The following is a 72,089-nucleotide window of genomic DNA, read 5'->3' as shown; positions in this document are numbered from 1 at the left end:
TACAGGGAGCGGGAACATCTACATCTACATCTACATGATTACTCTGCAATTCACATTTAAGTGCTTGGCAGAGGGTTCATCGAACCACAATCATACTATCTCCCTACCATTCCACCCCCGAAGAGCGCGCGGGAAAAACGAACACCTAAACCTTTCTGTTCGAGCTCTGATTTCTCTTATTTTATTTTGGTGATCATTCCTACCTACGTAGGTTGGGCTCAACAAAATATTTTCGCATTCGGAAGAGAAAGTTGGTGACTGAAATTTCGTAAATAGATCTCGCCGCGACGAAAAATGTCTTTGCTTTAATGACTTCCATCCCAACTCGCGTATCTTATCTGCCACACTCTCTCCCCTATTACGTGATAATACAAAACGAACTGCCCTTTTTTGCACCCTTTCGATGTCCTCCGTCAATCCCACCTGGTAAGGATCCCACACCGTGCAGCAATATTCTAACAGAGGACGAACGAGTGTAGTGTAGGCTGTCTCTTTAGTGGACTTGTTGCATCTTCTAAGTGTCCTGCCAATGAAACGCAACCTTTGTCTCGCCTTCCCCACAATATTATCTATGTGGTCTTTCCAACTGAAGTTGTTCGTAATTTTAACACCCAGGTACTTAGTTGAATTGACAGCCTTGAGAATTGTACTATTTATCGAGTAATCGAATTCCAACGGATTTCTTTTGGAACTCATGTGGATCACCTCACACTTTTCGTTATTTAGCGTCAACTGCCACCTGCCACACCATACAGCAATCTTTTCTAAATCCCTTTGCAACTGATACTTGTCTTCGGATGACCTTACTAGACGGTAAATTACAGCATCATCTGCGAACAACCTAAGAGAACTGCTCAGATTGTCACCCAGGTCATTTATATAGATCAGGAACAGCAGAGGTCCCAGGACGCTTCCCTGGGGAACACCTGATATCACTTCAGTTTTACTCGATGATTTGCTGTCTATTACTACGAACTGCGACCTTCCTGACAGGAAATCACTAATCCAGTCGCACAACTGAGACGATACCCCGTAGGCTTGTGAGGAACGGTGTCAAAAGCTTTCCGGAAATCTAGAAATACGGAATCAACTTGAGATCCCCTGTCGATAGTGGCCATTACTTCGTGCGAATAAAGAGCTAGCTTCGTTGCACAAGAACGATGTTTTCTGAAACCATGCTGATTACGTATCAATAGATCATTCCCTTCGAGGTGATTCATAATGTTTGAATACAGTATATGCTCCAAAACCCTACTGCAAACCGATGTCAATGATATAGGTCTGTAGTTCGATGGGTTACTCCTACTATCCTTCCTAAACACTGGTGCGACCTGCGCAATTTTCCAATTTGTAAGTACAGATCTATAGGTGAGCGAGCGGTTGTATATGACTGCTAAGTAGGGAGCTATTGTATCAGCGTAATCTGAAAGGAACCTAATCGGTATACAATCTGGACCTGAAGACTTGCCCGTATCAAGCGATTTGAGTTGCTTCGCAACCCCTAAGGTATCTAAATCTAAGAAACTCATGCTAGCAGCTGTTCGTGTTTCAAATTCTGGAATATTCCATTTTTTCTTCCCTGGTGAAGGAATTCCGGAAAACTGCGTTCAATAACTCCGCTTTAGGGGCACAGTCGTCGGTAACAGTGCCATCGGCACTGCGCAGCGAAGGTATTGACTGCGTCTTGCCGCTTGTGTACTTTACATACGACCAGAATTTCTTCGGATTCTCTACCAAATTTCGAGACAATGTTTCGTTGTGGAACCTATTAAAGGCATCTCGAATTGAAGTCCTTGCCAAATTTCGCGCGTCTGTAAATTTTAGCCAATCTTCGGGATTTCGCGTTCTTCTGAACTTCGCATGCTTTTTCCGTTGGCTCTGCAACAGCGTTCGGACCTGTTTTGTGTACCATGGGAGATCGGTTCCATCTCTTACCAATTTATGAGGTATGAATCTCTCAACTGCTGTTGCTACTATATCTTTGAATTTGAGCCACATCTCGTCTACATTTGCAGTCAGTTCGGAAGGAATGGAGATTGTCTCTCAGGAAGGCTTCCAGTGACACTTTATCCGCTTTTTTTTAAATAAAATTATTTTGCGTTTGTTTCTGGTGGATTTGGAGAAACGGTATTGAGCCTAGCTACAACGACCTTGTGATCACTAATCCCTGTATCAGTCATGATGCTCTCTATTAGCTCTAGATTGTTTGTGGCTAAGAGGTCAAGTGTGTTTTCGCAACCATTTACAATTCGCGTGGGTTCGTGGACTAACTGCTCGAAATAATTTTCGGAGAAAGCATTTAGGACAATCTCGGAAGATATTTTCTGCCTACCACCGGTTTTGAACAAGTATTTTTGCCAACATATCGAGGGAAGGTTGAAGTCCCCATCAACTATAACCGCACGAGTGGGGTATTTATTTGTTACGAGACTCAAATTTTCTCTGAACTGTTCAGCAACTATATCATCGGAGTCTGGGGGTCGGTAGAAGGAGCCAATTATTAACTTAGTTCGGCTGTTAAGTATAACCTCCACCCATACCAATTCACACGGAGTATCTACTTCGACTTCACTACAAGATAAACCACTACTGACAGACACAAACACTCCACCACCAATTCCACCAATTCTGCCTAATCTATCTTTCCTGAACACCGTCTGAGACTTCGTAAAAATTTCTGCAAAACTTATTTCAGGCTTTAGCCAGCTTTCTGCACCTATAACGATTTCAGCTTCTGTGCTTTCTATTAGCGCTTGAAGCTCAGGGACTTTCCCAGCACAACTACAACAATTTACAACTACAATTCCGACTGTTCCTTGATCCAAGCACGTCCTGTATTTGCCATGCACCCCTTGGGATTGCAGCCCATCCTGTACTTTTTCGAGGCCTTCTAACCTAAAAAAACCGCACAGTCCACACCCCCCCCCCCCCCCCCCCCACCGAGCGAGGTGGCGCAGTGGTAGCACACTGGACTCGCATTCGGGAGGACGACGGTTCAATCCCGTCTCCGGCCATCCTGATTTAGGTTTTCCGTGATTTCCCTAAATCACTCCAGGCAAATGCCGGGATGGTTCCTTTGAAAGGGCACGGCCGATTTCCTTCTCCATCCTTCCCTCACCCGAGCTTGCGCTCCGTCTCTAATGACCTCGTTGTCGACGGGACGTTAAACACTAATCTCCTCCTCCTCCACACCCCACTGCGGGCAGCAACCCGGGCAACCACAGCGGCAGACCGATCTGGGGACAGACGGGACGAGGTTGACATCCTCGTGATACCCAAGTCCGGCTCCCCACAGTGGTGCCCATTGGCAACAGCCTCAAGCTGCGCGACCGAAGTCAGCGCCGTCTGCAGCTGTGAGCGAAGGGATGCCAATTCAGCCCTCATCCGAACACAGGAACCACTGTCCCTGTCCACTCTAATTGATGTTGAACAACAGTTACTGAAACACGAGTCCGTGCCTAGATAAAGCAAGGGAAACACGCAACACCTCTACAAATGCCTAACGACTGCGCTACAATCTGCCTGAATCTACGATTACAGCTACAATCTGCCTGAATCTACGATTACAGTAAATAAAACTCGAAATTACAACTCCTACACCAAACTCAAACGCAATTTAAGTAAGAATCTACGAAGTAAACACAGAAAAGAAGCTATATAAGTATCTTTCTGCGCTGTCGATGTGCACCACCTGGGAGCTCAGACAGTGTAAAATGCTATACAAACCGCATGTTGTTGTTGTGGTCTTCAGTCCAGAGACTTGTTTGATGCAGCTTTCCATACTGTTCTATTCTGTGCAAGCTTCTTCATCTCTAAGTACCTACTGCAACCTACATCCTTCTCAATCTGCTTAGTGTATTCATCTCTTGGTCTCCCTCTACGATATTTACCCTCCACGCTGCCCTCCAATACTAAATTACTGATCCCTTGATGCCTCAGAACATGTCCTACCAACCGATCCCTTCTTGTAGTCAAGTAGTGCCACAAATTCCTCTTCTCCCCAGTTCTGTTCAGTACCTCCTCATTAGTTGCGTGATCTACCCATCTAATCTTCAGTATTCTTCTGTAGCACCACATTTCGAAAGCTTCTATTCTCTTCTTGTGTAAACTATTTATCGTCCACGTTTCATTTCCATACGTGGCTACACTCCATGCAAATACTTTCAGAAAAGACTTCCTGACGCTTAAATGTATACTTGATGTTAACAAATTCTTCTTCTTCAGGAACATTTTCCTTGCCATTGCCAGTCTACATTTTATATCCTCTCTACTTCAACCATTATCAGTTATTTTGCTCCCCAAATAGCAAAACTCATATGCTACTTTAAGTGTCTGACTTCCCTCAGCATCACCTGACTTAATTCGACTACATTCCATTATCCTCGTTTTTCTATTGATCTTCATCTTATAGTCTCCTTTCAAGACACTGTCCATTCCATTTAACTGCTCTTCCTGGCCCTTTACTGTCTCTGACAGAATTACAATGTTATCGGCAAGCCTCAAAGGCCCGTGCAGGGTAGCCGCGCGGTCTGAGGCGTCTTGTCACGGTCCGCGTGGTTCCCAACGTCGGAGGTTCGAGTTCTCCCTCGGGCAAGGGTGTGTGTTGCCCTTAGCGCAAGTCAATTTAAGTTAGATCATGTAGTTAGTAAGCTTAGGGACCGATGACCTCAGCAGTTTGGTCTCATAAGGCCTTAACGCAAATTTTTAAAAAAATGTTTAAAAACCTCAAAGTTTTTATTTCTATTTGTCTTTTGTTTCCTTTACTGCTTGGTCAATATATAGAATGAATACCATCAGGGATAGGCTACAACCTTGTCTCACTCCCTTCCCAACCACTGCTGTCCATTCATGCCCCTCGACTCCTAGAACACATATCTATCAAACAAATCAACTTTTTGAAGGATTGTAATTTGGTGCCGCTCATCTTCCGGTATGGCCTCTGGATTTTACATTTACGGTTTTCCAGTTAAGTGTCGCCGTTTTAAGAGAACAACAATCGATCTGTACTACCTGTCCCCCCTCCTCCCACCCCCTCCCTCCCTCACCCGTATGCTGGTCTTCAGTAGTCTACGGAGCAGCAAAATCATCGAAGCTTTGAAATGTAAAAATTTAACCTTTGCGCTCATTCAGCCGTGCACTAGTGACTCGACATTAATCACCTAACTTTGCCTTTCAAAAGGGAAACTCCTCACTAGAAACACCACACCGTTGACATATGACCGACCCGTCAGGATCGTACCAGAAAGTGTCATGCTTCATAAGTGAAGCAAGAGAGGGGAAAGCAGCGATTTCGGAGAGAGGACATCGAAAGCGAGCTATCCTGAGGCACACCCTGACCCCACTAATCGCAATTGCCCTGAAACATATGGGAATGAACTACACGAGTTTCATGGGTAAAACCGATTATCTCCAACACATGGATCAAATAAGTATGAGAAGCAAAGACAGATGCCTTGTAAAAATCCAGAAGAGCAAGGAGATAGTGAACAGTCCACTGAGCCACCCACCAACACTATAAGGTGGTCTAATTTTGAGTAGCATCCATCCTAAAAATCGTAGTACCCTTATAGTATGTAATTTATCTACTCACATTCTCCTGTTTACAAACTATCTATAATGCCAATCTCCCCAGGGGTAACAGAAGTTAATTAATAAAGCATGATAAGTGTAACTAAGCATAGAAGGTCTCTGTGCCAGAATAAACAGAATTTTGAATTTATTAATGAGTGTTTAATTTTTATTATATTCATGGTACGAGGCACACGAGAGGTGATAAATAGGTAGTGACGATACGTAGGTATAGAGAGATTTTTCCAAATTTTTGCGGGTCGTTCTTCCATTTCGTTAAGAAGTTGGTAATCTTTGGGGAGATGGCGTTTCCGATTAACGTAAGTGCTTGTAGGAACTTAAACGGTGCCTCACGTATAAATGTAGCAGAGAGGCGTCACTGCCTCGCAACCTAATATGTCTAAGCAGACCTCTCAAAGCTGTGAAAATGGGCTCAGTTCGGTTGGATATAAAAAACACAATCTCTCTGGACATCCCGCTGTTTTCTTTGATTATCGCGTTGCAAAGAGCACCGAAAGCTAGCGGTCCGTTTCATTTGCTAGTTTGAGAGTCTAAAGAGAACAACTATCCCTGTAGTGATGTCAATCCTCATGCCACGTGGACCTGAAGCTTAGGAGCCGTGTTTTCGTAGTTTACTCGAGTGACTAAGGCCTCAGAAGATCAGGAATCGCCGCCAGTGTGTTAGGCTCAAATGGTTCAAATGGCTCTGAGCACTATGCGGCTTAACTTCTGAGGTCATCAGTCGCCTAGAACTTAGAACTAATTAAACCTAACTAACCTAAGGACATCACACACATCCTTGCCCGAGGCAGGATTCGAACCTGCGACCGTAGCGGTCACGCGGTTCCAGACTGAAGCGCCTTTAACCGCACGGCCACACCGGCCGGCCAGTGTGTTAGGCAATCAAGTTTATCTAACATAGTTCCGATATAACTGTTATGACACACCGTTGTAGTTTGTCGTCATCCTTTACGCTTACGTAAATTTGAGGAAGCAGCTACAATATTTCTAGGAACTCTGATTTTTATTGTGGCTATGGTGGTTCAAGACTACTTTTGATGGTGGTTTTTTGTAAAAAAAAAAAGTAGCATCTGCACGCTTTCGTGCGTTCTCATTATTTGTGCATGTTGTTGCATCGTCATGTGTAACACTAAAAATGCAGCTAATTTGCACTTCATAGCTCACTGTGAAATTTTGTGAAGAAAAGTCTGTATCTCTTATTGACATCTGATGTCTCATAAAATAGGCAGCAGACGGTGATTTCTCCGTTTCATTATGACACTGGAGCATCCACTTCACGAATCATAGCCGGCCGAAGTGGCCGTGCGGTTAAAGGCGCTGCAGTCTGGAACCGCAAGACCGCTACGGTCGCAGGTTCGAATCCTGCCTCGGGCATGGATGTTTGTAATGTCCTTAGGTTAGTTAGGTTTATCTAGTTCTAAGTTCTAGGGGACTAATGACCTCAGCAGTTGAGTCCCATAGTGCTCAGAGCCATTTTTTCACGAATCATTTTCGGGTTTGAATTTCATTATTGTATGTTGGATACATGTCTATTGGGCAACGGTATTCTGCCGAACGTATTGTTCATTTACTGGTACTGTCTTGCATGGGTAGACTATCATCTGCAACAGATATCTTCTCTGTTGTGACTGACTAACTTCCTTTTTATTGTGCTCTTTGAATTGTTGTCTTTTTAGTGTGCTGTTTTTTTTCCAATTTTGTAGTGAAATTATTTCTTTTGTATTTCTGCCGTATGATGTAAACGGCCGTTAATGCAATAAATTATGATGATGATGATGATTGTCATGTAGAGAAGATACTTCGTTCGTTCCACGGACGAAGTCCAATTACGCGCGGGTACCCATGCAAGGCTACAAAAAGCGTAACGTTACAAGATACCCACCGACACACTAAACATTCTTAGTTTTTGTTTTGGTTGGCAGGAGAGCCAACACCGGGTTACTAGAGGAGGCCGAAAGGCACGTGTTTTAGCTCACGCAGGCTGGCGTGAGGTCTGGAACAGGACAAGGAAATAAGAATTTAGAAAAACGGACGTAGCTGGTGGAATACTTAACTTTAATCCGTTAATGAAGAACGTCGGTCTTGCCGGTACATGATTCACAATATCAATGGTAACTGATAATGGCGCCTTGCTAGGTCGTAGCAAATGACGTAGCTGAAGGCTATGTTAAACTATCGTCTCGGCAAATGAGAGCGTATTTTGTCAATGAACCATCGCTAGAAAAGTCCGTTGTACAACTGGGGCGAGTGCTAGGAAGTCTCTCTAGACCTGCCGTGTGGCGGCGCTCGGTCTGCAATCACTAATAGTGGCGACACGCGGGTCAGATGTATACTAACGGACCGCGGCCGATTTAAAGGCTACCACCTAGCAAGTGTGGTGTCTGGCGGTGACACCACAGTTTTGTCTAGATCGTGTCGTCCACAGTCGAAACAAAACTAGCTCCAATCTCCTAGTTCCGATCAAAGTTTTTCGGGAAATTTCCGTTGGCTGTAAAGCAAACAGTGGAATTCCCTACACCCCGCCTTACCCCCTGTCAGATATTCCAAAACGGAAAACCTCCTGTGATTGGGCTGAGAATAACAAACACCCCGTCCTACCTTACAACGCGTAAGCATACAATAATATCGTTACGTGGACTGACAATCGATAGTGGCATCTCTCGCGACGCAAGTGTTACAAAGGAGAATTGCATATAAACCTTGGCGGCGGACGCCATGTGTAGTGCAAGAGAAGTGGACTGCAAAAAGGCAACTTGCTGAATTTTAGTCAAGAGCGTCAGGGCTTTCACAGTGAAAGTTCTGTGTGCCGTAGCAATTTCAACGTTATCAGTGTAGTATTGTAGAAAGGACAATTTCTGATTCGTATGTCTGTCATGCACCGACGGTTGCAGAACCAAGAAACGTGGATTTCATCATAATACAGTGATCATTATAACTGAAAGAAACTTATAATCTGTGTAACTAAATTTTACGCGTCGAGACACATCGTTCGCATGTCGAGTCTAGAGATCAACAGCCAGCCACTCGTAAAAATCATTATTAGTACCGATAGGATGTAGTAATGTTAATTTCGAGAACCGTGCTTATCATGAAAACTGTCTGAATAGTGATCTCGTGTGACTGGGGTGACGGGGAGCCTGCGCAGCATGGTGGTAGGTTTCTGTGTACTGCAAGTAGACCACGTGGCTGAGGAATTAATTACCAGCTCTTGGGTGACTGACCAGTTGTGAACAGAGCAGCCAACACTTCCGGGTTGCTGGAAAGGCAACTGCAACTCACAGAAATGAGTCGTTATAGGCATAGCCGGCACTCACGCGCTTTTTTATATAAAGCTATTGACAATGTAAACATTACAACAGGGAACATGACTGCGAAAAATAAAATGAAGCTGAAAGGAATTGGATCTTTTACTGCTGTTGATGTCCCTTGTGCTTTCGTCAGAGGAGTACTGAAAAAACGGTTCAAATGGCTGCGAGCACTATGGAACTTAACGTCTATGGTCATCAGTCCCCTAGAACTTAGAACTACTTAAACCTAACTAACCTAAGGACATCACACAACACCCAGTCATCACGAGGCAGAGAAAATCCCTGACCCCGCCGGGAATCGAACCCGGGAACCCGGGCGCGGGAAGCGAGAACGCTACCGCACAACCACGAGCTGCGGACAGGAGTACTGAATTTTAGTATTAGTAAAGCTGATAGAATTTTCCCACGGTGGTGGCTGGTTGACTGTAGCCATTGTTCGTTGCGGTAGTTTCGGTAAAATCGGCGGACTTGAAAGATTCAATCATTCCGATGTTATTACATACCGTACTAAAAGTATTGTTGTAGTTTATAATGGAGATAGAGGTACATCTTAGTTTAATAGTAATATGTGTTTTATTGTAAGAAGAGGTGGTAGGCGTAAGGTTGGACCTGATGGGTGATTTTTTCCACCGTGTACAAACTCTTAGGGACTGATCGATATGCCGGGATGGTTCCTTTGAAAGGGCACGGCCGATTTCCTTCCCAATCCTTCCCTAACCCGAGCTTGCGCTCCGTCTCTAATGACCTCGTTGTCGACGGGACGTTAAACACTAACCACCACCACCACTGATCGATGAGAGTACACGGAACAAAACAGGTCTAATGAACTTATGTCTGGAAATGCATGGTTTCAATGCTAGAGACCATTTATTCAATTACACATTGTTGCAGTGACTGCAGTCTAACAAGCGTTGTACCATGCAGCCACAATTACAGAATGTGTTGAAAATGGTTTCCATGTGCCTCAACGCATGCGTACACGAACCGTAGCGTGTTATATCTCACACGTTCACATCGGCCAGGCTCCATGCAAATAATGTCAAAAGGAGCATGAATACGCTGTTCCAGTGTCTCCACGTCTGGAATGGGCTCTGCATACTTTTCAGATGGCCCCACAAACAGAAATCGCACGGGTTGAGATCCAGTGAACGAGTAGGCCATGTAACTCGACCCCCTCATCCGTTCCATCGATCAGGGAAGATACGAGTGAAATGCGTCCGGACGTTAACGGCGAAGTGCACTGGAGAACCATCAAGTAGGAGCCACACAACCCTTCGAATCATCAGTGGCACTTATTCCAGCAGGGGAGGCAATGACACCTTCAAGAAATACCGATAGTTCCAGCCTGTTAAACGATGTGGATGGAAGACTGGTCCCAAAATACGGTTGCTAATTATCCAGGGCCACACATTCGGGGTGCACCGATGCTGATGATTCGCTGTCACCATACCATGGGGGTTCTGCATACTGTCCCAAAGATGACTGTTAATGAAAGTTGAAAATACCACTTTGCGTAAAGGCGGCCTCATCTGTGAATAGAATGGAGGGCGCTTTAGCATGATGTACGAGGGACAGTACCATCCTCTAGTAGGAAACCTGGTGAAGAAACCAGTGACAAAATTGCTACCAATGTGTAAAGACTGTCGTTAGTAAGCCCTGCAAACGCAGTAAGAGATAAGGGTAGTAACAACTGTCATGGAGAGTGTAACTGTGGCTGCATGGTACACCGCAGTCTCTGTGTAACGAAGTGTGATTGAACAAATGGTCTCTAGGATGGAAACCATGCATTTGCGGGCATAAGTTCATTAGACCGTTTTTAATAGCCTCTCATCGATCACTCCATAGACTTTGTACACGTTGGGGAAAAAATCACCCTGTATACGATATTGCAGTGCCTGTGTCATTCCGAATTACGATGCAAGTGGAAGTTTAGGGTCTGGCTGACAGTCGTGCTAGGATAATCATATGTTAAGGCGACCTATCGCGTTAGCGGGAAATCCACGTTCCAGTCCCGGTCCGGCATAAATGTTCATTGTCGTCACCCATTATACAACTGATGATTGTCCATAGTCACAACATCGAAAACATTTCGTGCAATTTATATATGGTGTAACGGACATGGAGTGTGTGGAAATATAATTCATTTACTGATAGAATATACTTGGATCCTTATCAGATATTATGGTCCTCATTCTGTACATGCTCCCCCAACATACAGCTAATTAATAAACAGTTTCAGGATCAGCCTTGAGTTGGTAGCTGGAGCAACAAGAAAGTAAGCGCCAAGAGGAAACAGGTACTTGAGATCTAGCACACAGTCATAAAATATTCCGGTCCACTTGACTGTGTTACCTAACACCGCGTGGTGGGCAGCAGTTGTATGAGAGATAGTAAGTTATTTAACCTCCTAGGCCGCTTATAAGCGTAAAATATTGAAAAAAACTAACACTCTCCTTGTAACGCTCGGCAATGTGTCCGAGAGAATATAGACGTGGGGATAATATGCCGACATGATACACACGTTTTCTATCAGAGTGAAAAAATGGCTCTGAGCAAAAAAATGGTTCAAATGGCTCTGAGCACTATGGGACTTAACATCTGTGGTCATCAGTCGCCTAGAACTTAGAACTACTTAAACCTAACTAACCTAAGTACATCACACGTTATTTCAACACTTCGTCACACGATGAGCTGAGTGACACTCATCGAAACGTATCTACTTCGATGAACTAACGCAACTGGAGAGTCGAGAACTTTGTATTATTTCAAATCTCTGAATAACACAACAAGGTTACTGTCACTCACTGGCGTATTCCTGTAGTCACTGGTGTGAGGGCAGCGCCTTTCTTCTTCTTCTTTTTTTTTCGTTGTAAACTCAGATTTCAGCGATCGGTTTGAAAAAAGTAAAGACAACTGAATGCTCCAAGGTAAAAACATGTGACGATAAAGAAGAGATTAAAGTAAACTTGTTGCATCTGAATATTAGAAACTCAGAAAATGATGTCTCTGAATTTCTGATTTGTTCATATGAACTGCGACATGAAAATCTTGTAGATGTAATATGTGTTTCTTAACATCATTTTGCCACTAATATAGGCGTTCTGAACATAACTTAGCATCAGGTTATTGCAGAGGATATATGCTGAAAGGACAAGCTGCCACTTGAGTAAACAAGGGATTCAAATACAAAGACATTTGCACCCATAGATTTTTCGCTTATCAGCGTTTTGATAAGTGTAGTCTCTGCTACAATTAAATTTTCATGAAAAGTTAATAATAATAGCCACGATATAAAGTGCTCCATCTGGTAGTACTGAATTATTTGCGAAACTACTCGACGCTTTATGAAACTACCTAACTCCACACAACATCTTTCCTGCCCTGCCTGTCTACTTCATTGTCTCTTTATTTTATTCAGAGTGTTAGTCGATTCTATAAATCATAAATATTTTGTTTTTGCCATGTATTTTTCTCTACTTTTATGCATTATTGTTTCACAATTATTAATGTAACTTATCAACAACACTTATCACATGTAACAAAAATCATTAAAATTTTACCAGTACATCACTGTCAGTATTTTCAAAACTTTTTGATAAGGTTATATGCAATAGGTTTTACAACCTCTTAATACAGGGAAACACACTTAGTAATAAAACAGCTGTGTACCATCCCTATCCTTTACATTTTTTTTTTATTTCTTAGTTTTCATGCTTGTGATTGTCTTCATTTCCACTTTTTCATACGTTAGTTAGAAGTTTTTTCTTACATCTTAGTTGCATTAATAAATATAATGTATACTCTGCGATTTTTTTCCAAATGTGCTTCAGTTACAATGACTTTTTCAAAGTTATTTCAGATCATGCCAACGTCTTTACCAACCAGTTATTTGTCTGATGAACGTCTAGCAAACTGATTAACAAGATACAAAAACATTATAGAACATTCTTAGTGCACTCTATCATTCAGAAAAATAGTTGTATTTCCATACACATGTACGGAGAAAATTTCTTGGACACACAAATTTCGTTACTATCTTACCTATCCCTAGATTAAAAGTTCATCCTGTGTGATAAAAGTCTGCTGAAGATGGTTTTTGCTGTATCATGGCACAGCTAGACCGTGTTTATAACCTGACATGTGTCAAAAAAGGCCAAACTGGATACTTTGATGTAGGAAGTCAGAAGTCAATGACATCTGGTTCGAGCGTCCCAAGTGGATATTCCCTGTGGCAAAGAAGGGGCTAATGGGTCACTATCAGTCACAGGCAAAACAGAACTATCTGATACAAGAGAGACTAAGCCAGCAACATTTGTAACTAACGTACTCTGTCTTCACAAATTATCGTCTAAGACAGCCAAAATCACCAAAATTCAGGTTTAAGTGAATTTCGTCCGATCATCTACAACTGCAGACATTCTGGGGACAATAAGGATTGGATTACTGCTGGGGAAGGCTGGTTATAAAATACCTTGCTAGTTTGATGAAGATTATACTGTTCATACCAAAGCCTCCGTGGAAGTGTGTTGCACTTTAGATTACGGTGGTACTCGCCTTTTGAAATCCACCAATTTTATTCTTGGGAATACTGAACATTCAATGAAATATGAGAAAACAATAAATTTAGCTGTAGATCATCATTTTGAGACGTCATTCTTGAAATAATCCATGAAGAAAAACATTTTGGAAAATCTTGTTAACTGTGATGCTGTCAGTTGGATAAGTCATCGAGTCGAATTGTACCATCTAACTCCCCTTGGCACAGGCAACAGAATACACAGACGTGTGTGGCATGCAGCCACCCAATGGACCACAGTACTGAGTGGGGTGGTACAATGGTAACACACCTGACCCATGTCCAAGAGAACACTGGATTGAAATTACTGACAGTTCACCAGATTTACTTCACTAAATCATTTAAGGCAAAGGTTGGGACGGTTTCTTTCAGAGAGCACAGCTGTTTCCTTCCCCTGCCTGAGCTTGTTCCCCATATCTAATAAATGCATCTTTGAAAGTATATTAAAATCTACTATCTATGAGGATATTTTGGTTTTAAACGTTAATAACATTAAAACTCTTCGTTCCACTGTGATCAATCTTAACATGAGTAATGTTGTAAATGTGATTGAGGTGAACCATTCTCTTAAGTTCTTAAATTGCTACCCCAACTTTTTTTATTGAGCTATAGTTACCATTACAATTAAATCATAATCTTTTTCCCTTTCTGAGACATGTGAATTTTAAATTTCCGCCAATGGAGACACTGTCCCCATCACTTGCTAGTATGGATAGCCTTTTGATACAGTCACGATGAGTATACAAAGTGCAATTTGCTAATAAAAAGTTCCACACAGGAAGCATTTGTCTGTCCCTACTTACTCACATAACGATGGCTGGTTATTAAATGAGGACCAGCTGCATCCTGATCCATCATAGAGTATCCTGTTTGCCAGAACATAGGCACACCATGTTTGCATTATTTTGTGAGATGCCACTGTTGTGAAACATTGTTGTTGCCATTGAGAGGTGTGTTACTGTTGGGGTCCACAGTTTCCATCTCAACCAAATTTGGAGATGATTTCTGAAACCATGATTGTCCCCCCTTCCCTCTGTACCCCATATACACACTCAGATGTACCATTGCCAACTTAGCAGAGTTTAGCCAGTTTTCTGGTTCTAATCACAATACTTCATGAGAAATTTTGTACATTAATTAAAATGTATTATAATAATGTTATCTATTATCATAAAGAAATGCACCTAATCATACAAAAAATTTAATTATTCTGATTAGAAGCAAAAAATTATGTTGATAATTAAATGTTTGAGGACCTTTTACGTATATCTTAGCACCAAAAGTGCTTCATTTTTGGTTTTGTGATTGTATGTTTCCTTGGATTTCAGTATTATGTGGATAGTGATCTGGAGTCTTGAAATAATGGCTTACCTGTTGGCAGACTGCTACCAATGACCCAATTCTCAAACATCTAATTATCTGACACTAGTATTTGGAAATAACTTCAGTAACACTATATGACAATTACTTCACCAACTACTACCAAATTTTTAAAATTAAAGAAAAAGTAGTAGCTGTAACCAAATATGTGTGAAGTTCATTAAAGAATTATGTTGTCAAATAATTTCCTAGCTTGAATGTGTAACCAGTCATTTGTCAAAGGAACATTTTCTGATCGGCTGAACTACATTAACGTTAAGCTACTGTACAAGAAAGTGTGTACATATATACTACACACTTTCCATTCTAGTTCCCTTTTGCCAATATGGTGTAAATTTTTAGGAAATGCTGTGCATAGGTGTCTTCTTGACCTTCTGACCATAAATAATGTGATGTCCATATCACAGTTTGGATTTCTGGGGAAGGTTTTGTTACTGATAATGTTATTTGATCATATAGTGAATATCAACTTAATTTATTTGGTAACAAATGTCATTCTACTAGCATTTTCTGTGATTACTCAAAGGTGTTTAACTTCACAATTCATAAAATTTTGTAAATAAATTAAGATATCATTTCATCAGAAGTAAAGTTTCAAAATGTTTCATTTTGTAACAAAGAAAAGGTATCAGCACTAAAGACTCATCAAATAAGCTATGAGTCATTATTTAATTGGGAAATAATTACAAGATATTTTCCCCAAGGTTCCATTTTGGAGCCATTCGTTTTCCTTTTGTACCTTAATGAAATTTTGGTGGTTATGTTTCTTGGCATTAAGATGTTTCTTTCACATAATACAGAGTGTGACAAATATCATTCAAATGCAATTTTACAAAAGGATGGTAATCAGTTGTTTGTAACTAACTCATTGTCATTAAATTAAAAACCATATTTTGTGCTATATGTGAACGATTTCAACTGAGAATACTGACAAAATATACAATTGTGGAGATGGAAGGCACTGACAGCATTAAATACTTGGGATTACCATATAACCATAATACCAGTCAAGAGGAATATACCACAAAACTCCTGAAAAACGAAAACAAATCTCTATTTTCTATGCAGATGTTCTCAAGATAGATAACATACAAAAGCTGGTATGTTGTGCTTATTTTTTACTGTATGATGTCATATACTACAGTAACATGGGATAATATTTCAAGAAAACATAAGTTACCTGTTTCCAAAAGCATGTGATAAAAATTATTTGTGGGGGTGTAGACAAAAATGTCTTGTATAGATCTCAATAAATTTATTCTTTAATAAAATTTGTTGTGAATGAAATTGTTTTGCAAACAACTGCTCAGTTCAAGAATACATACCATAAATAAGAACAATACTCAGAAAGACTCAAAGGCAAGTTTAGCTATGAGTAAAATACAATTTTAGGAGAGCTCGAGAATTTGTAGGTTGCCAATCAGTTTCTTGTGAATTGATGTGGAATTAATAATGGTATTACATAATTTGACTGCTATGTAATGCTAAACCTAAAGAGTAATATGTTCAGTGTAAGTGAATGTTGTAATCATTTTTGTTTGGAAATAATTGGCTATAATATCTTATGATTTATTTTATATGTTGTAGTATATGTTGTATAAAAAGGTTATAATGAATTTTAATTTTTTTCTATTGTTCCATATCCTTGTAGACTGCACTATAGTTCCGTGGAATGTGCACTGAATCGAATCTTATTTGTTCTGGTAAAATATACACAGATCAAAAAAAGTTTTGCATTACCCCATTCCTAGAACTACATAAGATAGACGTTGACTGTGGCTATTGTATCACAGACACAGTCTTTGACTGTTCAGAGATCTCACTAAACCCACACAAAGATGTAAAAAACCGTGTATGAGCAGCGACTATTAGACGGACGGGGTCCGACAGCCGATCAGTTCCAGTCATTCCAGCAGGAAAGAAGTACACGGCTCGTGTTGTCTGTAGTTCAACCATGCCTATCCAGTCAATACCGCAGTTCGATCGCGTCCGCATTGTTACTATGTGCCAGGAAGGGCTCTCAACAAGGGAAGTGCCCAGGTGTCTCGGAGTGAACCAAAGCAATGTTATTCGGACATGGAGGAGATACAGAGAGCCGGCCGGTGTGGCCAAGCGGTTCTAGGCGCTTCAGTCTGGAACCGCGCGACCGCTACGGTCGCAGGTTCGAATCCTGCCTCGGGAATGGATGTGTGTGATGTCCTTAGGTTAGTTAGGTTTACGTATTTCTAAGTTCTAGGGGACTGATGACCTCAGCAGTTAAGTCCCATAGTGCTCTGAGCCATTTTTTTTTTTTTTTTTTTTTTTAGATACAGAGAGACAGGAACTGTCGATGACATGCCTCGGTCAGGCCGCCCAAGGTCTACTACTGCAGTGGATGATCGTCACCTACGGATTATGGCTCGGAGGAACCCTGACAGCAACGTCACCATGTTGAGTAATGCTTTTGTGTAGTCACAGGACGTCATATTACGACTCAAACTGCGCGCAATAGGCTGCACCATGCGCAACTTCAATCCCGACGTCCATGGCAAGGTCCATCTTTGCAACCACGAGACCATGCAGGCGCGGTACATATGGGCCCCACAACATGCCGAATGGAACGCCCAGGATTGGTATCATCATGCACATCTTGTGAATGACTTCCTTCAGGACAACAACATCGCTCGACTAGAGCGTCCAGCATGTTCTCCAAACATGAAACCTATCGAACATGCCTGGGATAGATTGAAAAGGGAGGAGGAGTGCGACAATCTGGACCAACAGTGCCTTGATGAACTTGTGGATGGTATGCCATGCGGAATACGGGCATGCATCAATGCAAGAGGATGTGCTACTGGGTATTAGAGGTACTGGTGTGTACAGAAATCTGGACCACTACTTCTGAAGGTCTCAGTGTATGGTGGTACAACATGAAATGTGTGGTTTTCATGAGCAATAAAAAGGGCGGAATTGGTGTTTATGCTTATATCTATTCCAATTTTCTGTACAGGTTCCGGAACTCTCGGAACTGAGGTGATGCAAAACTTCTTTTGATGTGTGGATTCACTTGTTCTCACTCTTTCTATTCTATGATTTCGAAACAAACAAGATTTTCTTGTAGAGCTATATTGTCTTATTTCTAAACTAACCTCTAAACCTTACTGCCAACTGTAATTTGTAGTGTAGCTTCAGCTGTTGATCAGTCCATCAACATGCAGAAAATTTTTTTCTGTATATTGCACCTACCTACTTGAGTACTTAGCAATGCACAGCATAGCACTGTATATTAATACAAAGACTTAGAAGAAATGCATACAGAAATGCTATGAAAACATTGTAATTTAGTATTCTAAAATTACAGATAGTTGCATGAAACAACAATACCAGTCCTGCTTCATTTAACTGACACACTCATTTACAGCTTACATATTATACTGTATGTAAACATTCTTTTGCGATGCAGATGTATCACAAACTACAAGTGGAAAGACATGTAGGAATCTGAATACAAGTGCATCACAAAACAAGAAATGGAGAGAATCATACTCATTAAATGTTGTTGAGCTGTTTGAATTCTCCAACTAAAGGCAGACTGCTTGTGATTGATAAAATCTTCACACTTACTGTACCTGTTACAACCAACATGATACATTATAATCCCAAAACTGGCTCACAATAACAGATGAAAATTTACCCTGCATTTCAGAAGGTAGGCGTCAATGTCTACAGGTGTAAAAATACCATCCAGAAAATAAAGGAATGTTGTCGAGTAGCTGCTCTTTGAGTTATAGTAACGTTGCTGAAGGTTCAGTACCCAAATAGGTTAAACGAATGTGCAGTACCCAAACACTCACCTAGTTTTTAATAGAATCAGCTTGAAGTCCTAAATATTTTTGAGAAATAGTTACAGCAATCATTGATACAACAATCAATGTATATACCCATTAATTTGAAGAATTTACAAATATTTCATGTGTAAAGAGAATTTATAAGCTTAAGGGCATGATATTTCATATAAATATTTCTGCTCCTGTTTAGAAACTAGTGTGTAGCCAACTCCAAAAATTTCCAAATTAGTGCTGAAGTTTGTATCAAAGGTTCCATCGAGAAATAGAAACGCAATTCAAACTTTATCAGCACATTTATTTCCACAGAAAAATATAAGTTTTGTACTGAACTGCAGAACTCAAACCAAGACCTTTGCCTGTTGCGAAAAACACTCAGAGAACCAAGGCATCCAGAAATAATAACACTGGCATATTTAGGATTTTATCTATGTTATAGAAATGGGGGTCTCAGATTTCACTGCGACACACAATCAGACACACACACACACACACACAGAGAGAGAGAGAGAGAGAGAGAGAGAGAGAGAAACAGACATACAGATAGACATAAACGAGTGAAAATCAAACATCAGGAAAGTTTAAGCAATTTACAATGACAAATGAGCCGATAGAAACAGAAAATGGCAGTTGAAATGTTAAGTTGCGAAATTACAGTGGCTACACAAAAAATGGAGACACTGGTTTCCACAAAACGGGAAAGGACACAATTTTCGAATACTAAATTAAGAGTTTTACTCTAAGAACTCTTTCATTTTATTCTAAGATATTTCCATGAGCTGTTTGAACTCGGAAACCAATCTGTAAAATTAATTAATCAAAACTCGAACATTATGAAAATTCTTTTATTGTTGGTCCCAAAAGTAAACAAGGAGCAGTTCATGAATTCACACAAACAATACATGACTTCAGTTCCCTCTAAGATGATCACCCAGCCTCAATATCAATCTGGCAAAGGGTTTTAGTCTACTAATAGGTAGTAAATTTAGTTCAGTTCTACTTGAAAATACAGTGGGGCAAAAAGATGTAAACATTAAATGGGTGTTCTCTTTTTTTGTTTTTCCCTTGATTAAACCGTGGCGTCCCAATATTCCATTGAGGAACGAAGGGAGATAATTTCGTGGCTGGAGGTTTTCAGTCCTCAAGCATCATGCAAGAAACTTTCAAGGCCTGGATTGGACGGAATGCGCCATCGCGCCTGACAGTTGGTAGGATCTACAAGAAGTTTGTCTGCTCAAGACAATTGCAAGGGAAACAGCGGTAGCAAGAGATCTGTCCGAACTGAAGAGAATATCATCCTCATCCAAGGACCAACAATAGCCAGCCCAACCAAGTCCTCGAGTAGACTTTCTCTAGAGGCTAACGTTTCTCAAAGGTCAGTGCTTAGAATTTTGCACTATGATTTAGGAATGGAGCCAAACCACTTGCAGATTGTGCAGCAACTCACAAACGCGGGCAAGTAATTACGTGTGATTGCTGCGCAAATTATGTTGGAAATGGTGCACTTGGAGCGTGACATTCTGTTCACGTTTTCTGACAAAGCAACATTCCATATCAGTGGTCGTGTGAACAAGCATAACTGTGTCATCTGGACGACCGAGCACCACCTGGAAGTTCGAAAGCACGTGCGGGATTCTCCCAGGGTGAACGTTTGCTGTGGAGTGACTGGATCCTTCTTTTTTGAAGAACAGACAATCAGGGGAGAGAATTAACTTGGCATGTTCAGCACGTTCATGGAGGAGAACGCGCCACTTTCCATCCTCCAGCGAGGGTACTTTCACCAAGACGGCACCTCTGCCCATTACAGTCACATGGGTCGGGATTACCTGAACGACACGTTCGGTAAACGTTGGATTGCTAGAGGTCATCCTTTCCACTCGCCAGCACGTTCACCCGACCTGACGCCATGCGTTTTTTGACTGTGCGGCATGGTCAAGGATCGTGTCTCCGCCATCAAATCAAGCAACACAGACGATCTGAAGCGTCCAAACAGTGAGGTCCTTCTATCCCTGCGCAGATGGTCCAGTAGAATGGACAGGCTCTACAAGTGCACTGAGCGAGATGGGTGTAATCAAATCCCTGCCTCGTAATTTCACCCATTTAATGTCAGCATCTTTTTCGTTCACCCTGTAAATCGCGATACATGTATCTTTTGCTTTATATTAATCAGAGACAGATGATAACTGTCATTTTCAGGTGATTCTTACATTGTCATCCTGTAAGAGTCAGCACAGAGTGTGTGACAAGTATTTTGGAAATATGAGTACCATGACGTCATTGAAATAATGAGTTACAGCCTAAATCTACAAAATTGTCTACCTTATCAGGGCATAGCCACATCTCGCCTTAAATTTGTCCTATTGGTTGCCTCTGAAAAGTATAACTCATCTGCCAAGTCTTTACCACTGCAGCAATGGCGTCCCGTGTACATCAGTTGCATGAGAAAGGCGTCAGAAGCTGAAGCTGCACCGCCCACAATGAGCCTGGACCAGATCTACCAACTGCCAGGAAAGAGGACTGCTGGAGCACGCTGAGTGAGGCAAGGCAAACAGCAAAGCGATGGCGCTGCCAAGTTTCTGTGCCATACTCTGGGAAATGCAAACACACTCGCCTTTTCTGCTGTACACCACTGTAGTTTCTGTCGCAGTCACCGGCAGAGACCTGTCTCGCGAGTTGAGGTCTTTAGAGGAGAACCTGAGACGAGGCGGAGTACGACGAGCCCCTGGCCCGGACTGGTGAGTGCGACTAGCGGCGACGGCGGCGGTCGTAGTTGAAGCGCCGGCCGCCGTCGAAGCGGAAGCCGTAGGCGGCGGCGTTGGGCGCGTTGATGAGCGCCGGGCTGCGCTCCGCGTAGTAGGAGGCGTGGCCGTGCGCCGGCCGCGACGCCGCGTCCTCCACGCCGAAGGCGCGCCCGCCGTAGAACGCCTCGAACTGGCCGCGCGGCGGCAGCACCGTCGCCAGGGACTCGTCCTCCGGGTCGTAGCCGCTCGCCACCGCCACCGCCGCCGCCGCCACGGCTGCCACCACCACTAGCGCTGTCGCTCTCATCTGCAACGCAGCGACAGGCGATGAGCACTCTCCATATAGGAAGCATAAGGGGATTTACGATATTACTGACAAAGAAAGTATGAAAGCATTATACACTACTGGCCATTAAAATTGCTACACCAAGAAGAAATACAGATGATAAACGGGTATTCATTGGACATATATATTATACTAGAACTGACATGTGATTATATTTTCACTTAATTTGGGTGCATTCTGAGAAATCAGTACCCAGAACAACCACCTCTAGCTGTAATAACGGCCTTGATACGCCTGGGCATTGAGTCAAACAGAGCTTGGATGACGTGTACAGTTACAGCTGCCCACGCAGCTTCAACACGATACCACAGTTCATCAAGAGTAGTGACTGGCGTATTGTCACGAGCCAGTTTCTCAGCCACCATTGACCAGACGTTTTCAATTGGTGAGAGATCTGGAGAATGTGCTGGTCAGGGCAGCAGTCGAACATTTTCTGTATCCGTAAAGGTCCGTACAGGACCTGCAACATGCGGACGTGCATTATCCTCCTGATGTGTAGGATTTCGCAGGGGTCGAATGAAGGGTAGAGCCACAGGTCGTAACAAATCTGAAATGTAACGTCCACTGTTCAAAGTGCCGTCAATGCGCACAAGAGGTGACTGAGACGTGTAACCAATGGCATCCCATACCATCACGCCGGGTGATACGCCAGTATGGCGACGACGAATACACGCTTCCAATGTGCGTTCACCGCGATGTCGCCAAACACGGACGCGACCATCATGATGCTGTAAACAGAACCTGGATTCATCCGAAAAAATGACGTTTTGCCATTCGTGCACCCAGGTTCGTCGTTGAGTACACCATCGCAGGCGCTCCTGTCTGTGATGCAGCGTCAAGGGTCACCGCAGCCATGATCTCCGAGCTGATAGTCCATGCTGCTGCAAACGTCGTCGAACTGTTCCTGCAGATGGTTGTTGTCTTGCAAACGTCCCCATCTGTTGACTCAGGGATCGAGACGTGGCAGCACGATGCATTCCAGCCATGTGGTTAAGATGCCTGTCATCTCGACTGGTAGTGATACGAGGTTGTTGGGATCCATCATGGCGTTCCGTATTACCCTGCTGAACCCACCGATTCCATATTCTGCTAACAGTCATTGGATCTCGACCAACGCGAGCAGCAATGACGCGCTACGATAAACCGCAATCGCAATAGGCTACAATCCGACCGTTATCAAAGTCGGAAACGTGATACTACGCATTTGTCCTCCTTACACGAGGCATCACAACAACATTTCGTCAGGCAACGCCGGTCAACTGCTGTTTTGTATGAGAAATCGGTTGGAAACTTTCCTCGTGTCAGCACGTTGTAGGTGTCGCCACCGGCGCCAACCTTATGGGAATGCTCTGAAAAGCTAATCATTTGCATATCTCGGCATCTTCTTCCTGTCGGTTAAATTTCGCGTCTGTAGCACGTCATCTTCGTGGTGTAGCAATTTTAATGGTCAGTAGTGTACAAACTCTAGCAGGAATAGCGATATACAGATCCACGAATGGTGGTAGTATCGCATTCACAAGGTATAAAGTGGAAGTGCATTGATGGAGTTGTCATTTGCACTCAGATGGTTCATACGTAGATGTTTTTGACGAGATTATGGCTGAACGACGGGAATTAACAGACTTTAAACGCGAAGTAGTAGTTGGAGCTGGAATTCAATAGGCCGAGTTCCACAGTGTCAAGAGCACGAATTTCCAGGCATTAGCTCTGACGACAGACAACGAAGTTCTGTTAACGACTGAGAGCAGCGAGCTTTGCGTAGAGTTGTCAGTCCTAACACACAAACAACACCGCATGAAATAACCAAAGAAACCCGTGTGGGACGCGCGATGAACGTAAATGTTGGGACAGTGAGACGAAATTTGGCGTTAACGGGTTATGACAGTAGACGACCGACGCGAGTGCGTTTGCTAACAGCGCAACATCGCCCACAGAACCTCTCCTGGGGTCGTAAACTTGGACCATACACTACTGGAAAACCGAGGTCTGCTCAGATGAGTTGCAATGTCAGTTGATAAGAGCCGATGGTAGGGTTCGACTGCAGGGCAGACCCCACTAAGTTACGGACCCAGATTGTCAACAAGGCAATGTGTAACCTGCTGGTGGATCGATAATCGTGCGGGCTGTGTTTTACATGAATTGGACTGGGTCCTCAGTGATGTTGGCTACTTGCAGACCATTTACAGGTATTCATGGACTTCATGTTCCCAAACAACAACGGATGTTTTATGGATGACAATGTGCCGTGTGACCGGTCCGCACTTGTCAGTGATTGGTTTGAAGGATACTCTGGACCGTTAAAGCGAATGGTTTGGCCACGCAGATCGCCCGACGTGAATCTCATCGAACATTTGTGGGGCACAATCGACAGCACAGCTCGTGCACGAAATCCTGCACCAGTTACATTTTCGCAATTATGGATGGGTATAGAGGCAGCATGTTTCACTAATTCTCCCTTGACGGATGACCTGTCCACATTCGAAGTCACTGAACAATGTTACCTCTGCCGATCACGTGTAAACTTCTACCGTGCAAATTTTGTCACAGTACGACCGACTCGTCAGTGGAACGAGAAGCACCTCTGAAAATGTCGAGGGTAGCTCTGGACGAAACGTTAAGAACGGAAAAATTTCATGGACCAGCATTATACGTCTATATATACATCGACATAGGTACTCCGCAAGCCACCGTACGGTGCGTGGGGGAGGGTACCTTGTACAACTACTTGCAATTTCCTTTCCTGTTCCATTGGCAAATAGGGCGATGGAAAAACGACTGTATATATGCCTTCGCATGAGCCCTAATTTCTCGCATCTTACTTTCGTGGTCCTTAAAGGCAATGTATGTTGGCGGCAGTAGAATCGTTCGGCGGTTAGCTACTTTTTTTTTTTTCGTTGTTGATCGTTGTGTTTGGTCGTTGCGGACGTCACATGACATCCGTTTAAGTTCGTTGTTGATCCTTTCACTCAGTTTTTTTGTTACAGAGGCGAACCAGCTCTCTGACCGAACACGCTGAGCTACCGTGCCGGCACTACCTAAAGCAAACTGATACCTAACTCCGACCAGTCGAATAATTAATTAATGCCACTAAATTAATTTTCCCAAGTCCACAAACACTACCGAAGTTTTGTGTATGAAGAGGACCATCGGTTAGAGGGGGCAGGATAATAATAGCATTCGGCTTTTATTTAATACAGAAAACGCCCAAGATGGCGAAATGTAGCTTGATGTTCTGGGCGTTATTGCAAATCGTCGTCGGAGCCACGCGGTGGCGTCTGCACACACGGTTCTCTTGCCTTTTTACTTTATAAAATGTTTTAGACTCGATGTCATAATCGAGAAGTACTAGTCTGAATGTACAGTTAAAATTATTTTTTTTAGAAAAATTTGAAATTACGAACTATTGGCACTATTATAAATTGCGCAATACTGTACTGGTTGCTATGTTTATTTCTGGATTCATTTATGAAATAATAATCGAAAGTAACAGAAACTCGTAGAAATTCATTTGTTAAGAAACACTGTAAACCCTTTGAAATATGGTTATGGCTGCAGAGTGTGAGAGTCGTAAGCATGCCTCTGATGTGATAGGACGTATTTTTGTATTTTGTGCAAACACTTTCGATTTTGTTAATGTGAAAAATCAAAAGTCTGTATGATACACTAAAATGTGAGAAAACAGATTTACCTAAAACCGAAAATTCTGCAACAACAATCTTCAAATTTATGTAGATCAGTCTAACAGTGAGGACCTAAAATGTGACATTTTCAGCTTTAAGGATCAGACCCCTAGACAAGAAGAACTGGGGCCAACTCTATATGACAAGCTAAGTAAACTAGAAAGTTTATTGTAATCTTCGATCCTCTCAAATCTTCATAAAAGAGTAATGTGGACAATAGATGAAAACAGGAAGGAAGTGGGAGATTACAAAGTGTACCGTACAGAGTATCTTCATAACTATCGTCGAAAATTCTTACCGCTTAAAAATTGAAAGCAGGTATGCAATACTAATCCACCAGTTTGGATAACTAATGGCATTAGACGCCATACAGGAGAAAACGGGATCTGTATCGTAATAAGAAGGACATTCACAGCCCAACTACAGAACATCACCACAAAAAAATACCACAAAGGACTGAAGAATGTCATCAAACAGACTAAAGTAACGCATTACACCAGGATAACAGAAAGAGCTATGAGCCAAATTAAAATTGTATGGTCAGTTGTGAATGAGTTATCGTTGGGAATGTCAGTGTTCATCGCATTAGATCTCTCTGAAATGAAAACTGTTAGTGATCCACCAGAATAGCGCAAAATACATAATAATCAGTTCCTGTTCATAGTCGGCAAGTTGAGTCACAATTTTATTGATACAGGTAATGATCCAAATGTTCTCAACTGGGGAAGGATCCGGCGACCTTGCTGACCAAGGCAGGGTTTGGCAAGGACGAAGACATGCAGTAGAAACTCTCGTTGTGTGCGGGCGGCCAATGCCTTGCTGAAATGTAAGCCCACGATGGCTTGCCATGAAGGACAACGAAACGGGGAGCAGAATATCGTCGACGTACCGCTTTGTTGTAAGACTGTCGTGGATGACAACCCAAGGGGTCCTGTTATGAAATGAAGTGGCACCCCAGACCATCACCGCTGGTTGTCGAGCCATATGGCGGGCGACAGTCATACTGGTATTTCACCGCTGTCTGGGGCGTCTACAGATATGTCTTCGGTCAGGAATCACGTTGAGTAGGGACTTTCTACTGCTTGTCTTCGAACTTGAGAAACCCTGTCTTGGCCAGCAAGATCGCCCAATTGAGAATGTTTGGAACATTATGGGCAGGGCCCTGCAAACAATTTGGGGTTCTGACTACCTAACCGCCAATCGGACGTATTTGGCACGATATCGCACAGGACGACATCCAGCAACACTATCAATCAATGCCGAGCCTAAAACTGCTTGCAAAATAGCGAGTAGAAAGTCCAACACGTTACTGACTTGCTCAATTTGTGAACCTCTTTCTCTTGAATAAATCATGCAGATTTTATGAAATTGTAAACATTTGTTTGTCTGTACATGTACATTGCATCTACCGATTTCCGCCCGAGTCAATTAATTCGACCCCAGTCAGCTCATATTTGTTCTGCTTCCTACTGCGTTGTTGAGTTCTTCACTAACCCCATAATGTCCCCATAATGTCCCCATAATGTCCCCATAATGTCCCAACTTCCGCAACGAGCTGCGTTGTCCACCTAATAAAATGCTTTTGGTACATCAAAGAAAATACCTATTGTCCTTCGAGTGCCTTGCAATGAAAACATAAATTGCTTTTCCTGTGGATACTCCTTCCCTGTAGCGGCACTGCGAACCTGGCAACAAATTGTTCAAAAATGTTCAAATGTGTGTGAAATCGTACTGGACTTAACTGCTAAGGTCATGAGTCCGTAAGCTTACACACTACTTAACCTAAATCATCCTAAGGACAGACACACACACCCATGCCCGAGAGAGGACTTGAACCTCCGCCGGGACCAGCCGCACAGTCTCTGACTGCAGTGCCTTAGATCGCTCGGCTAAACAAAACAAAAAAAAAAATAAAAAAGCGTGCTGCAAATAACTTCTCTGTTAATTATCTAAATTATCTCTCTCTCCTTTTTTCTAAAGTAGTCTCACTAAGCAGCATTTCAATCCGTCAAGAACCGACAACTCCTGAGAGACACATTGCGCAGGTGGCGGAATACAGTAGTAATACGTGGTGCATTCGGTCTTCATAACGCACCTGACATTTCGTCTCGCTTATGCTAGTCTTTAATCTTTAGCAATTTAATAACTGATTCACTTTTATTTTTGCTTAATTTCTGTATCTATCTGTGGTATAGTTGTTTGGAAACAGCTTTTAGAGGGTGACAATTGTTGAACTATATGAAGAAAAAACCTGAATCAGTTACAAACTACGGCGTGCACACACTTTATTCAACATATAATCGTCTCTACATAAATTCGGATTTATGTTATGACATGTTCGATACGCCTGTCATTATTCGCGATGATGTGGCGCAGACGAATAGCGAAATTCAGCATGACCCGCTGAAGTGTCGGAACATCGATGGTGTCGATGACCTTCTGAATGGCTGTTTTCAGCTCAGCAATGGTTTGGGGGTTATTGCTGTACACCTTGTCCTTAATATAGCCCCACAAAAATGAGTCGCTTGTGTTCACATCCGGAGAATATGGTAGCCAATCGAGCCCCATGCCAGTGGCCTCTGGGTACCCCACAGCCAGAATGTGGTCCCCAAAGTGCTCCACCAGGACATCAAACACTCTCCTGCTTCGATAAGGTCGAACTCCGTCTTGCATGAACCACATCTTGTCGAATTCGGAGTCACTTTGGATATGGTAGTGAAATCGTCTTCCAATCCCTTCGCGTACCGTTGTCTTGTGACAGCCAGAGCGACAGCACCAGCAGCAGCGAGTACTGTTTGTATAAAGCGTTTTTGTACTTATTTGCTGCGCTTAGCTTTTAAATAGTTTTTCTGGGAAAACCTAGCGTAGTTTTCGCGTCTCGTATTTCAGTGAGTGTTTCTTGATTATCAGAGTAGCTCATCAGAAGATTATCTTGGGAATTTGTCACCTTATAGAGTAGGGTAAACATAGTCATGTGTAGGGACTGTGGTTGTTGTGAGCGGACGCAAGGAGAATTGGCCACTCTTCGGGGGCAGGTGGAGGCTTTGTCTGTTAGGCTCATCGAGCTCGAGGCGCAGGCGTCGGCTCGTAGTGGCGTTGGGGCAACTGTGGTGAGACCTATGCCTACTTCGGTGGCCTTGGAATCACATGGAACCCCTGATGTCGCTGCGTCTTCCGGCAGTGAGCATCTTACCGGTCAGCCATCACTCCAGGGTGAATGGCGGACAGTGGTGGGCTCGCGCGTGCCTGGCCGAAAGGCGAAGGTGGGATCTGGCCGCGTGGCAGCTGCCTTACCCCTTTCCAACAGGTACGGGGTGCTTCCTAGTGGTGATGACATCGTTTCCGAGCCACCACAGGGTGCCTCGCCTGTTGGGCCAGTGGCCGATTCTCCGGCAAGGTCCCGACAGTCACAGAGGGCGGGCCTATTAGTTATAGGGAGCTCCAACGTTAGGCGGGTTATGGAGCCCCTCAGGAAAATAGCGGGTAGGTCGGGGAAGAATGCCAGTGTGCACTCGGTGTGCTTGCCGGGGGGTCTCGTCCGTAATGTGGAGGAGGCCCTTCCGGCAGCTATTGAACGCACTGGGTGTGACCGGCTGCAGATAGTAGCACATGTCGGAACGAATGACGCCTGCCGCTTGGGTTCTGAGGCCATCCTTGGTTCCTTCCGGCGGCTGGCTGATTTGGTAAAGACAACCAGCATCGCACGCGGAGTGCAAGCTGAGCTTAATATCTGCAGCATAGTGCCCAGAGTCGATCGCGGTCCTCTGGTTTGGAGCCGTGTGGAGGGTCTAAACCAGAGGCTCAGACGACTCTGCGACTATAATGGTTGCAAATTCATCGACCTCCGTTATTGGGTGGAGAACTGTAGGGCCCCCCTAGACAGGTCAGGCGTGCACTACACACCGGAAGCAGCTACTAGGGTAGCAGAGTACGTGTGGCGTGCACACGGGGGTTTTTTAGGTTAGAGGGACCCCCCCTTGGGCGAAACGATAAAATACCTGACGGCTTACCAGAGAGGACATTATCATCGTTGATAAAGAACGTCCGTCCTCAGAGACCAAAAACAGGAAAAGTTAACGTAATATTGGTAAACTGCAGGAGTATCCAGGGCAAGGTTCCTGAATTAGTATCTCTTATTGAAGGAAATAGTGCGCATATAGTATTAGGAACGGAAAGTTGGTTAAAACCGGAAGTGAACAGTAACGAAATCCTAGACACAGAATGGAATATATACCGCAAGGATAGGATAAACGCCAATGGTGGAGGAGTATTTATAGCAGTAAAGAATTCAATAATATCCAGTGAAGTTATTAGCGAATGCGAATGTGAAATAATCTGGGTTAAGTTAAGTATCAAAGGTGGGTCAGATATGATAGTCGGATGCTTCTATAGACCACCTGCATCAGCAACCGTAGTAGTTGAGCGCCTCAGAGAGAACCTGCAGAACGTCGTGAAGAAGTTTCGTGATCATACTATTGTAATAGGGGGAGACTTCAATCTACCAGGTATAGAATGGGATAGTCACACAATCAGAACTGGAGCCAGGGACAGAGACTCTTGTGACATTATCCTGACTGCCTTGTCCGAGAATTACTTCGAGCAGATAGTTAGAGAACCAACTCGTGAAGCTAACGTTTTAGACCTCATAGCAACAAATAGACCGGAACTTTTCGACTCCGTGAATGTAGAAGAGGGTATCAGTGATCATAAGTCAGTGGTTGCATCAATGACTACAAGTGTAATAAGAAATGCCAAGAAAGGAAGGAAAATATATTTGCTTAACAAGAGTGATAGGGCACAAATCGCAGAATATCTGAGTGACCACCATCAAACGTTCATTTCTGAGGAAGAGGATGTGGAACAAAAATGGAAAAAATTCAGAAACATCGTCCAGTACGCCTTAGATAAGTTCGTACCGACTAAGGTCCAAAGCGAGGGGAAAGATCCACCGTGGTATAACAATCATGTACGAAAGGTACTACGGAAACAAAGAAAGCTTCATCATAGGTTTAAGAGTAGTCGAATCATAGCTGATAAGGAAAAGCTGAACGAAGCGAAAAAGAGCGTAAAGAGAGCAATGAGAGAAGCATTCAACGAATTCGAACGTAAAACATTGGCAAACAATCTAAACAAGAACCCTAAAAAGTTTTGGTCATATGTAAAATCGGTAAGCGGATCTAAATCCCCTATTCAGTCACTCGTTGACCACGATGGCACCGAAACAGAGGACGACCGAAGAAAGGCAGAAATACTGAATTCAGTGTTCCGAAACTGTTTCACTGCGGAAAATCGTAACACGGTCCCTGACTTCAGCCGTCGCACGGACGCCAAAATGGAAAATATTGAAATAAACGATATCGGAATTGAAAAACAACTGCTATCACTTAGTAGCGGAAAAGCATCCGGACCAGACGAGATACCCTTAAGATTCTACAGTGATTATGCTAAAGAACTTGCCCCCTTTCTATCAGCAATTTATCGTAGATCGCTGGAAGAACGTAAAGTACCTAGCGACTGGAAGAAAGCGCAGGTCGTTCCCATTTTCAAGAAGGGTCATAAATCAGATGCGAATAATTATAGGCCTATTTCGCTTACGTCAATCTGTTGTAGAATAATGGAACATGTTTTGTGTTCTCGTATTATGACGTTCTTAGATAATACAAATCTCCTTCATCATAACCAACATGGATTCCGCAAACAGAGATCATGTGAAACTCAGCTCGCCCTATTTGCCCAAGAAATTCACAGTGCCGTAGACACTGGCGAGCAGATTGATGCCGTATTCCTGGACTTCAGGAAGGCATTTGATACGGTTCCGCACTTACGTTTAGTGAAAAAAATACGAGCTTACGGAATATCGGACCAGGTTTGTGATTGGATTCAGGATTTCCTAGAAGAAAGAACACAACATGTCATTCTTAACGGTTCAAAATCTGCAGATGTAGAGGTAATTTCGGGAGTACCGCAGGGAAGCGTGATAGGACCTTTATTGTTTACAATATACATAAATGACTTAGTTGACAACATCGGTAGCTCCGTGAGGCTATTTGCAGATGACACGGTTGTCTACAAGAAAGTAGCAACATCAGAAGACTCGTACGTACTCCAGGAGGACCTGCAGAGGATTAATGCATGGTGCGACAGCTGGCAGCTTTCCCTAAACGTAGATAAATGTAATATAATGCGCATACATAGGGGCAGAAATCCATTCCAGTACGATTATGCCATAGGTGGTAAATCATTGGAAGCGGTAACGACCGTAAAATACTTAGGAGTTACTATCCGGAGCGATCTGAAGTGGAATGATCACATAAAACAAATAGTGGGAAAAGCAGGCGCCAGGTTGAGATTCATAGGAAGAATTCTAAGAAAATGTGACTCATCGACGAAAGAAGTAGCTTACAAAACGCTTGTTCGTCCGATTCTTGAGTATTGCTCATCAGTATGGGACCCTTACCAGGTTGGATTAATAGAAGAGATAGACATGATCCAGCGAAAAGCAGCGCGATTCGTCATGGGGACATTTAGTCAGCGCGAGAGCGTTACGGAGATGCTGAACAAGCTCCAGTGGCGGACACTTCAAGAAAGGCGTTACGCAATACGGAGAGGTTTATTATCGAAATTACGAGAGAGCACATTCCGGGAAGAGATGGGCAACATATTACTACCGCCCACATATATCTCGCGTAATGATCACAACGAAAAGATCCGAGAAATTAGAGCAAATACGGAGACTTACAAGCAGTCGTTCTTTCCACGCACAATTCGTGAATGGAACAGGGAAGGGGGGATCAGATAGTGGTACAATAAGTACCCTCCGCCACACACCGTAAGGTGGCTCGCGGAGTATAGATGTAGATGTAGATAGTCACTGTGCCATCAAGGAATATCGCCCCGATTATTCCGTGGCTGGCCATTGACCACCACGCAGTCACCAGTTGAGGGTGAAGAGACTTCTCGATCGCGAAATGCGGATTCTCAGTCCCCCAGATGAGCCAATTTTGCTTATTGACGAATCCATCCAAATGAAAGTGGGCTTCGTCGCTAAACCGAGCCATGCTTGCGCATACTAATTCCCATCATGCCCCGCGGTCAGCCGTGCAATTTGAACGTCCTAACGCAAACCGTGCAGAAGCTATGACGATTTTATTTCATATAGTTCAATAGTTGTCGTCCCGTAAGAGTTCTACATATCAACGTTTGGAGCATTACGGGCAGGACCCTGCAGCCAGCTCGGGATTTTGACGCTCTGACGGACCAATTGGACAGAATTTGACACGACGTGCCTCAGGAAGACAGCCAACAACTCCATCAATCGATGCCAAGCCAAATAACTACTCGCATAAGGGCCAGATGTGGACCAACGTATTATTGACTCGCTCAATTTGTGAACCTCTTTCTCTTGAATAAATCGTGCAATTTTTCCGAAATTGTAATTATTTGCTTGTCCGTACATGCACATCACATCCACCGATTTTCTTCCTATTCGGATAATTGCTTCGTGGTTTGTCTCTTTTTTTTCCTTGAGTGTATATTAATGATCTACCACTAAACGTAACAGATGATTGATTTTTTGTTTGTTTGTAGATGACATAAGTGTTTTCGGAAAAGACGTGTAATATTAAGTAAATGCCGACCGCTACGGTCGCAGGTTCGAATCCTGCCTCGGGCATGTATGTGTGTGATGTCCTTAGGTTAGTTAGGTTTAAGTAGTTCTAAGTTCTAGGGGACTGATGACCACAGCAGTTCCATAGTGCTCAGAGCCATTTGAACCATTTTGCTCAGAGCCATTTTTTATTTAGTAAATGATGTAGCATATGGCTTAAGAGAACAGATTAAGGCCTATCTGCAACATAACGCTATGCATGCAGTTTCCAATGCAATACCCCAAGGTGATGAAACAGTGAAATCGACCATTTTAAATTCTTGGGACGGAGAGTGCAATCACAATCAATATGTTATGTACAAATGGAATGCTGCTAGCCTGACTATAAGAATGTTCTCCACTGTCTCCGGCACGGAAACAAGAAGTCCTGTTCACCTTGCCTACTTTCACGGTCTCCCATCGTATGGTTTTATATTTGAGGCAACTGTGAACCCACCAAGAATATTCTTAGCCTAAAAAAGGCGGCCCGTCTGAGGTAAGGCGTTAATACGCGAACTTGGTGTAGGCCACTGTCTCGGGTTATCCGGAAACTAAGGTTACAGAGCATGTAGCTTTAGCGTGGAATGCCCATGGGGATGTTGGTACCACTGCCGTGTGGGCTGAGGATCACACAGTGGCCGGTCGGTACCGTTGAGCCTTCACGGCCTGTTTGTGCGGAGTTTGCTTTCAGACAGTTAGAAATCAGCGTTCTCATTCCGACTCCCGCCAAGTGGAAAGTGCGCGCTGCAATTCGCTACCTAAACGCTAACGGCGTGAAAGCCGCTGCGATTCAGCGCGAAATTGTTTCAATTTATGGAGAGGACATAATGTCAAGGCAGCGTGTGACGAAATGCGTACGGAATTTAAATTATGGAAGGACGGAAGTTCACGATGAAGACAGAAGCGGAAGGCCGTCTGTTGTGACTGATGATGTGACGCAGAAAATTGAAGAACACTCCTCTCCGATCGCCGTTCAACAATTGACGACCTGCATGCAGTTGGTCCAAACATTTCACGAATTGTTTTTCATGAAATCGTGATTATTCGACTTAATTATCGCAAATTGTGTGTAGGATGCGTGCACAGGACGCTTACCGAAGCACACAAAATGAACAGAATCAGTGAACTCGAGGATTTCTTGATCGTCTTGAGGCTGAAGGTGAGGTTTTTCTCAACTCTATAGTGATAGGAGTTGAAACTTGGGGTTATCACCACACTCCAGAGAGCAACTGACAATTAGTGCAGTAGCTCCATACGCATTCTCCTTTACGAAAAAAATTCAAAAGTCAGCCAACAGCGAGGAAAATCATGGTGTGAGTGTTTTGGGACAGAAAAGGGGTTCTGCTCGTTGATTTTTTCGAAAGAGGTGAAACAATAAATACTGAAAGATATTGTGAGACCGTGAAGAAACTTTGCAGAGCCATACAAAACAAACGTCGCGGGATGTGGACAACGGGAGACTGTACTGCTTCATGACAACGCGCATGCGCGCACTGCGCATGCAACAGAAGAGTTTTTGACTTCGTTTGGTAGAGATGTTTGAAGCCGCGCCTGTCACAGCCCCGATCTCGCACCCAGTGACTACTATCTATTCACTAAATTAAAGGAACACCTTCTTGGAAAACACTTTTGCGACGACGATGAGGTGCAAAACGAAGTAAAGAACTGGGCAAAAAAGGCGGTGAGAGGCGTCTATGACGCGGGAATCGAAAAGTCGTCCCACAGATGGCAAAATGAATTAGGTACAAATGTTCATTATGTGAAAAAATAACTCAAGACATGTACTACAATGCATGAGAATTTTAATAAAATAAATTCAATTTTTATACTCCAAAAAAATCTTGTAACCTTACTTTCCAGATTAGCCTCGTATAATACTGCTGCCCCTGTACGTATATTCCATCATGGGATTTATTGTTGACAATATTGGCTCATTGACAAGAAACTGTGGCATTCACTACGTGGGAAAAAACGGTTTTCCATTGGCTAACACTTCCTTAAATATGTGACAAAAAGATGTTCGCTGTTCAGTACGTTTAATTTTCAATAGGCCTCTAGGAAAACTGAAAAAAGGAAGTTATAACCCAAGTCTTTAAAGCTAATCTGAAAAGTTGTTTGCATAAAAAACAAACGTAGACGACTTCCTTGAAATATTTGAGAACTTTCTTCTGCAATGTGTTAGTTAGTAGTACAGAATCTTAAAAAAAGTATTTTCTTTTCAGTTCTTTAGTTTCTCGTGTTTATAAGCTTTTTAAACAGTAATCTCTTAGCTATATAATGACTAAATCCATGACCAAAGAGCTTTAGCTCTCGCGACTACACTTAGCCTGATAATTAAACGAATTAAATAAAAACAAATAAAATAACCTCAATTTTTTTTAGATATAGGCACGACATTCGGAAATATTTGCTGGTGCTGTTGTTGTGGTCTTCAGTGCAGAGAGGTTTGACGCAGCTCTCCACGCTGGTTCATCCTGTGCAAGCCTCTTCGCCTCTGAGTAATTACAGCAACCTACAGCTATTTTGATCTGTTTACTCTATTCGTGTCTAGGCCTCCCCACCGTTGTTCCGTCCACAACCCGACTGACTATTCCTGTATGACTCAGGATGTGTGCCACCAACACAGCAGCTCTTTTAGACAAGTTTTGTTTCTTTTTTTCGCTAATGCTATTTGGTACCAACCCGTTACTCTGTCTACTCATCTGACCTTCAGCATTCTTCTGCAGCACATTTCAAAAGCTTCTACTCGCTTCTTGTCTGAACTGCCTATTGTCCACGTTTCACTTTCACACAAGGCTACACTCCAGACAAACACTTCGGAAAAGACTTCTTAAGAACTAAATTTGTGTTCCATGTCAACGAATTCCTCTTTTCAGAAATGCTTTCCTTGCTATTGTCAGTTCGTATTTTCTGTACTCTCTGTATCGACTACCATCAGTTACGTTGGTACCCAAATATCAAAACTGACCTGGTACTTTTTTGTTTCATTTCCTAATCTAATTCCCTCAGCATCACCTGATTGAATTCGATCACACTCTACTATTCATGTTTTACTTTTGTTGATGTTCATCTTCAAAGCTTTTTTTAGGGCACTACCCATTCCTTTCAGCTATTCATCCAAGTCCTTTGCTGCCTTTCAATGTCATCGGCAAACTTCAAAGGTTTATTTCCTTCCCTGAGCCTTAATTCCCTTTCCCAAGTACTCCTTGGTTTCGTTGCTACTTGCTCACGTACAGAGAGAACAACCCTGTCTCTGTTCCTTCTCAACTATAGCTTCCGTTTTATGTCCCTTGACTCTCAGAAGTGCACTGGGGTTTGAGTATAGGTTGTAAATAACCTTTCACTCCCAGTAACTTATCCCTGCTACACTCAACATCTGAAAGAGTGTAGTCCAGCCAGCACTGGCGAAAGCTTTCCTAAAATCTGCAAAGTTATGAAGTGAGGTTTGTCTTTCTTGAGTCTATCTTCTAAGATAAGTCGTAGGGTCTGTATAGCCTCGCGTGTGTCTAGTTTTCTCCAGAAACCAAACTGGTTTCCCCAGAGGTCGTCTTCTACCAGTTTTTCTATTCCTCTGTAAATAATTCGTCTCAATATCTTGCGACGAAGACTTACACTGAGCTGACAAAAGTCAAGGGATGTCTTGTGTAATATCGTGTCGGATCTCGATTTGCCTGGCGTAGTGCAGAAACTCGACGTGGCATACACTCAACAAGTCGTTGGAAGTCCTCTGCAAAAATGTTGAGCCATACTGTCCCTATAGTCGTCCATAATTGCGAAAGTGTTGGCAGTGCAGGAATTTCTGCAAAGAGTGATCTCTCCATTTTGTGCCATAAATGTTCGGTGGGATTCATGCCGAGTGATCTGGACAGCCAACTCATTCGCTCGAACTGTCCAGAACGTTCTTCAAACTAATCGCAAAAAATTTGGCCCAGTGACATGATGCATTGTCATCCATAAAAATTCGATCGTTGATTGGCAATATGAAGTCCATGAGTGGGTTAAAATGGTCTCCAATCCAACGTAACTATTTCCTGTCAATGATCTGTTCAGTTGCACCAGAGAACCCAGTACATTCCACGAAAACACAGACCACGCCGTTATGGAGCTACTAACAGCTTGCACAGTGCCTTCTTCAGAACTTGTCTTCATGGCTTCGCGAGATCTGTGCCAGACTCGAACGCTACCGTCAGCTCTTACCGACTGAAATCGGGACTCGTCTGTCCAGCCTCAGTTTTCCAGCCGTCTAGCGTCCAAGCCATATTTTCACGAACCCAGGAGAAGCGCTGCAGGCGACGTGCAGTCAGCAATGGCACTCGCGTCGGTCGTCTACTGTGATTTCTGTGGTTATTTCACGCAGTGTTGCTTGTCTGTTACCACTGACAACTCTAGGCAAACGTCGCTGCTCTCGGTCGTTAAGTGAAGCCCGTCGGCCACTGTGTTTTCTGTGGGCTGAGAGGTAATGCCTGAAATTCTCGGCATAGTGTTGACATTGCAGATCTCGGAATAATGAACTCCCTAACGATTTCCGAAACAGAATGTCCCATGCGTCTCCCTCATGTTACCATTTCGCGTTCAAAGTCTGTTAATTACTGTAGTGCAGCCATAACCAAGCAGGAAACCTTTTCATGTGCATCACGTGAGTACAAACGACAGCTCTGTCAATGCACTGCATCTTACGTATGCGATGCTCGGGCCGTCTGTATATCGTGGCGGCTGGTGTGTAAGAGCACCGTAACTTTTGACACCTTGCGGATTTATTGGTTATTTATCTTTGAATGCTCTTATATGTAACATAGTTGCTGCAATCTGAACGATACGGCACTTACATCTACCGCGCTACCGCTCCTCTAGATTCCGTTAAAACTTGGCATCAGGATAGAGAGCACACCCTCAGTTGTGCACGGTTTAAGGAGCTTTTGTACGTGAGCAACTCACGTGACGTGATTGCCTTATGGGCTAAATACATACGAATTTGATAATGAACGTGTACGGTTCTCCAAGTGCACAATTAGCCCTTGCCACTCAATTAGAAGTTTACGTCAGTGCCACCATAAATCCTGCTAGATGACAGCACACTCCTCAGGTGTGCGGATTCATTCCCTATACACTGTACTAAAATTAGATCGGTCGTCAGCATATGTTAAAGTTTTTCAGTTGTGAGACTGCAGCGTTCATTCATGCTTCTGAAATCTGTTGATCCTATGGTAAGTCAGGTTTATCTGTACTGTAGGCACACACTGTATAATATGAAAATTCACGAAAAGCTGCATCACTGTTTTCTCTGATATTCGGTTAAATGTGCTATCGACGGCGGAGTGCTTTAGGCCCTTATCTGTCTTAGACATTACTACTTGAGTTCCACGAACGGAACTTTGTGTTTGGAGTTGGTCGCTTACTGTGCGGGACTCGGCTTTCGTGTGCAGTGTAAACGTGAACTATGTTGAATCTACTTTAAATGCTAACGAAAAAGTGAGGCTGAGAGAACGTTTCGCGAGTCATGCTTGGATAGCTCAGTCGGTAGAGCACTTGCCCGCGAAAGACGAAGATTCCGAGCTCGAGTCTCGGTCCACCACACAGTTGTGATCTGCCAGGAAGTTTCGTATCAGCGCACACACCGACTGATAATCTCATTCTGGGAACAGAAATTACCAGAAAAAGTTAGCCGCAAAGAAGTATGGCCTCCGAGAACAGAGTGACGAAATCAAGCGTGACCAAAAGCGAACATTTAACAAGCAAGTGTTCAGTTAGCCTAAGTTGTTGTGTGAGTGTAGCTCGGAGGTAAATTCGTGAACTAATACGTCATTTTTATATATAGTCTGTACGAAAAAATGGAAAAGCACGGAAACTCCCACGTACACAAAAATGCGAAACGGAGAGTTGCGAAAGCTTACACATTATTTCGTCATTGCTCTGAACTGTACTTAATTATGTACAAAACAACAAAATCAATTCCTTCTTTTGTCAGATAAGTTAGGCATCTTATAAGGAGGAGGAGGAGGTTAGTGTTTAACGTCCCGTCGACAACGAGGTCATTAGAGACGGAGCAGAAGCTCGGATTAGGGAAGGTTTGAGGAGCAAATCGGCCGTGCCCTTTCGAAGGAACCATCCCGGCATTTACCTGAAGTGATTTAGGAAAATCACGGAAAACCTAAATCTAGATGGCCGAATGAGAGTCCAGTGTGCTAACCACTGCGCCACTTCCCTCGGTAGGGATCTATAATTATTATTACTGTATTATTATTTCTGTTGTTATTATAACTGACAGTGGCTGTAGTTGTATAAGTTTGGTGATAAGCATAACTGATATACAGAAGATGCTATTAATTTCACACTCTCAGATTTATCTGAATCAAAAAATTTGTAAACACCCAGAATGAATACTCACGAGCCGCTACTGCTGTATATGTGCATATCGGTAGCCCATGACTTTTATCACCTCAGTTTACTATACAGATGAGTCGGTAGTATTCACGGTGTGCGGACATTTGCCACGATTTTACCTGCTTCGAAGGGTTGGATCCCTTGTCCCCCACTCTTCCACCTCCTCATCGCTTACTGAGCCTTTCCGCTGGTTTACTTAACATAGAACCAGAATCTCTTTGGATTTTCCGCCACATTTCTAGAGAGAGTTTCGTTGTGGAAACTATTAAATGCATTTCGCATTGAAATCCGCATCAAATTTCTAGCCTCAGTAAAACTTCGCCGATCTTGGAGATTTTTCGTTCGACTAAATTATACTTGCCTTTTTCGGTGCTCCTGCATCAACTTTCTGTCGTGTTTTGTGTCCCATGGGGGATCAGTTCCGTCTCTTATTAATTTATTTGGTATGAATCTCTCGAGTGCTGTTGATGCTATTTCTTTGAACTTAAGCCACATATGGTCTTCACTTACATAGTTTGGAAGGATTGGAGACTGTCTCTTAGAAAGACGTCAACAGAATTTTTAGCTGCTTTTATAAACAGATATATTTCGCGTTTAGTTTTGGTGAATTTCTTTGTTACGGAAATGAGCCTCGCTACGGCTGTGTGTTCACTAACCCCTGTATCCGTCGTGATGATCAGGATTATTTGTGGCTAAGAGGCCAAGTGTGTTTTCGTAACCATTTACAATTTGAATGGCCTCGTCAACTAATTGTTAAAAATAATTTTAAAAAAAGCATTTAGAACAATTACGGAAGTTGTTTCCTATCTACAATAGGGTCTGAAAATGTATTTTTGTCAACATACGGAAGGTAGATTGAAGTCACTGCCAACTATAATTGTATGAGTGGGGTATCTATCTGTGAAACACTTAAGTTTTCTTTGAACTGCTCAGCAACTGTTTCATCTGAGACCGGGGGTCGGTAAAAGGAGCCAGTTATTAATTTATTCCGGTTGTCGAATATAACCTCTGCCCATACTAAGTCACAGGAACTATCTGCTTAAATGTCGCTTGTGAGCTGGAACACACATTACATTATTTTTCTGTAAGTTGAGCTTCTTATTTCTGTTGTAGTGCAGATCATTATAATTACTGCTTTTCCCTTCAAAACCTAGGATGCTTTCTCTGTGACCCTGCAAATACCAGAGCTAAACAATGTAGAACAACAGCGTACGTTACAAGCATAGCATTCTGTATTATTCCGTTTCCTTATTTCTAACATTTTAAAATTGTATGTCGACTTTAGATGACATGTCAATCATAGATGTTCTTATCTCTATTTAGTGAACGTATTTTCAGTTATGTTTTGAACATTGTCCCGCTACACTTTATTAACTAATGTTTCGCCGCAAGGGATATCGCATTTTACAGAAAATCCTAGGAAGTTCTCGTCTTACGTTAAATCAGTAAGTGGCTCTAAACAGCATATCCAGACACTCCAGGATGACGACTGCATTGAAACAAAGGATGACAAGCGTAAAGCTGAAATACTAAACACCGTTTTCCAAAGCTGTTTCACAGAGGAAGACCGCACTGCAGTTCCATCTCTAAATCCTCGCACAAACGAAAAAATGGCTGACATCGGAATAAGTGTCCAAGGAATAGAAAAGCAACTGGAATCACTCAATAGAGGAAAGTCCACTGGACCTGACGGAATACCAATTCGATTCTACACAGAGTACGCGAAAGAACTTGCCCCCCTTCTAGCAGCCGTGTACCGCAAGTCTCTAGAGGAACGGAAGGTTCCAAGTGATTGGAAAAGACCACAGGTAGTCCCAGTCTTCAAGAAGGGTCGTCGAGCAGATGCGCAAAACTATAGACCTACATCTCTGACGTCGATCTGCTGTAGAATTTTAGAACATGTTTTTTCCTCACGTATCATGTCGTTTTTGGAAACCCAGAATCTACTCTGTAGGAATCAACATGGATTCCGGAAACAGCGATCGTGTGAGACTCAACTCGCAATATTTGTTCATGAGACCCAGAAAATATTAGATACAGGCTCCCAGGTAGATGCCATTTTCCTTGACTTCCGGAAGGCGTTCGATACAGTTCCGCACTGTCGCCTGATAAACAAAGTAACAGTCTACGGAATAAAAGACCAGCTATGTGGCTGGATTGAAGAGTTTTTAGCAAACAGAACACAGCATGTTGTTCTCAAAGTTAGAGACGTCTACAGACGTTAAAGTAACCTCTGGCGTGCCACAGGGGAGTGTTGTGGGACCATTGCTTTTCGCAATATATGTAAATGACCTAGTAGATAGTGTCGGAAGTTCCATGCGGCTTTTCGCGGGTGATGCTGTAGTATACAGAGAAGTTGCAGCATTAGAAAATTGTAACGAAATGCAGGAAGATCTGCAGCGGAGAGGCGCTTGGTGCCAGGTTGAGATTCACTGGGAGAGTCCTTAGAAATTGTAGTCCAGGTTTCGAGAGGGTGCGCTTCTGGATGAGGTATCGAATATATTGCTTCCCCCTACTTATACCTCCCGTGGAGATCACGAATGTAAAATTAGAGAGATTCGAGCGCGCACGGAGGCTTTCCGGCAGTCGTTCTTCCCGAGAACCATATGCGACTGGAACAGGAAAGGGTGGTAATGATAGTGGCACGTAAAGTGCCCTCTGCCACACACCGTTGGGTGGCTTGCGGAGTATAAATGTAGATGTAGATGAAGTAGATACAGAGTAAATTAATATGGAGTATGTCGTTCTTCCTTTCAAACATTCACATACCCATTTCTTCTGTCCTTATTGTCTTTTGGGCATGCAGTTGTAGTAATTAAAGTAGGCACAAATGTAGTGATAAAAAAGAAATGATTAGCGTACATTCGCATTCTCTTTACATCGTTCCTTTCTTGTTGCTCTCATGGTGATGGACTGTTTCTATCGCAATCAGTAAGCGTGAAAGGAAGCTACCGTACAGACAGAGGGATCTATATTTATACTTGGCAGAACTAATTACATAGTGACATAATTGTCGGTATTGGTTTCGTTTCCCAAAAGTTATAAACGTTGTGTTGGTAGAAGAGCCAACATCGTGTTACTAGTGGAGGCCGAAAGACACGTGTTTTAGCTCACGCAGGCTGGCGTGAGGAGGGAAGAACTATACCGACGTGAGGTCTGGAACATGACAAGGAATTAGAATTCAGAAAGCGGACGTAATTAGTTTGATACTTAACTTTAATCCATTAATGATGAACGTCGCTCTTGACGGTACATGAGTCACAATATTATCTGTTCAGAAGACATAGTAACTGAATATGGCGCCCTGCTAGGTCGTAGCAAATGACGTAGCTGAAGGCTATGCTAAACTGTCGTCTCTGCAGATGAGAGCGTATGTAGACAGTGAACCATCGCTAGCAAAGTCGGCTGTGCAACTGGGGCGAGTGCTAGGGAGTCTCTCTAGTCTAAACCTGCCGTGTGGCGGCGCTGGTCTGCAATCACTGATAGTGGCGACACGCAGGTCCGACGTATACTAACGGACCGCGGCCGATTTAAAGGCTACCATCTAGCAAGTGTGGTGTCTGGCGGTGACACCAGAATAAATATTTTTATTTCGGAGAAGAAGCTCTGTATTTGACTAAGATGTCCAAGAAGAAGGTCCCTTACTTACTGGTTGTATCGAGTAAGATGTGGAGACGGCAGTTTGAAAGCGGACAGAAGTAGGAAGGGCGTCCCTTACCTGAGGGATCGCTACCTGGCGAAGGGGCAAGTGTGGCAAATATCCGGCGTGCCAAATGTCCGGCATTCGTATTCACACCTGTCACCACCTGCCGTCTTTGCAACTGGAGTTATGCTGCTCTGGTTGAAGTCTGAGAATGGCTATGGCTCTGAGCACTATGGGACTTAACATCTGAGGTCATCAGTCGCCTAGGCTAAGAGCTACTAAAACCTAACTAACCTAAGGACATCACACACATCCATGCCCAAGGCTGGATTCGAACCTGCGACCGTAGCAGCAGTGCGGTTCCAGACTGAAGTGCCTGTGTACCTCGTGTTGCTGCGTAACTTGCCCACCTGCGCCTCCCAGGCCGGCCCTCGTCCAGTGGTGACAGGAACGAGGGGAGTGACATTTTTAGGGCTGGCGGCCGGACGTCCATTAGGGGACCCGTGGGAGGTGTGAGAGCGTATGCAGACGAGGCTGGGCGCCCCAATTAGGGAGTGGCCGCGTCATTACGGCAGCCGAGAGACGCCGCAGCCCCAGGAATGCCGTCTGGCCGGCCGGGGTCACCGACCGCCCAATTAGTGAGTCACCCCACCCGGCAGCGGCGTGCCGGCGCGTCCAGCACGGCCGCTGGTGGACCGCAGTGGACCGAGGTCAGCGCTGGGCTCTGTTCCGCACTGCGCAACGCTGACGGGTCCAAGTTGTACGCTGGTGCTAAGTGAAAAACTAACACCCTGGTTAGGGTTTCAAGTCCCGTTTACCACGAGGCCATCAGAGGTCAGCAGGCGTGGATCCAAGAGGTGGAGGGGGGCAAGGAGGTGTCGTGGAGTTCATACTTCAAGAAGTAACTTACACATTACTGGGTGACCCTTTAAAACACCTCCCCCCCCCTCCCCCACAGACACACACACATTTCAAAGGCCCAGCGAAAATAGCTACACTAGGTATGATAATGAAGTTGCACCACATTCTACTGTTTCTCAAAGAATCTATTTACTACTCATCAGTACACCTCTACACGTGAACCATTTGTAGCGCGAAGCGAGTTCTTGGTTCATGAAAGTTTGCCTCATCTGGGAAGAAACATCTTTCCAGGAAGCTGACATTCACGTCGATCTGCAGTAGCATGTCCGTAGCAGATTTTTGGCGCCATTGTTCACCATTCGGCATCAGATGTTGCAGAATTTGTACTATGTAAACGTACAAGGAAAGACGCTAGTGTACTACGCGATGCAGTGTTTATTTATTTATTCTCAAGCCAGAAACATACAAATTTACAGCAGCCATACACATCAATATATACAGGGTGTTACAAAAAGGTACGGCCAAACTTTCAGGAAACATTCCTCACACACAAAGAAAGAAAATATGTTATGTGGACACGTGTCCAGAAACGCTTAGTTTCCATGTTAGAGCTCATTTTATTACTTCGCTTCAAATCACATTAATCATGGAATGGAAACACACACACAGCAACAGAACGTACCATCGTGACTTCAAAAGACTTTGTTACAGGAAACGTTCAATATATATATATATATATATATATATATATATATATATATATATATATATATATTAATCATGGAATGGAAACACACAGCATACCATCGTGACTTCAAACACTTTGTTACAGGAAACGTTCAAAATATATATATATATATATATATATATATATATATATATATATATATTACATGTGCCCAGTACTTTGCAAGCTCCAAGGCGCTTGGAGTGGCTTGCAAGTGATCAATCTTCGTGCAGGATGTAGGGCACAGGAGGCACTGGAGCATGTGGCTTGTGGTTTGATCTTGTCCACAATCACAGGACGTATCTTCTGTTATGAAACCCCATCTCTTCAGGTTGTCTCTGGATCGTCCAACTCCTGATCGTAATCTGTTTAAAGATTTCCACACCAGCCAGCTCTCGTTGTGTCCAGGTGGCAGTTCTTCAGCTTCTGGCGTCTGCAGGTGAGGCGTCGATTTCGTCCATAACTCCAGCCTTGCCTTCTATGGTGAAATGGTGAGCTTCTCGGATGTTCTCAGGAAGGTCTTTCGCGATCTCAGCCGTTGCTGTGGTGGATTATGTCCGTGCAGTGGATGGGCACTGGCCTGTTCCACTTTCAGTCTCTCCTTGTTGGCAGCCACTGTTCTGTGTACCCATGGTGGCGCTATTCCAGGCAGGCAGTAGAGCTTATCAGTTGGGGCAGGTCTTAAGCAACCTGTGATCAACCTGCAGATTTCGTTGAGAGCAATGTCTACTTGTCTGGCATGAGATAACCTGTACCAGGCTGGAGAAGCATATTCATCAGTGGAAAAGCACAGTGCCATTGCAGAACAGCGAACAGTTTGTGGATGTGATCCCCACTGTGTCCCCGCTAGTTTGCGAATTTGGTTGTTTCGAGAGGAGATTTTCATTTTGGTATTCTTGCAGTGAGTTTTGAATGTCAGAGTTCTATCGAGAGTGACTCCCAAGTATTTAGGTGCGTGATGATGCTGGAGTTGGATGCCGGACCATGCAGTATGTAGCTCACGATTAGCTTCCCTGTTCCCTAAATGAAAGGCACACACTTGTGTCTTCGAAGGGTTTGATCTGAGTTGGTTCCGATTGTAGTAGTTTGACAGTGTTCTAAGTGCTGTTGTCAGGTTTCTTTCCACTCTTTCAAAGCATGAGCTCCGCGTAGCAAGGGCTAGGTCATCTGCATATAAGAATCTCCTTGTGCCTGGAGTCAATGGCTGGTCGTTGGTATAAATGTTGAAGAGGTACATTAAGCTGGCTGGATGCCTGCCGAACTGAGTTACGAGTGCTTCTGAGAACTTCTTGTCCGATATCCTCCACCGTCTCTTCCGAAACACTACTACGTGCATCGCCAGAAAGCTTCAGAACACTTCCACTCGTCAGATGCTTATGATACCGTTGGCTGGATGGTTGATTTGTGGGAGGGGACCAAACAGCGAGGTCAGCGGTTCCATCGGATTAGGGAAGGATGTGGAAGGAAGACGGCCGAGCCCTTTCAAAGGAACAATCCCGGTATTTGTCTGAAATGATTTAGGGAAATAACGGAAAACCTAAATCAGGATGTCCGGACGCGGGTTTGAACCGTCGTCCTCCCGAATGCGAGTCCAGTGTGCTAACCACTGCGCCACCTCGCTCGGTACAATACCATTCATTAATCGTTTCCACATAAGTTGAATCACATCCACACAATCTCCGAAATTTCTTTGCACACTAATCGCCGTTTTTGTTTCCGTAAACTAAGCTACAGTTTCCGCACGCTGCTGTGATGTCGCCATTTTCGCTTCATGCGATCAACCTGCACTGACGCGGTAGTGCAACTTACATTACCTCGTGGTAATGTACATCCTTTGAGACGCTCTACCATACCGTGATGATGATGTTGGTTTGTGGGGCGCTCAATATTGTGGTCATCAGCGACCGTACAAGTTCCAAATCTTCCCATTTCCAGTCGCAGCACTCCCCGAATGATGATGACAACACGGCCACCCAGTCACCGGGCGCAGAAAATCCTCGAACCGGTAGTCGAACCCGCGACCCCGTGATCCAGAGGCAGCAACGCTAGCCACTAGACCACGCGCTGCGGTAGAAACATACAACAAAAATGTTAATCTGAAGGCAAATAACATCGCGACCGCTTATTTTTTCGTTTCAGGAATTTGGATTATTATGGCAGGAATACATAACAGCGATATCTACCGATCCTCTAGATTATAGAATACTGTATATTACTCTTTTCAGGTTTATAGAACGCTTACAGCATTTAGGAAAGTGAAATCCGACGAGTATATGGGCGGTATATATTCCGTATTACGCGAAGTGTAACGAAGTACACCAGTTCGTTGAAAGACTACTCGTTCATCCTTAAAAATTCCTATAGTTATCTGGCTGCGTTGCAAGTCCTCTCTCAGCTCTTAGCATGCTAGTATGGCCGTGTGCAGAACGCCTTCCAAGACGCTTTCTTCGCCTATCGCCGCTTCGTGTTGCTTTTCTTTTTGCAGTGTGTGGCGATTGCAACTGCAGTACATGCGAGTACTACGTCATCAAGTGCCGACACGTTCGCTACGAAGGCTGAATTCTAACTGCCGCTTCCCGGGCGTTAATATTACGCTATAACATTGTGCCGTTCTTGGCCTCAGACTTTCGCTCAATATACTGATACAATATTATTGCGCAATAAATAAAAAGCTTGTGAGGGCCCTTAACGCACGGTGGCCCTCTCCCCTTAACCGAACGCTGGATCCACGCCTTAATACATGCTCGGACCGAGTAAACACGGAGAAGGAAAGTGGCCTTGTCCTTTTCAAAGGAAAAGGAAGGACGGTTCGTGCAGCACTGTTGGCTGATGGACCCCCGGTCTTTGTTCAGCTGCCTAACCAGAAAGGGTTTTCTTCCATTGCACACAACGGAACGTTTCAATGCGGTCTATAAGATTTGTGTCTTGTGGTGTTTTGTTTAGTGTTCACGGTGTCTGATAAGTCACTCCCTATTTTTAAAGACTTATAATTTCTTTATTTATGACCCAATTTTCTCAGAGCCATTTATGTTAGAAACAGCACTCCTCGGGGTTGGGTTTAATATCATTTTTTTATTTTTTTTCTGTTGGAAAATGCCGCCAGTGTTGACTGTGGAAGAACGGGCCAAAATAGCAGCTCGTTATGAGGGTTGTATGGATATGAGACCTGGACCGTTAGAAAGGCGTAAGGGAGAAAAAATCCCATAGACTACAAAGAGAACGAATAGGTCAATATTAGAGCAAATAAAACCAGAGTGCTCTCTCGAAGATATGATGCTAAAACAAAAGCTGACCTACTTTGGACTCATCATGAGAAGACATGTTTCAGTGAAAAAAGACACTAATGCTGGGGAAGATCGAAGGCACTAGAAAAAGAGGACGTCAGAGGATGGGATGGATCGATGGCATCACAAAAGTAATGTGTTCAAGCCTGGAAAGACTACGGGAGAAATTAATTGCAGGGCGAAAGAAATTGGTGTGCTTTGGTTCATGGGGTCACGAAGAGTCGGAACCGACTAAACGAATAGAGAGAGAGAGAGAGAGAGATGAGGTTTGGCGAGCTGCGGGGCGAGTACAAAGGTGATGGAGGGCTGCAACACTGGATGTAAAAACAGTTAAAAATCACCATTCCAAATTACACCGATGCAAGAAGATCGGGAAAACATAAACTTCGAGGACACCACACACAGTTCGTGAAATGTTCACGAGGAGCCCTAAGAAATCATTGCATCAAGTATCTCGCGAAAGTGGTCTTTAGTATTATATGCTTGCAATAATTCTTCAGAAAGATCTCACTTTTACCCGTGGAAGCCACATCATGTGCGGTAGTTGTTTCCTGATGACGGTGGCAGAAGAATTGAGTTCGGAGAAGTTTTTCGAATGATGATTGGCCTGAAATTTTTGAGAGCATTATGTGAACTGATGAGTCAGTTTTCCACATTGGAGGATTTGTAAACTGGCATATCTGCCATTACTGGGGAGCCGGAAGCGCTCACGAATGTGTTGAAAAAGCACAGCGGTGTCCGAAGGTGATAGTATGCTGTGGTATCACGTCATCCGAAACTGTTGGTCCTTTCTTTCCGCGGAACACAGTGAATAGCGAAAGATATCTGGAAACGCTGCAGTATTGCGTATGACCAGTACTTTCACAATGGGACAACCCACAGCTTCACTTCATGCAGGCCGGAGCACGTGCACATTCTGCAAATGATTTCCGCGAATGACTGTGGGTCGTTGGATTGGCTGCGTGGTGCACACGAATGGCCTGCCCGCAGCCCTGATTCGATGCCTCGCGATTTCTTTCTCTGGGGGTGGACTAAGGGCGAGGCTTACAAGAGAAAGCCGCGGGACTTTGATGAACTGGAAGCAGTAATATCCGATGTGTTAGCCAATGTTCCACCTAATATGTTGCAAGCAGCAGTTTCGCACATACCGGTTCGTTTAAAAAATGCGTAGGGAATGGTGGAACTTATGTGAAAGTTTCTAACAATAGTAGTTGTAAGAAAATTGGTTCATAAATTAAAAAAAATTATAACTATTTAAAAATAGGGAGTGACCTATCAGAGACCCTGTTGATGACTGTCATTAATGTGCTGTGATAAACCTTTTGCATTTCTTTTATGTTTTCGTCTTCTTTAAAGGCAAAGAGAAAGAGAAAAGATGAAGCGGTAGCCCATCATAGCGCCTATGCCTACCGTCATGTATTTTTGACTTTCAGTTGTTAAAAAACAGAGGATTTTTTTCTGGTACCAGTAGGAGGAAGGGAGGATTCGCGCTCAGCTAGTGAACGAGTGAGAAGCATGCCATTTTTAGCGAGTAATTGTAGACCGCCATTTTGGGGTCGCTATGAATAAGTGAGGAGTATGTATTTCATAAGTGCACAGTTTAGAAAAATACAGTATTATTTTATTAACAAAAAGGTCTTGTGAGTTGTTATTTCAAATAGTACGATAGTTACAGCAGATTAAGAAGGATGTAGGTTGCAGTAGGTACTGGGAGATGAAAAAGCTTGCACAGGATAGAGTAGCATGGAGAGCTGCATCAAACCAGTCTCAGGACTGAAGACCACAACAACAACAACAACGATAGTTACAAAAACTGAAGCCCACCTGTGTACTTTGGAAAATTACGAAGATCCGATAAGCTTAATGGGAACACGGTCAAGACTTCAAAGGTGAACACGGCGACCAAACGTAGCATTATAAGGAATGGTAAGCACAAATCTACAGCGGAGAAAGAAACTACTTCGCCCTGCAAAATAATATGAACTAATACGAACTTATTTCCAGGCATAGCTCAGCTTGTTGTGCTTGTCATTCATGCCGAAAAATTAATCTCATTAATTCAATACATTTTAAAAAGCCACGCATTTCAACATTTCATTGTCATGTATTCCATTATTTTATTATATTATAGTGCGTACAGTGAGGCCTCATGCTTGTGTTGCGCCCATATGAGAGGAGGCCGAAACTCGGTGGCAGCTCGCAGCCCCACTACAACTACGTTCACATCTACTAGAGGGACCGGAAAGTAACGTCGGTTTTTACATTAAATTCAGACAGACTGTTAACAATTTTTTTATTTTTAATCAGTGATGTAATCGCCGTCGTTATGATAACGATTTTTTGTCATATAGTGTGCAAATTTTCAATGCCGTGTAGACAAAAATCCTCTGGTTTATGAGCAAAATATCTGGAGATGACATTCTGGACACCACCCACATTTCCAAGTTTTTTGCCACTTAGAATTGTGAAGATCGGAGTGCACGGAAATCCGTTGGCGGAATATCGAGCGAGCATTGTGGGTGAGGCAATACCTCCCAGTCCAATTAATTAATTTTTTCCGGAGTTCGTCTTGCGCAGTGCACTCTTGCATTATCGTGTAGCAGAATAACGCCTTTTCTGGTGTCAATCGCTGCGCGCTTTTCAATTCAAGATTGATTTACTCAATGTAGGTGTTCACAGTAAACGTCCACATACACAGTTTGTCCAGGTTTCAGCACTTCAAAATGAACAGCAGCGCTAATATTCCACTAAACACAGAAAAGCCTCATTTTGTGGTGTAAATCTCAGTTAGCTGTATTTCGTGGCGATTCATTCCGAGGGCGCCGCTGCCGTTTGCGTTTTGGGTTTTCACAGAAGACTCATTTTTCATCTTCAGTGATCAAGCGATCAAACAGGGCTTCCGTATCGTGTCACTGAAGTTATAACTTGCATATGGTGGATCTGTTAACTCTGTTGGTCGTTACCAATCTGCTGCAGACGTTCTTGGATGGTCGACCAAGGTTAATTAAGAGTCTCTGACTATTCCTCGATTGTCTGAGACGGATTTGCTTACACTTTCGCCCTTAACATGTTTTCGTCTTCCATGTCGATTGGGTTCAGAAAGATTAAAATTAGCGGATTTGAACTCTGGAAACCACCTTTGGCATTTACGACCGCCCAGTGCACTTGGATAAACATGGCAAATGTTCTTTGGTAGTAACTTGCGAAACTAAAAAAGCATTCAATGCCGTATATGAACCTCTTCTGGTACTTGGTTATCCACTTCACCATAAAATTGCAAAAACATGTATGATTCAATTATTTACGAGTAATCAAATCACTCTAACCTTAAAATGTCTTTGGCAGTACTCTGAAGTATGGTACACAATGAGCTGATAAATGACAAACGAACGTCGACATGTGCAGAAACGACTTTCCGGGACCCCTAACGAATACTTAGCCAACGGTCTTATAGCAATGGTAACACCGATTCCAACAAAATCTCCAAAGTTAAGTGCTGTCGGCTCGGCTAACACTTGGATGTAACCAAATGAAACGCCTACAGCCGTCCTTATAACCTTATTCATTGTGTAGCTACCAGTTTCGGCGCTTCAACGCGCCACCTTCAGGTCTAATGTTAGTCGATGATGAAGCGGCTATCACGATCCATATATAGGCTGCATTAGTGGCCAACATAACTGGTTTATGCAGGCTATCTCTAACTGTGATGTCAGCATTCCACCCATCAGCTGCCAACTGACTGGAGCGGTCAGTTGACAGTTGATGCAGCGTGTGTATGGATCGTGATAACCACTTTAGCATCAACTAAGGCCTGAAGACGGTGCGTTGAAGCGCCGAAACTGGTAGCTACACAATGAATAAAATCACAAGGAAGGATGTAGAGGTTTTATTTTCTTACAATAGTGAACGGCCGTGGTCTCCACGACTTCCGATCAAAAGGATACAAAAACATATTGGTAGGTGACCATCCGGGTCTGCCGAGTGTTGTTGGCAAGTGGGGTGCCCTCAGCTCTTGTGAGTCCAACTGAGGAGCTACTTGACTGAGAAGTAGCGGCTCTGGTCTCGTAAACTTACATATGGCGGGGAGAGCGCTGGCCACATGCCTTTCCACATCCGCATCCCTATCCGCTGAGTATGACACGGCGGTCGGCTGATGCCTTCTGAGGGCTACAATGAATGGTTTTTTGTACTGTTGGTAGTCATTCTCTTTCCTCTTCCACTCGCAAACGGAGCGAGCGAAAAATAACTGTCTATATACCTCTGCACTAGGATTAAATAATTAACAGAAATTAAATCATCGCCTTTGAAGCAATACCTATTGTAAGAATCGATGCATTTCGACCTTTTACTTCTATGGAAATACACTACTGGCCATTAAAATTGTTACACCAAGAAGAAATGCAGAAGATAAACGGGTATTCATTGGACAAATATATTATACTAGAACCGACATGTGATTACCTTTCACGCAATTTGGGTGCATAGATCCTGAGAAATCAGTACCCAGAACAACCACCTCTGGCCGTAATAACGGCCTTGATACGGCTGGGCATTGAGTCAAACAGAGCTTGGATGGCGTGTACAGGTACAGCTGCCCATGCAGCTTCAACACGATACCACAGTTCATCAAGAGTAGTGACTGGCGTATTGTGACGGCCACCATTGACCAGATGTTTTTAGTTGGTGAGAGATCTGGAGAATGTGCTGGCCAGGGCAGCAGACGAACATTTTCTGTATCCAGAAAGGCCCGTACAGGACCTGCAACATACGGTCGTTCATTATTCTGCTGAAATGTAGGGTTTCGCAGGGATCAAATGAAGGGTAGAGCCACGGGTCGTAACACATCTGAAATGTAACGTCCACTGATCAAAGTGCCGTCAATGCGAACAAGAGGTGACCGAGACGTGTAACCAATGGCACCCCATACCATCACGCCGGGTGATACGCCACTATGGCGATGACGAATACACGCTTCCAATGTGCGTTCACCGCGATGTCGCCAAACACGGATGCGAACATCATGATCCTGTAAACAGAACTTGGATTTATCCGAAAAAATGTTTTGCCATTCGTGCTCACAGGTTCGTCGTTGAGTACACTATCGCAGGCGCTCCTGTCTGTTCGTGCAGATGCCATCTCGACTGCTAGTGATACGAGGCCGTTGGGATCCAGCACGGAGTTTCGTATTACCCTCCTGAACCGACCGATTCCATATTCTGCTAACAGTCATTGGACCTTCATCAAAGTCGGAAACATGATGGTACGCATTTCTCTTCGTTACACGAGGCATCAAACAACGCTTCACCAGGCAATGCCGGTCAACTGCTGTTTGTGTATGAGAAATCGGTTGGAAACTTTCCTCATGTCAGCACGTTGTAGGTGTCGCCACCGGCGCCAACCTTGTGTTAATGCTCTGAAAAGCTAATCATTTGCATATCACAGCATCTTCTTCCTGTAGGTTAAATTTCGCGTCTGTAGCACGTCATCTTCGTGGTGTAGCAATTTTAATGGCCAGTAGTGTACATCAACAATTTAAAAGGGGTTTTTTATGTGAACATTAAGATGAGCAGTGTTCCAGAATCTGGCTTTACAGGTTAGGTGATGGCAGATATCCCCCCAACAAAAACTATTATTCACAGAGAGTAAAGAGTTGTACCTTTTTCCAATACATGCTAGTAAAGCTGGAGATAATTTCTAAAACAGAAATTAAATACGAAAATTCGAACTATACGATGATATAAAAGTAAAAAGATCAATATGGAAAGGGGTGGATAATTTTAAGCAATTTTACGTAGGAGCCGAAAGCGTCTGCAATGTTACATCGGGATCAAATTTGATTACGTAGAATTTTAGGTTATAGTTTACAAGGGAGTTTCCAGCTGAAATCATCTATTGGGAATAGATCAAGTGGTCTCACTCGATCTCGGATTTATGAAAATCGCGGTGAGTTGAATACAATTATATCACAGCATCACTTATCCAGACGTGATCGATTCACATGTTTTATTAGCGATCTTCTGATACGATTTATCTATCGGCCACGTAAGAACCCCCCCTATATCGCTGACATTGTACGCACATCCGCAACTGATAGTCACAGGAAAGCAGTACTTCGCCTGCGGGCTTTCCCAGCAGACATAACTCGCACAGCGCCACAACTGCCGTATGGAATGCGGACCACGGATGCGCCGCGCTCGTCACACGTTTACATACACACACACACACACACGACCGAAGGCCGTGCCAAGGCTGGAGAGCTTAGCAGTCACGGCCCTCTGCTGCTGAACCACACGGACTTAACGTCTAACCAGACTGCAAAGTGTCCGACTTCATTTCGCATTTAACATCCATAACTGCGTCTACATTACACTCTTCGTTCATTTTAGTTAACTCATTGAAGATAGAAACTGCATCTCACCACCATATTTCCCGTCTAAATATAAACAGTTCTATCACGAAGCCGACTGTAAGCTACAAAAGAGAGCTTAAACGTGGAATAAAAAATGGGTTTTGGGCCAAGAAGGCGGATTGCACGAGGCGTGTTTTTTTAAGTAAGCACCGTTTTGAAATTAAAAAAAGACGTGCTATGATATCTCAATAATTTTATTTTTACATTAAAGCCTGCACCTTAAAATACTTTTCTACATAATTTCCGTGAATATTGAGGCACTTATCACAAGGTTGTACCAGTTTTTGAATACCCTCCTCATAGAAGTCTGCCGCCTGGCTTGTTAACCTCTGCATCACCACTGTTTTGACTTCGTCATCGTCTTGAAGACGCTGACCGCCCAGGTTTTCTTCAAGCGCAGGAACAGATGGTAGTCACTGGGTGCAAGATCGGGGCTGTACGGAGGATGATCTAGAGTTTCCCATCTAAAAGATGTGGTGAGATCTATGGTCTGATTCGCCACATGCGGACGGGCATTGTCTTGCTGCAAAACGATGCCCTTGCTAAACTTCCAAGGACTCTGGTGTGACGTATGCCACTCATGTTTTATCGCCCGTAACAATTTGGCTTAAGAAATCATCACCGTCGTTGTGGTACCGCTCAAGGAAAGTCAATGCACTGTCTAAACGTTTGGTTTTGTGCACATCCGTCAACATTTTCGGTACCCAACGTGCGCACAATGTTCAGTAATTCGAGTGCTCGGTCACAATGTCGTATAAAACACTACGAGAAACATTAGGAAAGTCATCCCGCAAGGAGGTAACCGTAAAGCGTCTGTTTTCTCTCACATTATTGTCCACTTCCTGCACTAAACTTTCATTAACGACCGAAGGACGCACACTCCGTTGTTCATCATGCACGTTTGTGCGGCCATCTTTAAATGCTCTCTCCCACTTTCTTACCATTCCATTACTTACTTTAAAAAAACACGCCTCGTAAGTAAAAATAACAGAGATAAAAGGCCAGAGGTTGAAAATACCGTTTCAGTTGTAAATTCCTTTTATTATCACTACCGGTTTCGGGCTCTCATAAGCCCATCCTCAGGTGTCGCAACCGTGCTGTGGTCGCCGAGCGCCACGGTGGACGTGTACTACGTGCGGTGTGCTGCCTATGAGCGCAGAACAGGGATTGTTTGTAGAGCTCATCACCTGGCGGAAAGCCATGTAAAAACTTAACGTGCCGTTCCATAAAGAGACAACAATACGAGGCTGGGTATAAAAAGAAGAATATGAAAGAGAAAATGAAGCCTACTTTACAAATGTTAAAGTGTTTAAGAACGAAGATGAAACGATTTACTTTTTTGTTGGATACAGTGCCCTTTGTTACACAAGTATCAGAAGCTTGTTTGGTTCATTTAACAAGAAGTTAAGTTCAAGTACGAACATTTTAGTTTAAACTTAACCGTAACTGTTACGAAAAACAAATGAAACTACGAAACTACAAAAATCAGTTTATGTTAACTGTTATTGCCACTACCGAGGGCAGAGGAAAACAGCAGAAAATATCCGGTAGCTGCAAGTCGACAGAGAGATGGGTAGCAAACTGAGGTGGTGTAAGAGGAAGAAGGCAGAAGGAGCAGCACTTCACACGGAGTCCCACATCCAGTTTTCGGCGTAGCGAATTCTCGTTACCGGTCCTGGTTGGTCATGTAAACACATCTATTTCGATTCCGCAAATGAAGGTTTGGTTGCCGGATTCCAGCTCTCACAAACGATTTTCAGTCCCTGTATACTCCCCATTACATTTCAGATGTTGTTTGATTCCCGAACTGACTTAATGTGGACTAAATCGTTTTGAGTGAAGTGAAAGAAAATCTCTGGTGCTCGCCTGACCAGGAACGTGCTCATTTCCTTTATAGAACTGAAGAGATGCAGTTTATCTTGACTCGATGGAAAGGGAGATATAAATGCTGATACACGTTGTCTGACAAAAAAGGTGTAGCACTTAGAAGACATGGTTGAATGTTTTTAAAGGAACACGCCGCCATTTGACTGTTTTATTATTTAAGTACAACCCGGGTTTCGGCATTTTATCCCATTTTCAATAATTTGATTTTATGTCTTTAACATATATTGCAGGACATTCAACATGTTGTAAGCTCAAAGCTGGCCATAAATTAAGAAAGATATTGGTTCCCCACGAAATGCCAGATGTAAAATCACCATCTTGTAACAGGGCAGGAAATAATCGTGGGAGCATGTCATGATGATAGTAATTTTACATCTGGCGTTTCGTGAGGAGCCAATATTCTTCTTAATTTATGGCGAACTTTGAGCCTGGCGTCTTGTTAAGTGTTTTGCAATATATATTAAAGATTTAAAATCGAATACTTGAAAATGGTATAAAAGGCCAAAACCTGTGTTATACTTAAATAAACAATGAAGCAGTCAAATGGCTGTGTGTTACTTTAAAAAATATTGTATGACTGTTGCACAACAACATCCAAAAATGGATGAATGTCAGTGCAACACTGTACACATACACGCCATCGGTGGGTGTGTAAGCGATTAGAGTTCAGTTCTCTGTGACAGGTAAATAGGCTTCCACAATGCATTGGTGTTGTTGGTGTTGACTGTTGTTGTGCTGGCATAAGCTGTTGCCAGCACACCGGTGAGCAAAGATGTAGTGCAAAGATCGATAGTAGGCACTGGATCAAGCGTTCGTATCACGGGAGAGATCAGAGACACACCCGCAAGCAACATGCTGCCAACGCTCTCTCGATCGAGAGTATTTAGGTTGCCGCCTCTGACCGGAGGGTCTTGGTCACTCAGTCACCGATGCGTCTCACTACTCCAAGTTGGAAACTGTCAGTCCACTCGTGGAGCAGTACAGTTCATCTACATCTACATGCATACTCCGCAATCCACCATACAGTGCGTGGCGGAGGGTACCTCGTACCACAACTAGCATCTTCTCTCCCACTCCCAAACAGAACGAGGGAAAAATGGCTGCCTATATGCCTCTGTACGAGCCCTAATCTCTCTTATCTTTGAGCTCTTTCCGCGAAATATAAGTTGGCGGCAGTAAAATTGTACTCCAGTCAGCCTCAAATGCTGGTTCTCTAAATTTCCTCAGTAGCGATTCACGAAAAGAACGCCTTCTTTCTTCCAGAGACTCGCACCCGAGTTCCTGAAGCATTTCCGTAACACTCACGTGATGATCAAACCTACCAGTAACAAATCTAGCAGCGCGTCTCTGAATTGCTTCTATGTCCTCCCTCAACCCGACCTGATAGGGATCCCAAACGCCCGAGTAGTACTCAAGAATAGGTCGTATTAGTGTTTTATAAGCGGTCTCCTTTACAGATGAACCACATCTTCCCAAAATTCTACCAACGAACCGAAGACTACTATCCGCCTTCCGCATAACTGCCATTACATGCTTGTCCCACTTCATATCGCTCTGCAATGTTACGCCCAAATATTTAATCGACGTGACTGTGTCAAGCACTACACTACTAATGGAGTATTCAAACGTTACGGGATTCTTTTTCCTATTCATCTGCATTAATTTACATTTATCTATATTTAGAGTTAGCTGCCATTCTTTACACCAATCACAAATCCTGTCCAAGTCATCTTGTATCCTCCTACAGTCACTCAACGACGACACCTTCCCGTACACCACAGCATCATCAGCAAACAGCCGCACATTGCTATCCACCCTACTCAAAAGATCATTTATCTAGATAGAAAACAACAGCGGACCTACCACACTTGCGGCATTCCAGATGATAGCCTCACCTCCGATGAACACTCACCATGGACGACAACGTACTGGGTTCTATTACTTAAGAAGTCTTCGAGCCACTCACATATTTGGGAACCAATCCCATATGCTCGTACCTTTGTTAGGAGTCTGCAGTGGGGCACCGAGTCAAACGCTTTCCGGAAGTCAAGGAATATGGCATCCGTCTGATACCCTTCATCCATGGTTCGCAAGATATCATGTGAGAAAAGGGCGAGTTGCGTTTCGCAGGAGCGATGCTTTCTAAAGCCGTGCTGATGCATGGACAGCAACTTCTCTGTCTCAAGGAAATTCATTATATTCGAAATGAGAATTTGTTCGAGAATCCTGCAACAAACCGATGTTAAGGATATTGGTCTGTAATTTTGAGGATCCGTCCTTCTACCCTTCTTATATACAGGTGTCACCTGCGCTTTTTTTCCAGTCGCTCGGGAATTTACGTTGGGCAAGAGATACACGATAAATGCAAGCTAAGTAAGCAACTGGCTACGACAGTTCATGCGTCCAGAATTGTGTAATAGCAAGATTACCGATATTGTCTGCAAGAGCACTATTATGGAAGATCGTATACCACATGGACTCTATTAAAGTTAAGTAGCAGCTACCTGTTAATGTAAATAAAGAACCGTGTTAATCCGCATGTGATTTTTGTTGTAGAAAGACGATACTGGACACCTTAACAACATCCTATCCCTTGCTTCATACGGTACAAAAATGGAACTGAGCGTTTGGCATCGTTGGCCGGGAGGCCCCATTCGGCGAAGTTAGGCCTCCAAGTGCAAGTCTTACTTCAGTCGACGCCACACTGGGCGACTTGCGCACCGGTGATGAGGATGAAAAAATGATGAGGACAACACAATACCCAGTCCTCGAGAGGAGAAAATCTCCAACCCAATATACATTTTTCATACAATAAGTTCGAGAGTGGCTTTATTCAAGATCCGCCTTCCAATGTGAAGAAATCACATTTCATGGAACTTAAGACAAAATGTCAGGTGCAAGAATAACTGATGGTAACAAAAAGCTGAAGAACTGCAAAGATTTTCTGATGCCCGAGACCTGCGCAGGAATAAAGGACATATACAGTCCAATTCGATCTTCATGAGGAACTCTGCAGACTACTGATAATTCTATCAGGTTAACTGAGAATGAAAAAATCTTAGAGCATTGGAAGGAACATTTCTCTGTTCTTCTAAATCGTGCCTCCAGCGCATTATTTGTAATGTCCCTCAGCAACCCAAACAACCATGGATGGCACTTTCACCCACATAGGGACACTTTATGAAGGTACTCGATCGCCTAAGACTAAGAAAGGCTCCTGGTCCTAATAACAATCCTCTCGAACTGATACAAAATCCAAGAACACCCTGGAAGACCAGACTTTCTACCATGAACTCGAGAAGTACCTGATGACTTGAAAAATCCTACCATCATCTCTACCTTCCAGAGAGGCATCGTATCATGTGTGGGAACTGCCGTGATATATCGCTTGTCAATGTCAGGTAATATTCTCGCAAGAATTATATTAAATCTTCTCCAAATAATTTCAGACAGGATTTTGCCCGAGTTTCCGAACATCCAGAGGCGCAACAAATATTAACTTTTATGCTAGACAGTTCTGGGAAAAATCCAGGGAGCAACAGAAGGCTCTATATTTAGTTTTCTGTGACCTGGAAACATGCTTTGAATAGCGTACCTAAATCTGCCATGTGGAAGGTACTAAGACAGTTTCGATCTCCTGAACGCTATGTGGACCTGGTTGAAGCTCTGCGTGACGGCGTCTGGGCAGTATCTTCACGATAACTCATAATTGGATTTGTTCCCTACAACTCAGGGTTTGAAACAATGCACTTTATTCCACGTTACACGGCTGTAATGCGGTACGAATCATCGGGAAACAACCCAGGCATGGAGATTAAATTTCGTTTCGATGGTGGTCACCCAGTGTAGCAAGACTTCGTTCACAAAGATGTTCCCAAGTTACCCAGGTGACAGAACTACAGTATGCCAATGACACTGCATCTCCTGCTCTAAAACCGGCAGGGTTATAACAGGCTGTCAACTGCTTTAATACTGAAAGTGATCGCTTTGGTCTTACCATCCATGCGGCAAAAACGAAGCTATTTGCACAACCTGCCCAGGATCAACTCTCCTGGAGTTTAATACCTCCACCTTAGACACATTACGGGAACAGTTTCAGCACTTTTCATATCTTGGAAGCTTCTCGTCTAAACGGTGTACCGGTGAACAGCATGTTGATGAAAGAATTGGGGATGCCTATGCAGCATTTGGACCTTCAATGCGCAGTCTTCGCGAATAAAGATCTAAAGCTGCATACCAAACGAGTGGTGTACTTAGCTGTCGTCTACGTTCCTGTATGGCTATGAAGCATGGACAGTCTATCGACGACATATCAAGAAATTTGAGCGCTTCCACTAACAAAAAATGAGATACATCTTGAACATTAAGCGGGAGGGGGCACCATGTGATCCACACTGTGGTTCTCGAGAAAGCTCATCTAAACAGCAACGAGGAAACCACCTTCGTTCATCAACTGAGATGATTAGGCCATGTTCCTAGCGTGAGTGATACAAAGTTCCCCAGCCGAATCCTTTATGGTGAACTGTGCTCTGCGCGGCCCCTCCCATCGGAGGTTCGAGTCCTCCCTCTGGCATGGGTGAGTGTGTTTTTCTTAGCATAAGTTAGTTTCAGTTTAAGTAGTGTGTAAGTCTAGTGACCGATGACCTCAGCAGTTTGTACCCTTAGAAATTCACACACATTTGAACATTTGAACTGTGCTCTGGCAGGAGACGTCATGGAGCGCCTTAAGGACCAGCTAAAATGCATCATGGAAACAACTGGTACAAACTTACAAACGTGGGAAGATCGTGCTGTGGACCATTTACTGTGGAGTAACACTACTCCCAACGCTATCAACTTGTTTGAAGGACAAAGGCGCAGTCAGGAAGAGTGCAAGCATCAAGCAAGAAACCTTCGTCAGTTACAACACCGCCCTCCTCCAACCATTCAGTGTGATTTGTGTGGACGCATGTTCGATGCCAGGATTGGTCTGTTCAGCCATCGGAGACACATCCATAAGTTGAGTTGCAATGCTGGTTTTCTACAACAAGGAGCTGTGCGTACTCGGAATCGAATTGCAGCAGTCGACGACAGCAAGCAACGTCTGTATAGTAACTACGGCACCAACATTAACTACCAACGTAAATAACAGTTATACATTCTATCAGTGAGTTGTGAGAAGGCAGTAGAGTAACATCTCTGAATCAAGCGTTCACGGTATCCTTCAGACTATTCCGAAGAAGGGAAAAGTGTGTTCAAAGTTTGTCTCGCACACCTCGACTCCCGAACAAAAACGACGCCGGCCTCGACTTGATTGAAATCCAAACCTCCGAAAATATTCTCTTCTGGAAAAAACCATTACGGGTGATGAGACTTGGTTTTGTCAGTACGAACCTACTACAGAACGACAAAGTGCAGAAATTCACAGAAAGGGCAAACGCTCTGAAGATATAACCGATGGTCAAACCAAAGTGACGTACGAACTGAACAACATCCCAAAGGGAGATTTTCCAGATTGTTCACTTGACTATGTGGACGTCCTGTGCGCTGTATTCTAGTGTGTGTGTGGGGGAGGGGGGGGGGGGAGGGGAGGCGGGGGGAGGGGGCGGGGGGGGTGGAGGGACAGTGACTATGTAGGATACCTGAAACATTAAAAACCAACATCGCAACTTTCCTCTATCTTTTTATTAGTCCAGCCTCGAAAGTATTTGGACTGACGGGGTGTAATGATCCTTATGATTCAATTACTAACATTTAGACACGAACAATTGCTCACAAGTAGAAGACCATTCGCGTTCAGCTTGTAAGGTCAATGAGTTACTCTCTCAAAAATTTTTGCAATTTTTTTTTTTTGTAATTTTACAGCAACTTTACCTGTGGATTGAAATATTACTTGCTTTCCCATATCTTTCGGTGTAGCCAAGCGCGGCTGCTGATTTCACCATTGCAATACAGAAACCTTTACCGAAAATGCTATAACTACGATCAGCTGAAGAGCATTCCAGAAGTAGCCGCGTGCAACTAGATGCCGGCACCAGTGACCTGATCGAGATGTTGGTTCCAGCACAACGAAATTGTGCGCGGTCTAAGGCTGAGTTCCAGACACCATTCGTATGAAACAACTGATCCTGCCGGAGAGCCAAGAGGGATAAAGCGCCGCTTCCGGGACTCAGGGAGGCTTGTCTGCTTCAGATTTAATCCGCCTCGTGGATTAACGACGACAGCTGGGGAATGCGCCAGCCTGGATGTAGGCTGTAGGCGGATTCCTGCATCCAAGGGGGCAAATACGGGCCTGGTACCCACGATCCGCCTAAGATAAACGCTTCACAGATGTTTACATAATGTTCTCCCACTTCAAAAAGTGATTACTCCTGTAAGGTCGTCATGTCATTTTGATTTTTGTATGTCATCGATGTGCACGTCAGAGAGAGAGAGAGCAAGTTACGTTACTGTTAAAGAAACTTTGGTCTTGTCGTGGTACATTCTTTGTGTCTGTGCAGTCTGATACATTCAGTTAAAGTGTGGTAGGCGACAGACGCATTTAGTAGTGCTATGTGGACTTGTGATTGTATCCTTTAGATGAAGAAAGGCCAGCATGGATCAATACGATGTATACAATGAAAGGTGAAAGGAATATAAAGTTTGAATAATGTTATTTGAAGAGAAGAAGTTTGAAGTAATACTACAGCACTGTGCAGCTAGGAATGATTATTGCCAGCTAGTTAACTTGCTCAGAACTGAAAGAAAGACCACCCCACTTCCCTGTGTTACGCATTAACATATGAATTGATTGAGCTGTTTGATTTTTATACAAATCTTCTGTCAACATTTTGTCCTTTTCAAATCATTGTTCACTTGTTATGTATAATTTTTGAGAGGTGGCATGAGCCCCCTCTCATATTTCTATCTTACGATTCTCCTCTCTAATTGCATGCAGTGGAAAGTTGCTATTCCTTCACACGCGGACTTCCCACGCAGCGTCTCTCGTCACCCAGGTGGTCCGGTGACAGGCGGGGTCCACTGATCTCGAGAGGGTTAAGCCGACGGGTGGGAGGCAGTCGAGTGAATGCTTTCCAGACGCCGATATTGTCAAGAGACACGCCCGCCGGGGCCTGAAGTAGCGGCTGGGCTAGAGGTTCCGTTACTTCGCAGAAACTTAGCGAAAACACTTTCTGGCGGGCTACCAGCGAGGCGTGGGAATGACTTGTGTACCCAGGCAGTTGTGGCGGGAAAATTCCCGCGCTTTCTGCAAAATAGTAACTGTGATTGGCTTGCTCAGGGCATAGCTCCGTGACGTAGCAAAAATCAGCGCAGAAATTGGCGCCAAGAATCTCCATTGGTGGAATGGTAGTGCTCCGGCAATGGAGTGGAATTTTCCGCAGGTTTTCGAGTTGCTGATTGGAACGTTTAACCACGGCCACTGTCGTGGGGGCGGGAATGTTGTGTGTTCGGCCTGTACGGGTGCTCTAGGTAGTCGTCTCTCACTTTTCGGTCGAGGACGTCGAAGCAACCAGCCATCGCCTCCGGTACGCCAGATCGTGTTCTGGCAGCTAAGAAGACAGTTTGGTAATGTATATCCGCAGCACCGGCAGATAGGGGTTTTCCTAGGTGATAATCAGAGCTCAGCAGAGCGCGCCTGTTCGTCTTTTTCTAACTTTGTTCTGTCTTGAGTAGCAGCAATTAATGTTGCGTTAGCTGTGTGTCTCTCTTAAGATTTGAGTGGCAAGGAATTGGCTCCACATACTACTTCGTCTTAAACCTCACAATCTAGTTTAGGGACAACTTCACCTTTACAGTGTTTGTATGAGTATCCAATTTGAGCCAATTTGATGTATTGTAAATGTTTCATGTGTTTTTGTTTATTATTTTGTGTTTAGTCTTAATAAATCATATTGTTATTTTGGACAGAACTTTCATTCTGTTAATCGGTATAGCAACCCTATCATTCCTCACTATGTTAATGAAACCCTCGTTTATTTAACTTATTTATCAAATTAAATTATTGCAGGTGCCAAACTCTCTTCTACTCCACTGGCAGGGTTGATTAGAGTCAGTTCGCGTATTTTTTTTAATCCTTGTGCAACAGCAAAAGTCGGAGTTAGAATAGGGGGGGCTTAGAGCATCATTTACATATGTAGATTCTAGAAGAATTTAGTGTTAAATACACTGCTAGCCCCGGCACCTCGCATTTTCATCAGACCAATGTTATGTGTAAAGATCGCGCGAAATTTTACTCTGTCTTATTGAATATATACTTCATTCTAAAGTCGTTGTCTGGGGATATCATTTCATAGGAACAGTTACTCTCCCCACTGCACTGCTTCTCATTACGCATTACCACATGCAAGAGTTCGAATATGTACTGTTTGCTGTTGAACTTTGATAAATCTGCAATAATGTTGTCAAGAAGGGAGGCAAGTGGAAATTTTGATTAGTTCCAGATAATTGTTTTACTTCCGTTGCGCATTTAGTACGACGATAAGCTGCATTCAGATCAGTTACAGCTCAGTTCAAATCCGGTTCTGTTTAGTCAAAGGTACGAGTCTAAGTTGGATAACAGTTTCAGAATACATAGTTTTTGGTAATAAGAAGACTCTATAGTGTGGGAGGCAAAGTTGGGCTAAATTCCATACGGAAAAAATAAATCAGATGGCGCACGCAGATTCGGCCCGGGGAAGTGGCGCCGTCAGGAAGGGCACCAGACCACCCAGTGTCACCAACATTACGACAGCCCAATTTACCGAACCATGAAACCTTTCGTCTGGAGTGTGGTCCTATACGGATGTGGAACTTGAACAATTGAAAGAGAAGAGAGAAGACGACTAGAGGCCCTGGAAGAGTGTTGCTGTAGAAGGATGATGAATATCAGCTGGAGAGACAAAGTAACAAATGAAGAGGTGCTTAGAAGAGTGGAGGAAACCAAATCTCTGTGGAGGCACATCCAAACAAGAAGAGACAAACTTTTAGGGCACATCCTACGACACAATAACATCATTGGAACAATAGCAGAAGGAGCTAATGAAAGAAGGAATCGGCGGGGGCGACCAAGTATGTCATACATGCAACAGATCATGAATGACGTTGGATGTAACACATGTGGAAATGAAGAGAAAGGCAGGCAGAAGAGAGGAATGGTGCCCTGCTGCAAACCAACCTCAGAGATGAACATTAAAAGAAGTAAGAATTTACCGAATCCCGGCCGTGCAGAGGAACGGCAAATGGCGGGGAAGAAGTAGAGGGTTCGTGTGAAACAACTGTCGATCGGATAACCGATAACTGATCGAACTACCAAAAATCCATTCAGGCCTGGCGCGCAAGCGTGATAGAGAAATTCGATCTTGGGCTTCCGAAAGCCGCGTGGCACGCAGTTCAGACGTTGTCTTCTTATAATTGGTAATCTTCGAAACAAACGAACAATCCTTCTGACATATTTTGCCTATTTCCACTCAAAAATGTGTTATGGAATAATTTTCTGGGGTAACTCATGAGTTAGAAAGTACTGATCGCACAAATGCGCGGAGTAAGAATAATATGTGGCATTCACTCACGGACGTGATGTAGTTACCACTCCAAGAAGCTAATGAAATTCGTCATAAATAATCCATCACAATTTTAGAAGAACGGTGATGTTCATACCTGCAGCACTAGAGGCTGTCAGTAGCTCAGAAAGAAATTCAGTTTGCAGCAATAAAAATTTTTGATCATTAGCCCGATAACATGAAAAGTCTGACAGTTAGCAAAGTAAGTTTTAAAGACTGATATAACGGACACTTTAGTCATCACCAACATACATTGATCAGCCAGCACATTATGGCCTCCGATCTACAGTCGAAATAAACCCGTCCAGGCGGTGGCAATGTCACCCGGCGAGGAACGGCTGCTAGTCAGAGACATGCACGGTGCATGTATTATCAGTGAGCATGTGGTCTGTGTGTAGAATGGGGAACGTGCGCGATCTCTCTGAGGTTGATTGAGGGCAAATTCCGATGGCCCAGAGACTCGGCACGAGTATTTCGGAAATTGCACGACTGTCTGGTGTACGAGGAGTGCTGTGGTGAGTCTCTACAACATGTGGCGTAACCATGGTGAAACCACGTCCAGACGTCGTGGGATTGGCCGGTCACCACTCACTACAGATGTCGGACGTCGTAGGCTGGGCAGACTGGTAAAACAGGACAGGCGGCGAACTATGGCGGAACTATAAGACGTTAATGCTGCGCAGAGTACAACTGTGTCAGAACTCACAGAGTACCGAACACTCCAAACGATGGGCCTCCGCAGCCGACGACGCACGCACGTACCAATGTAAACACCAAGACGTCGGCAACTACACTGAAATGGGCACGTGGCCATCGGTAGTGGATGTTGGCACAGTGGCAGAGCGTTGCACGGTCTGTTCCAGGCGAACAGCTCCTTGACACCTGGCCGGCCGGTGTGGCCGAGCGGTTCTAGGCGCTACAGTCTGGAACCGCAGCGACCGCTACGGTCGCACGTTCGAATCCTGCCTCGGGCAGGATGTCCTTAGGTTAGTTAGGTTTAAGTAGTTCTAAGTTCTCGGGGACTGATGACCTTAGAAGTTAAGTCCCATAGTGCTCAGAGCCATTTGAACCTTGACACATGTACTGCGGGGCAGGGACAAGCTGGCGATGACTCCATTATGCTCTGGGAAACATTCACGTGGGCATCCACGGGTCTAGTAGAGCTCGTGCAAAGCACCATGACAGCCAAGGAGTATCGTACACTGGTTGCAGACCACCCCATCATGACGATCAAGTTTCCCGACGGCAGAGGCGTTTTTCAACAAGATAATGCGCCATGTCACAAGGCCAGGAGAGTGATGGAGTGGTTCGAGGAACACAGTGACGAGTTCCAACTGATGCGCTGGCCCCTATCTCGCCAGATCTGAACCCGATTGATCACATCTGGGTTGTGATTGAACGTGGCATCAGAACTCATTACCCTCCCCCCCCCCCCCCCCCTTTCCCCGGAATTTGCAAGAATTAGGTGACGACTTCTGCGTGCAGACGCGGTGCCAACTCCCTCCAGCGAGCTACCAAGGCCTCATTGCTTCCATGCCACGACGCGCCGCCACTGTTAACCGTGCTAAAGTTGGACACACCAGCTATTAGGTTCACGATCATAAGGTTCTGCCTGATTAGTGTATTCTCCATCACTATTTACAACAGTCTGCCACTCTGGGGCAACTTTCCGATTCCGCGAGCCTGGAAATCACGTGGTTTTGAGGTGAAAGATCTCGTCAAACCGTTTTCGGAGAGCTTTTTCATCCCGAGAGGACGTCTCTTTACGGTTGTTCGACAGAGAGCAGAAAAGGTGAAAATCTGAGAGTGCAAGATCAGCTGAATAAGATGGGAGCGGAATGACTTTCCAACCCAGGTCCTGTATAGCGTTTTCTGTCGGTCTAGGAGAATGCGGGTGGGCTTCATCGAGGAGTAGCATCACTTCACCAAATCCTGCTCTTGGATTGCGTCTGGAAGACGTCTGATTTATTAGCAGTGATGGTTACACCCCTCAACGTCGCTTTTCCACCAGATGCTTAATATTATCTTTTGTGGCTGCTCGCAGGTCTTTGTATGGGGAGTTGCTGCTTTGTTCGGGCTCAACCATTGCTTTCTTTTCCTTATGTTAGTGTAAAGGCAGAACTTCTCGTCACCAGTGACACAGGATAGGAATGGTCGGTGTTGTTCACGAATTTCCCGTCGTAAAAATACTGTCCTCGGCAGATGCGCGGATTCAAATGAACAGACCTGCATTCGTGCCCATCCTAGTTCCCCAGGCCACACTCTCCAGGCTGGACATGCGACAGGCTTTTTCTGTCGGAAGAAACACGAGAGCCTTCGCAGACGGCTTTTAGCAAGAAAGGAAACGTCTACGCATGTGTGGTTTCCCACAGAGCGTGTGAATTTTCGTTACGACACCTCGCTCGGTTAAACTTTGAGAATCCGGCTTCCTGATTGGGTCGTACAGTTAGTTTCTGGAGAGCCCGCGCTTTCTCGCTGTGAACATGCAGAGCAGAACATTGATTAGGCCCTTTTCAGAATTATGCCGTCGAGCGGAAGAGATTCTCTGCCTTCCTCCACACCTAAGAGCCATGTTGGTTCAACGTAGAGAAAATATACGAGAATAGGATATTGTTTAACTTCTTCACTTGAGTTTTACTGGTCGGAGTTCGGAATCATTGCCACCACTGGCAGTCGAGATCCTGCTCCGGCGAAAAACTACAGTAAAATTCGAGAGCAGCCAGAAGGTGTATACTTCGGCCTAGGCCTTTGCAGAGTGATGATTCTATGTTGGCCTTCGCAGAGTAAACAGTTCACTGTTGGCCTTGGCAGAGATGGGCATACGGCCACCCGCTGATGTTTATGATTTTAGCTTAGAGCATGCAGTACCCACACACGCTGTTTTTGAACCTTCCCCATTGCATACAAATGTCACGCGATTGTCAAATGATCACACTTCATCACAGCTGCCAGTTCTCGGGTTTACTGACGTCGACCATTGTGGATTAATGAGTTTAAACGATCTTCATCTAAACGCAGTGGTCTTCCTGAATGTGGAGAGTGACTAATGGTACCTGCCCCCTTTGTGTCACGGAGCCGGACCGTCGTAATTACTACAAACTACCTGCTCCTCAGACACGGTCGATCTGCGCCCCGATAGACCTCCTCTGTCACATCACAGTAGCCGACTGTCTCAACAGATAGCCTTAGTACCGCTCTAGCTGTCGTGAGAGTTGACATCGTGCGACTTGAATATTTCTCCCACAACAGTTCCGATAAGGGAGTTTTAGCGAACATTCAGAGTGACGTTCACGCAGTGGCGTACCTACGTAATTTGGTACACGGTGCAGACTTTTAATTTGTCATGTCCCCGTATTGCCAACCTCACAAAAGCATAAAATACATTTCTGTGTAAATGTCTTTTCATAGGCGTGATTAAGTAATCAAAGTATTATGTTAACCACTCCGCAAACAGTTTTTATGGCCGGAAAAGAATAAGTAAATCGCATTAAAAAGAAAAAAAAACACACCATTTTAACGGATTATTCACGAAGCAGAACAAGTAACTTAAGATCTCCTTAGTCACAGGTGGCTAGCACTAGCTTAGAATTTTTTCCCTCTTTTTCGTTTGCAAATTTTGAAGCTACCTCAAAAATATCGATATCTTTAAGTAGCCCATTTTTTATTGGCTAACTGCTAAATTTGACAGTCGTGCTTGACTCATAGTCGCCCAAAGAGAATTCTTGATTAATTTAACTTTTGAATAAAAGAATTCTCTTACAAAGCGCTGTCGAAACACAAATCTTAGCATCAAAGTAAAGTTTGGATATCGAAAGAAATCCTCTTAGTCGTCAAATTTGTGCGGAGATGCCGCGTTCAGGAATCTCACGATATCTGTCAATTGATTTTTGTATGTTCGTGGGAAGTTTCGCGTCTGGATTTTGAATCAAATGACTGGGATCTGAAACAAGATCTGACATACATTCCATGGCTTCGCAAAGTGAATAGATTTCTTGTAGAAACTGTCGATGCGCTACTAATATTGACTTCCTATGTTCGCAGCGTCCTGTATAGTGTGGCATGAGTATGCGAGTACGGAAACGCCCCACAGCTCTTCTACCTGCGGGGCAAGGGGATTAGTGGGTCCTTCCTCTGTACCTTCTGGGCGCAAATTTCAGCGGGCGCCGTTTTCAGTACACCGTTTGTGGATGCCTCCGCTGCTGTTTATGCCTGTATTGAACTCAAACAGAAGAACAAGTCGAAAATGTTCCAATTTGTCCTCTCGGCACTGCATCTTCTAGCTTCCACACCTTGAGTCGTTACCTCCAAATGATAATATATATAAATGACCTAGTAGAAAGTGTCGGAAGTTCCATGCGGCTTTTCGCGGATGATGCTGTACTATACAGAGAAGTTGCAGCATTAGAAAATTGCAGCGAAATGCAGGAAGATCTGCAGCGGATAGGCACTTGGTGGAGGGAGTGGCAACTGACCCTTAACATAGACAAATGTAATGTATTGCAAATACATAGAGAGAAGGATCCTTTATTGTATGATTATATGATAGCGGAACAAACACTGGTAGCAGTTACTTCTGTAAAATGTCTGGGAGTATGCGTGCGGAACGATTTGAAGTGGAATAATCATATAAAATTAATTGTTGGTAAGGCGGGTGCCAGGTTGAGATTTATTGGGAGAGTTCTTAGAAAATGTAGTCCATGAACAAAGGAGTGGCTTACAAAACACTCGTTCGACCTATACTTGAGTATTGCTCATCAGTGTGGGATCCGTATCAGGTCGGGTTGACGGAAGAGATAGAAAAGATCCAAAGAAGAGCGGCGCGCTTCGTCACAGGGTTATTTGGTAAGCGTGATAGCGTTACAGATATGTTTAACAAACTCAAGTGGCAGACTCTGCAAGAGAGGCGCTCTGCATCGCGGTGTAGGTTTCGAGAGGGTGCGTTTCTGGATGAGGTATCGAATATATTGCTTCCCCCTACTTATCACGAATGCAAAATTAGAGAGATTGGAGCGCGCACGGAGGCTTTCCGGCAGTCATTCTTCCCGCGAACCGTACGCGACTGGATCAGGAAAAGGAGGTAATGACAGTGGCACGTAAAGTGCCCTCCGTCACACACCGTTGGGTCGCTTGCGGAGTATAAATGTAGATGTAGACAATACGTAAACTCTGATAGCACCGGCGAACTACAAATAAAAAATGACAGTCGGTAAATAAACGAATAGTGTGTGGGAACACAAACATGCGAAATAGAAACACTAGGAGTTATGCACCAACATAACGAGATAAAATTTTTAAAAAATGTTTTTGAGTTTAGTTGCGTGCACTTGGGCTACAAAATTATGTTTTTGCTATTGTTAACGCTAGCGATGTGTACGTATACTGTGAAATGATCGGTTCCGCACCGTTTCGATAAAAGAATCGTTGAAATGAGCTACGGAGGATGGAACTGGTTAAAGTGCAGGCGGCTCAGCGAGCAGGCAGCGACTTACCTGTCCGTGCTCGGGCGCGCAGACTGTGGCGGACCGCGCGCGCGGCTGGCTGGCTGCGTGGTGGGGCCGCACAGCTAGGCAGACGGCGGCCGCTTTCACCTGGGTCGGCCGCCCGCCGCCCGCCGCCCGCCCGCTTGCGCAACGCGCCAGCCTCCGCCGCCGCTAGGAACCAGGCGCGCGCCAGCAGCAGCGAGCGGCGCCCACGGTGGCCTACCGCCTCATAGCGCACACGGCCGCAGCTGGCCTCGCCTGGCTGCGCCGGCGCCGAGTTCAAGGCCTCGCAGCCGTCTGACACTCCGCGGCTCAAGGACCAGCCGACAGTGGGCGGCGCACGAACGGTGGGACGGAGACGTCAAAACCTTCCGCAGCGCATTTCGCAGGGCGGAAGAACTGAACGACACGCGACGCAGCGTCGACATCAAAGTTGAGAGGGGAAAATTTTTTCACGCCGGCGTTGGCGGGGAGGACAGTGTGTAAAGGCCTCCGTAAACGATCAAACAATCTGTCAAATATGGTTGCCAAGTACACTGAAGAGCCAAAGGAACTGGTACACCTGCCTAATATCGTGCAGGGCCCCCGCGAGCACGCAGAAGTGCAGCAACACGACGTGGCATCGACTTCACTAATGTCTCAAGTAGTGCGGGAGGAAACTGACACCATGAATCCTGCAGCGCTGTCCATAAATCCGTAAGAGTATGAGGGCGTGCAGATCTCTTCTGAAGAGCGCGTTGCATCCCAAATATGCTCAATAATGTTCATGCCTCGGGAGTCTGGTGGCCAGCGGAAGTGTTTAAACGTAGA

At 44.0% G+C, this 72,089-nt stretch overlaps 1 protein-coding gene across 1 annotated transcript; it reads right to left on the bottom strand.

The window, feature by feature from the left end:
* Positions 1 to 18,954: 18,954 nt before the first annotated feature.
* LOC124794758 lies at positions 18,955 to 71,405 on the bottom strand. Its single transcript, XM_047258376.1, has 2 exons — positions 71,289 to 71,405; positions 18,955 to 21,725 (listed from the first exon to the last, which is right to left on the bottom strand). Exon 2 carries the CDS (start codon positions 21,723 to 21,725, stop codon positions 21,423 to 21,425), a length of 303 nt encoding a protein of 100 aa, XP_047114332.1. The 5' UTR covers positions 71,289 to 71,405; the 3' UTR covers positions 18,955 to 21,422.
* Between the last annotated feature and the right edge of the window lie 684 nt (positions 71,406 to 72,089).

This window comes from Schistocerca piceifrons, chromosome 4, assembly GCF_021461385.2.
Source record: "Schistocerca piceifrons isolate TAMUIC-IGC-003096 chromosome 4, iqSchPice1.1, whole genome shotgun sequence".
Classification (NCBI taxonomy): Eukaryota; Metazoa; Arthropoda; class Insecta; order Orthoptera; family Acrididae; genus Schistocerca; species Schistocerca piceifrons.
The sequence above is the reverse complement of the archived record's forward strand: the minus strand, read 5'-3'. Positions and strand labels throughout refer to the sequence as shown.

Coding starts and splice junctions, on each gene's coding strand:
- LOC124794758 (XM_047258376.1), bottom strand. CDS start 21,725: ATGAGAGCGACAGCGCTAGTGGTGGTGGCAGCCGTGGCGGCGGCGGCG.